We start from the raw sequence: 72089 nt of genomic DNA, 5'->3' as shown, positions 1-72089 counted from the left end.
TTTTTTATACTCTTTATATTTTTATTGCTATATATATATTTTTTCCTTGTTGCACCTTTGGATATTACACTATCGAGTGTTCTTAGTCACGTTGTAGATCCTGTTATCACTGTAATCTGTGCACTTTGGATATATTATATACCTACCCTGGCACCTAAATGCACTTTATTTAATGCACCTTTTGGATGTTAAATTATGTGTTTATAGTTAAGCATTTGCAGGAATATTTCACTTTTAATTTTTTTGTACACTGTGTACTTCACATATTTATTGATTTAGTTAATTAAGGTAGCGCAACACCACTTTTATATTTTTGGTTTTTATTCACTTAGGGGAGGGTTTGAACCCCTGTCGGTGTTTTGCTGCAACCATAATCTTTTATTAATTTTGTGTACTTTCCTTTTTTCTATAATTACTGTGGCGCGAGGGTAATCTTTCTTTACAGACTTTTTATATCATGTGAGACAGATCACACACCTTTTTTTTTTCTACAATCACATGTTTTCATCACTATGGGGGAGATTTACTAAAGCTTGAACATGCAAGATCTGGTGCAGCTCTGAAACCAATCAGCTTCCAGGTTTTATTGTCAAAGTTTACTTGAACAAGCTGAAGTTAGAAGTTGATTGGCTACCATGAACAGCTGCGAGTGCTCCAGTTTTAGTAAATCTCCCCAAATGTCCTTACATCCTAAGGCCTCTTTCACAAAGGCAGCTGTTCTGCTGTTAAGTGTGTTGTTATTTTAAAATTCCAATACTCCAGGCACAGTGATCACTTGCACATTGCGATTACATGCGGCTGCGTTCAGCTGCAGTGGAACATTCTTGCCATTACTGATGTGCTTCCCGTTTTTCTTTCATCCTTGCCGCTGCTATCCGCAAGTGAAATTGTACACTACGATTACCTGCAGTTATGTGCAGATAGCTATGCTAAATCTGTCCTGGATGCAGTCAAATTAATTATTTCTAACCGCACAAAACCCCATGTAACGAAAACCATCGCTAAACGCAGTATGTGAATGGGGTTATAGAAAAGCATTGTGAGTTTAGGTATAGTAGATAACTTTACCTATCCGCCCGTTTGAAAGGGGCCTAAAGGAGACTTTAGCAGTATAATAAAAAACATTTCACAAATGTGTTGATAGGAAGTCATCTATTATAATCCATAAACTGCATTTATTAAACACTTCAGTTTTATTTAAATGCATCACTTTACTCCATAAAAAAAGTAAAATGTATAGAAATAAAAACAGAGGCTTTTATTCACAATATATTTTCAGTCTGAATAGGTTTCATTAAAAAAACAGATATTTTGTGACTGTTCGGACAGTAAGGCCCCTTTCACACGGACGATCCGTTCAGGTCCGCCTGTCAGTTTTTCAGGTGGACCTGAACGGATGCTCTATAGAGGTCTATGGAGCGTCGGATGTCAGCGGTGCGTGGAATACCCACCACAAAAAACAGGGTACACTCAACCGGAGTAATTACCAAAACAAAAACCGCATCAAACTACGGAAGTAATGCAACAGTGCACTTAGCATAACAGTACTGTGTTTTTACCGAAAAAAACAGAAAAAAAGGGCTATTTGTATATTGCAAGGCAACTACACGGCTGCCTGCAAGACTTTGCGGCCAAAACCTGCATCAGCCGATGCACCGACATCTACTTTGTAAAACTTGGTAAACGCGTGGACAGACGACCAGGTCGCCGCCTTACATACCTGAGCAACAGACGCTTGGTGTCGGAAGGCCCAAGACGTGCAAATTGCCCTTGTGGAGGGGGTCGTGACCGTAAAGGGGGGCACCTGTCCCTTAAAAGCGTAGGCTTGTACTACAATCTGTCTGATCCACCTAGAAATGGTGGCCGACGAAACAGCCATGCCTTTCTTTGGACCAGCCACCGAGACAAACAGCGAGTCTGACTTCCGAAAGGGAGCAGTGACCGACAAATACACCCTCAGAGCCCCGACCCACTTCCAAAGCGTGAAGGGCCACCTCCTTAGGGTGCTTTGGCTTAGGACACAGGGATGGTAACACAATGTCCTCGTTCATATGAAAGGCCGATACAACCTTTGGTAGAAAAGACAGTTGCGGACGCAACAACACCTTATCCTTGTGGATAACCAGATAGGGCGACTTGCAAGACAAGGCCGCCAGTTCCGTAACCCTCCTGGCCGATGTGATGGCCACAAGAAAAACTACTTTCTGAGAAAGAGTCAACAGGGGAATCTCCCGGATATTTTCAAACGGCGGTTTCTGAAGTGCCGACAACACCAGGTTCCAATCCCATGGGGGTAACGGTGGACGCACCAGAGGGACTACATGACGAACCCCCTGAACAAAGGTACTCACCAGCGAGTGAGACGCCAGGGGCCGCTGAAAAAGGACAGCCAAAGCCGAAATTCGCCCCTTAATGGTGCTTAAAGCCAACTTCTGGTCTACCCCTTGCTGCAGAAACAGCAGGATCCTGGATATGGAAAAGGAGCGCGGGGACCAACCCCTCTCCTCACACATGGTGATGTAGACCTTCCAGGTACGATGGTATATCGTCCGAGAAGATTTCTGCTCCCTCAACATAGTTGGAATCACCAAGTCCGACAGACCCCGGCCCCTCAATACCTGGCTCTCAATAGCCATGCCGTTAAAGCCAGCGATGGTAAAGCAGAATGGAGAATTGGACCTTGAGATGGAAGGTCCTCTCGCTACGGCAGTCGCCAGGGAGCGTCTGCCACAAGATGCACCAGGTCTGCGTACCAGGGACGCTGAGGCCAATCTGGGGCAACCAGTATTATCGGGATCCCCTCGGCTTCCACTCTGCGAAGCACACGTGCCAACAGTTTCACTGGAGGAAAGGCATAGATCATTTGGTACTGATCCCACTGAGCCACCAGCGTGTATGACGCGTCTGCCCACGGATCTCTTGTCCTGGATACGAATCTTGGCTCCTTCCGATTGAGACGGGAGGCCAGTTGATCCACATCTGGTGTGCCCCACTAGCCACTAGAACATGTAACACAGCAAGACTGCACAGCACCGCCCAGGTGGCTGTCCCTTTGGCTTTAACCCTACTTCCTGCAGCTCAGGTCGTCAAAAAGCAGTGTAAACATAAATAGGAGGGGTGGGTGCTGTGTCGGTCAAGGACATCTGGTGTGCCCCACCTTAGGCAAAGGAGCCTGAATATCTCCGGATGCAATGCCCATTCCCCTGGGTTCAGCATTTGGCGACTCAAATAGTCCGCCTGCCAGTTCTCCACTCCGGGAATGTAAATGGCCGACGGGGCCGATACGTGTCACTCTGCCCACCAAAGTATGTGAGCGACCTCCCGAGCCACGGCTGAGCTTCCCATTTAGAAATCCTTCTATAACCAATGTCATTAGTACCCCCTAAGCTGATACACAGACCAGAGAGGCCAAGCTAATGAAAAAGAAGTTTCATCCAGAGGTTCTGGAGATTCCTGCAGGCTACAACCATTCATATGCCTCTAATAGAGACCATTATATGACTGAATAATGCATGCAATCTATGTGGTGGAGAAACATGAGTTTGTGGTGTTTTTACAACTCATATGAAGAGCACATATGTTTATACCTATGGACTAATCTTCAATCTTTTGGTGGTGGAAGCAATTTCAATGTGCACTAGTTGCATATTTTTTTTTAGCACAGCTCTAGTTTCTAATTCTATTTGCCTATATGTGTATCCCATATTGAGCTGCTGCTGCGTTTTTTTTGTTTTATTTGTTCACTTAGCGCAGAAATACATTTTTTCTTTTTAATGTCATCAGTAAATTTTGCAACAATAAGTTTATGTAGGTTTTGATAGCTCTTTGCTTTTACTCATCATGAGATATTTGTGAGACACCTTGGTAATGAGACACCTTTTATAGGCCATCAGTTGAGATTGTAACCGCAAATTTAATATCAGCTGGTTCAAAGGGTAGGATTGCTTTACTTATAGATTTCAGCTGGTGTCTTGGCTTTTTTTTTCCCCCCCACCTCCTCTTCATGTGTTCAATATTTCTTCCCTGTGTGCTTTCATTTTATTACATATAATTTCTGACCTTATTTGTTTTGGTTTCTTTGTATGTATGGGTGGTTATCAATATGTTGTGAAAAATTTTACAGCAATAGCACCTTTATTAGGTAAACAATATTAATAGTATCAACACAGTGGTCCTGTGGATACTTCTAGAATGAACAGTGTCACGTCCTATTTATTTGAGACAAGAAATTTGGAATAGAAGGCTTGGACTTTAGGCACACTACCTATTGGGTTAATTATAGAAAAAGTTTAATATATATAGGAAAAAAATGCAATTATACACATTTGAAAGGTCAGAAAAGTTAGACTTTTCAAATGTGGATAATTTTAATGTATTTTTTCTATATTTATTAATAAACTTTTTATATAATTACTACCTATTGGGTTGTGCCTTAAGAGTCCAAGCCTTCTATTCCAAATTTTGTCTCAATTTAGATACATCTGTTCAGTTGCTTGGTAACACAAATTGCTAATAAGCAAATCAAAGCATCTCATCGCATTTACAGTGCCTTGCGAAAGTATTTGGCCCCCTTGAACTTTTCAACCTTTTGCCACATTTCAGGCTTCAAACATAAAGATATAAAATTTTAATTTTTTGTGAAGAATCACCAACAAGTGGGACACAATTGTGAAGTGGAACGAAATCTATTGGATAATTTAAACTTTTTTAGCAAATAAAAAAACTGAAAAGCGGTGCGTGCAAAATTATTCGGCCCCTTTTACTTTCAGTGCAGCAAACTCACTCCAGAAGTTCAGCGAGGATCTCTGAATGATCCAATGTTGTCCTAAATGACTGATGGTGATAAATAGAATCCACCTGTGTGTAATCAAGTCTCTGTATAAATGCACCTGCTCTGTGATAGTCTCAGGGTTCTGTTGAAAGCGCAGAGAGCATCATGAAGACCAAGGAACACACCAGGCAGGTCCGTAATACTGTTGTGGAGAAGTTTAAAGCCGGATTTGGATACAAAAAGATTTCCCAAGCTTTAAACATCCCAAGGAGCACTGTGCAAGCGATCATTTTGAAATGGAAGGAGTATCAGACCACTGCAAATCTACCAAGACCTGGCCGCCCCTCTAAACTTTCAGCTCAGACAAGGAGAAGACTGATCATTGATGCAGCCAAGAGGCCCATGATCACTCTGGATGAACTGCAGAGAACTACAGCTGAGGTGGGAGAGTCTGTCCATAGGACAACAAACAGTCGTACACTGCACAAATCTGGCCTTTATGGAAGAGTGGCAAGAAGAAAGCCATTTCTCAAAGATATCCATAAAAAGTCTCGTCTAAAGTTTGCCACAAGCCACCTGGGAGACACACCAAACATGTGGAAGAAGGTGCTCTGGTCAGATGAAACCAAAATCGAACTTTTTGCGCACAATGCAAAACGATATGTTTGGCGTAAAAGCAACACAGCTCATCACCCTCAACACATCATCCCCACTGTCAAACATGGTGGTGGCAGCATCATGGTTTGGGCCTGCTTTTCTTCAGCAGGGACAGGGAAGATGGTTAAAATTGAGGGGAAGATGGATGCAGCCAAATACAGGACCATTCTGGATGAAAACCTGTTGAAGTCTGCAAAAGACCTGAAACTGGGACGGAGATTTATCTTCCAACAAGACAATGATCCCAAACATACAGCAAAATCAACAAAGGAATGGTTCACAAATAAACGTATCCAGGTGTTAGAATGGCCAAGTCAAAGCCCAGACCTGAATCCAATCGAGAATCTGTGGAAAGAGCTGAAAACTGCTGTTCACAAACGCTCTCCATCCAACCTCACTGAGCTCAAGCTGTTTTGCAAGGAAGAATGGGCAAGAATTTAAGTCTCTCGATGTGCAAAACTGAAAGAGACATATCCCAAGCGACTTGCAGCTGTAATCGCAGCAAAAGGTGGCTCTACAAAGTATTAACGCAAGGGGGCCGAATAATTTTGCACGCCCCACTTTTCATTTTTTTTATTAGTTAAAAAAGTTTCAAAAATCCAATAGATTTCGTTCCACTTCACAATTGTGTCCCACTTGTTGGTGATTCGTCACAAAAAATAAAAATTTTATATCTTTATGTTTGAAGCCTGAAATGTGGCAAAAGGTTGAAAAGTTCAAGGGGGCCGAATACTTTCGCAAGGCACTGTATATGTGGTGAAGATGACTTGAATTTCAAAGTGAGCATCAGAATGAGGAAGAAAGGGGATTTAAGCAACTTTGTTGGTGCAAGACAGGCTGGTCCGAGTATTTCAAAAACTGCTGGTCAAGCATTTTCACACGCAACCATCTCTTTTTTTTTCCCCCTTAAACAGAAAGGTTTTATTGAATATACAAAAAGTAACAGACAGTTCCAGAGCAAATTCGGTACATGTAAATCACGGATAATGGTACATAGAAAAGGAGGCTATTCAAGCAAAGCATTTCAGAGACCCGCTCATAATTAGGTATGGGGGGGGGGGGGGGGTTTAGTTTCAATTAGCCTCACATGGGGTTTCAAAGTATACGATCATACACCAAGTCTACTGGCGCCAGTCCAGGGATATCCAACCATGGTGCCCAGAGTTTCTCATATTTCGTAGTCTTGCCCCATGTTGATAAATAAGCTTTTCTAAGCGAAGCGTGTTCCCCATTTTTGCAATCCATTCCTGAACCATAGGCGGATCAGTGGATTTCCAGTGCCTTAGGATCAGCATACGAGCCTGAAACAGAGCCCGTCCTATAGCCTGCTTCGGGATATCCTCCAAGAGGAGACCATCTAGTATCCCCAACAAGCACGGTTTAGGGTCCAAAGGTATCAGGACATGAAAAGCACCATTGAGAGTGTCTATGATTTTTTTTTTCCCAATATAAATGTAACTTGGGCCACCACCATAGAAGATGAATGAGATCCCCATGATCTTTGCAGCATCTAGTGCATGTGGATTCAGTGCTAACCCCCATGCGGGCCAACCTGGCCGGTATGTAGTGCACCCTAAGGAGTATCTATAGCTGGGATAGCCTCTGTGCCACGTTCAGGGAGGACAGGGGAACCGCCTGCAATGCCGTCTCCCACTGCTCCTCCTCGAATGCCCCCACATCCTGTTCCCATTGAGCAGCTGCCTTCAAAAGGTGTGTCCCCCAGGAATCAACTTAAAAGCATGGTATAGCAGCACGATATAAACCCCTTGTAGGTATCCACTTCAAACAAGTAATTAGAAATAGATGTGGGGTCTAGGACCCAAATATCCATTCCCCTCTGAGCATCTATAGCATGCTTCAGCTGTTTGTAATAGAAGCACACAGACACTGGCAGCTGAAAAGCCTCCCTAAGTTCCTGGAAGGATCTCAATCTGCCATCTCTAAAAATATGTCTCCATTTCGGGCCGTATGGTATTTTCGCTATTTCCTGGTAATGATTGTTCCCCCCAGATTGGATTTACCAAATATAGCCCTGTCACCCCCTGGAGTGTCCGGACCTTATTCCAAATCTTCTGCATGAGGATGTGTCAGGAATAATTTGTTAGATTAATTATATTTTAGGGCCTCAAGGCCACCCGCTACTCCACTCTTGGAACTGAATTTGTTGGACTCTTCTACTTGCCTACTTGGTTTCATGACCAAGTCCTGCCTAGGTTGCACCACCCTTGCGATGTGCTGTAGTTGCGAGGCTAGATAGTATATCCAGGGATTGGGGAGAGCTAAACCACCTGCTTCTTTTGGGTGCTGTAGTTGCTCGAGTTTGACTCTAGGAGGTTTCGCAAGCCATGAATGATCTAAAAATTGAGTTAATTCTGAACTTCCTCAAAGGGATGACCATTGGGGAGTTGTTCATCACGTAGAGCAATTGTGGCATAATAATCATCTTTATTAGATTTATCCTTCCTTCTGGAGATAATTTAAACCTACTCCATACCTTGACCCGATCACAACACCGGTTAACCAGAGGGGATAGGTTTAAATTGATATAGTCCAGTGGGCGCGCTGTAACCTGTATACCGATACTAAGATATCCTGTAGAGTCTGTTGGTCCAGGCAGGGCTCCCTGTCCAGCAGTAAGAGGGAGGACTTGGTCCAGTTAATAACAAGACCAGAGTATCTCCCAAATCGTCCTAGGACTTTCATTGCTTCCATCAATGAAGTGGATGTATCCCCAAGGAGCAGCATAGTATCATGAGCATACATTAGTATCTTTTCCTGGAGGTCCCCATAATGAAATCCCTGTATTGTGAGGCTATACCTTATTAGGGCAGCTAGGGGCTCGATGGCCATAGCAAAAAGGAGAGGAGACGGGGGGGGCAACCCTGCTTCATGCCTCTAGGTAGGCGAAATTGTGGCAAAATCCTCCCTAATTGCCGCTAGTGGTGATGAATATAACAGTTGCACACAGGAGATAAACCTGTCGCCAATTCCAAATTTCCTCATTACTGCCCACAAGTATTCCCACTCAACGCTGTCAAATGCCTTGTGGGCATCCAGTGACAGCAGTGCTCAGCCCCCCTTGTTATCCGCCCGGGACTGGATATTAAAGGAAAAGCCATCGCAGATTAATCGCAGTTGACTTTTGAGGCATATACCCTGATTGGTCCGAGTGTATTATAGTGGAGATGACTCTATTCAATCTTATTGCAAGTACTTTGGCTAGAATCTTATAATTTTGTAAAAGGGATATAGGCCGATATGAGCCTGGGTCAAGTGGGTCTTTATTTGGCCTAAGTATTAAAACGATATTTGCCCTGGTCGTTGAATGAGGGAGGTTGCCTGTCTCTATCACTGCGTTAAATACCTTTAATAAGTGCGGGAGTATATGTTCTCCGTATTGTTTGTATACCTCAATGGGGAGGCCATCATCCCCGAAGCCTTAGAATTAAGGGGGGGGGGGGGGGGAACTGGTCACCTTCTCCAACTCCTCTAGGGTCAAAGGGGCATCTAGCACTTCCCTGCCGGAGACTGTTATACTTGGTATAGGACTGTATCTAGGTAGTCATTTAAGGAATCTATTGAGTACGTTTGCGTAGACTCATATAAAGAAGAATAGAATCATACAAGTTCGGACATGATTTGATCCGGGGATTTGGCCACCCCGCCCAATGGATACGTAGTGCTCCAATGGATGGAGACACCTGATGAGAGTGAGCTATAGTTGCCAACATGCAACCAGTATGCTCTCCCTCCTCATAAAATGTCACCCTCTGGAAGAATCTCTTCCTCTCCGCTACCGAGGCAGTGGTCCTGTACAGCTCATCCTGCGCCGAGAGCCATGCCTCCCTATTAACCTCTGTTGGATTTGCAATAAATTTACTCTCCACGTCCTCTGCCATCTGTTCTATTCCCCCTGAGCATGTCTTTTTAATGGCTTGAATTTCGTTAATAAAAAGGCCCCGCAGAACAGCCTTGAAGGCTTCCCAGGTCACGGCCGCAGACTCATCGGCGACATGAATACGGCAGAAGTCTGAAATGGGTAATTCCACCTGCTCATGGGAAGGGAAGAGTTTTAACCAAAAAGCATTAAATTTTCTATGGAGCCCTGGTTACTCCCGTAAGGACGACGTACCTCCAGAGTCACCACCAATGGGGAGTGATCCGACACACTCCTTAGGGCATAAGTCACTTCAGAGATGTGTCGTTCAGCTACATATGAACACAGGCATAAAATCTATCCTAGACAGTGAAGAATAACTCTTGGAGAAGCATGAAAATTGTTTCACATCTGGGTTTTTAGCTCTCCATGGGTCCATCCATCCCACCTCCTCTATAAATTTCCGAAGGACTGTACGGTGTTGCCCCCTCCCCCCCACCACCGGGGGGTGCTCATCTAAGAGCGGGTCTGTGTATCCATTGAAATCCCCGAAGGCGTACAACGGCACCTCTGGGAATCTCACCTGGAAGTTTACCAGAGCTCTGAATGCCTGGTAAATATACGTGTGGGGGGGGGGGGGGGGGGGCACATACAAAGGCAAGAACAAATTTAAGCGTACACAACCTGCACATAAGACATATTTCCCCTCTGTCAATCTCCGAGCTGAGCTCCTCAGTCTATGGAGCGATGTATCAGCACACTCACACCCCTAGAATAGGAAGTGAGTGGAGTGATAAGCTCTACCCACCCATCGGTAGCTGAGACAGGACACAAGCAGCCGTAAGATTGTTCTCCTGAAGGGCGCAAATGGCTGGGAGATGTTTCCTCATCAAGGATGACACCATGGTCCGCTTTAGGGGATCTTGTAATCCCCTAATGTTCCAGGACAGTACTGTCACATTCGTCATCTCCGAGTGTCAAAAGGCAAACTTACAGGAGGAGACCCCTGCTTGTGACGCATTTTCCAAAAGTGACAATGATGGGGAGCCCTCCCGCCATACCTGTGCCACCCATCAGGCAGTAAGACCGTCCAAATGGTAAGGTAGAAGGCAGTATCCCTATTTTTCTGGCAGTGTGCTCCGACCACTCTGGAACAATTTTGTGCAAAAAACAAAACAAAAATAAAAAAACTTTACGCACAACGGTGCGTTGAACAGATATGCTTGTCTCATCTGGGGGAGGTCGTCAGCATAGGCACGACACACCTGAGAGCATACATTTTTTATAATCCAGGACACTGGTGTGTTAAGGATAACACATTTCTGGGACAACTGGTCCCTCCGACCTACGATAAGGTCATTATCAACAGAAACATTTACTAGAGCTCCATGACAGGTGCATTACCAGGAGCAAACTTTTCCGAACTCGCGATGTGTGAAAGTAATCATTTGGTTTCCGGCTTTGCCCTTGTCCAAGGGGGAAGTACGGCTTGGCCTTTAATTTTCGTCAGGTTTATCAATCTTCATCCACCCAGAGTCTCTGGGCTTGACGAAGCGCATTTTCGTTGGCATCCAACCAGTCCGAGGCCTCGGATGGATGTTCAAAGAAGTGGGCCTGGCCCTGTAACGTGATTCTGAGTCTTGCAGGATACAACATTGCATAGGAGGCTTGCAACCTCTGCAGGAGTTTTTAATTTCAGAGAAGCGGGAGCGACTTTTCTGCATCGCGGTGGAAAAGTCTGGGTAAAACAAAACACTGGTGCCATTAAACTGAACGTTCCTCTTTCCCCTAGCCAGTCTTAGGATAATTTCTATGTCCCTGTAGTTCATTAGACGTGCCAGTATCGGTCGCGGAGGGTGGACTGGTGGGAGAGCTCTCGTTGGCACTATGAGCGCTCTCCACTGCATATAACCGTGTAAAAGCCTCCTTGCCAAAAACATCCGTTAGCTATTTGTCTATGAATTGCGTGGGGTCTCGGCCCTCCACCTTCTCTGGGAGTCAGACTATGCGAATGTTATTGCGCCTGAGGCGATTCTCAAAATCCTCAGCTCGCAAGTCAGTAGCCCTGGCTAGGCAGGTGGTGGACTAGGCTTCCCTCATCATAGGAAGCTTATCTTCCAATTCACTAATCCTGCTCTTCGCCACGGTGGTTCTTTCACGTATTTTCTGAATGTCTTGTCTTAGCAGGCTAACCTCCTTCAATCCCCCAAAGCATCCTTGTAGGTTATTTACAGAGGCAGTGCATTTATTTACAGAGGCAGTGCATTTGTTCACAGCTTTCAGAATGGTAGCAAGTGTGGGCTGCTCACCCCCCTCCTCCTCCGGGTCCTCCTACTCCACTACAATGTCCGGACAAATATCAGTATGCTCCATCATGGCGTCAGCTTCCTGCTCTCTCTCCCCTTCCTCCATGTCAGCGTCACTAGGGGCAGAGCAATCCTCCACAGGCTAAGGCTCTGCCTGCCCTGATTTCCCAGACATTTTATGGGCATAATATATCATATCCTTGGGGTGAACGCTGGGGCTCTCCCTGGAGTATGTGAGCCGTTTACTCACTGTCCTTCCCATCTGCTCAACGGGCTTTCTGTGTGGAGGATGGAGCGGGCCATTTTGGCGATTCATCCTCTATCCTTCGGACCTGTTCCCCATGAGTCATCAACCTCCAATCAAGCAGAGATAACAGCGGGGTGTGGCAGGGATGTTCCCAGGGTGAGGCAGTGCAAATCAGGCGCGGTACAAAGCCGGATCAATTCAGGATTTAGCCGGGAGCTCTGTGATAAAGCGGATGCTCACATGCCGTGCTGGCCATGCCCCCACACGCAACCATCTCTAAGTGGTAAAGAGAATGGTGAGAAAGAAAATTTCCAGCGAGTGGCAGCTATGTGGAGGAAAATTCCTAGTTGGTGTCAGAGAATAGGCAGACTGATTCAGGGTGATCGAACGGCAACAGCAACTCATCCAACCACTTATTACAACCAAGGTATGCAGAATACCATCTCTGAACACAACACATTCGACCTTGAAGGAGATGGGCTACAGCAGCAGCAGAACACACCAGGTGCAACACCTGTCAGCTAAGAACAGGAAACCGAGGCTACAATTCTTACAGGATCACCAAAATTGGACAACAGAAGATTAGAAAAACATTTGCCTGATCTGGGGAGTCTCGATTTCAGCTGCAACATTCAGATGGTAGACTCAGAATTTGGCGTAAACATGAAAGCATGGATCCATCCTGCCTTGTAGCAACAGTTCAGGCTGGTGGTGTAATGGTGTGGGGGATATTTTGTCACACTTTAGCATGGTTGCTGACCATGTCCATTCCTTCATGACTACAGTGTGCCTATCTCCTGATGGCCACTTCCAGCAGGATAATGCACCACGTCACAAAGCACAAATAATCTCACTACTGGTATCCTGAACATGACAATGAGATCCCTGTATGCCAAAGGCCCCCACAGTCACAAGATCTCAATCCAATAGAGCACCTTTGGGATGTGCGGGAGATTGGCATCATGGATGTGCATCCGACAAATCTGCAGCAACTGTGTGATGCCATCATTAATAAGGTCCAAAAATCTGAGGAATATTTCCAACACCTTGTTGAAGCTACACCATGAAGAATTTAAAGCAGTTATGAAGTCAAAAGGGGGGGTCCAAGCTGGTACTAGTGTATCTAATAAATGAGATGGTGAGTGTACATTTACCTAGAAAAATGGTGCAGTGTTCAATACTTTTTACCCGCTGTATGGGGGGGGAACTTTTTTTGCTAGAAAAGTACTAAGGACCCCCGCAAACATTTTTAATCAGAGGCCAATGAAAATAAAATGGTAGGCGTGGCAATTTGTCACACGGTATTTGCAGTTTTTCAAATGCAATATTTTTCCTTTTTTTTTTTTTTTAGACGAAACATAAAATTAAATTTTTTAAATAGTGCACAAATAACTAAACTGAATACCCAATTTTTTTTGTAAAATCTAAAAGATGTTATGTTGAGTAAATAGATACCAATAGTCACACTTTCAAATTGTGCATGCCTGTGGAAAAGTGAAAAAATTTGCGTATTTTCCGGTGTATAAGGCGACCCAGCATATAAGACGACCCTCTAATCTTACAGGACAAAAACGCTTTTAAAACTGTACTTACCGTATAAGACGACCTGGCTTTCGAGGCTCTATATTTCTTCCTGCATTTACTGGAGCCAATCACAGTGAGCGATGTATTCTAATAATACAAAGCCTGCTTTGATTGGCAGAGGCTGCATCATCAGCCTGCGCCTCTGACTCTCCAAGCCAATCCGAGCAGGCTACAGAGTAGCCTGCTCAGATTGGCAGAGGTAGTTTTTCCAATCCGAGCAGGCTCTGTATTCATTGGAATACATCGCTCACCAGGATTGGCTCAGCGGTATATACTGTATGTAGCCGAAGCTACATACAGTATTACCGAACACCAAGCAGGCATCCGAGGGGCTGACCCGGCGTATAAGACGCCCCCTGCTTTTTGGCCAATTTTTTTTACATGTAAAAGGTCGTCTTATACGCCGGAAAATACGGTACATACAATAAATTATCCATAGATGACCCTTTAAGAGCCTTTACAGGTTACCACTTTAGATTTACACAAGAGGTCTGGTGCCAGAATGATTGCTCTTGATCTGAAGTTTGCGGTGAAACCTCACACGTGGTGTGATCGCTGAGAGGTGGCGGGCATTTTTTTTTTTTCAAACAGTCTAATTGTTTTATTAACTTCATTACCATAAGGTACAAACATCCTGTCATAGCATGGGCAGCGACAGGTACTCTTTACTGAGAGATCAGAGTTTTTTTTTTGTTTTTTTAGATCCCAGTTCACTACTCTGGCCTTAAAAGGATTGGATCAAATTTCCTAAGCCAGTAATGGCCTGTTTACATGCAGCGAAACTGGAAGTGAAGAAATTACTCGTCGCTTTGTTTTAGACCCTCGAGATGATCAGCATGTTCCTGGCCCTCCCTCTACGGTATGTTCTTTCATGCTGCACTCCCAGGGTCGATCTGCCACCCATAAAAAGCAATTCAGCAGCTAATTGGCCAATATGATTGCTTTTGTAAAATCCATCGCAAACAAAAATCTGATACGTCTCTGGGACTGAAGTGGTGAAAAATCTTCTATGGCTGTGTTGTTCATAGTCTGGATGCAGGTGTACTTTAAACCCATATACACATGAAGCAGTGTTTTAGTGCATTTGTTACTGCAGATGAACTCAACAGAAGGAAACTAGAAATTGCATATGCCGCTGTACACAGAGCAGTTTATTGATCCAGGCCAACAACATGGCAAGCTGGATAAATTTATGACAGATGTCTGACAAAAACAGCTCTCATTTTTTCAAAAACAAGTCACCCGAACAACTTTGTAAACAAAAAAACACTGCTTTATTTTCACAAGTAAATATGAAAGTATTATATGTACAGATTTTTTTTTTTTTTTATAGAAATAAGAGTGAAAGGGAATTAGTCCTGTAAAGAGAAGTCAAATGGCTCGAATTCCCTCCGGAAAGCCTTGGCCAGGCTCTCTTCTTCATCTTGACTCAACTTGCATGCTTTCCAGTCTGCTCTGGTCGGAATATTCAGGATTGCCTCGCTCGCCAAAACCTCTCTAGAATGGTGAAATGTTGATAATGAATAACAAAACAAAAAACGGACAACCCAAATATAAGCAAAAGTAAGCCATTTCATGAACGTGCCTGAAGTGCCTTTTTTAAATAAAGATAAGCACTTTATCAACATGGCTTGGTTTGAAAGTCTATAAAGTTCTACATCAGCTGCTTTCAGTAGCTTTTTGCCACCTTCCACATGACCCAAATGCCAGAGAGGCCTGAGCAGGAAAAACTGACTTTATTCTCCCTGCCTCCTACCCATTCCTATTGGCAGTTATGTCATTGGCAGCACAGTAGTTAAATGGTTTATCACTTAACAGCACTGAGGCATCAGTTTGAATCCCTGCATCTTCTCCCTACGCGGCTTCCTCCCACACAAAGACATGCCGATAGGTTGTCCAATTTGACCCTAGTATGTGTATGAATGCAAGTTAGGGGGTTTCCTTTGTGGGCTCCTTGAGGGGAGGGACTGATGTTAATGTAAAATACATATGTAAAGCCCTGTGTAAATTGAGGGTACTATACAAGTGCCTGAAATAAACACAATTATGTAATAGAGAGTGTATTGGGGAGGTAAAGTGAACAAGCCTAGAGGCTGCCAGTAAAGTTGCAAAGCTTTGCCCCATCAGAACAGCCCTGCATTCGGGAGGAGCAAGCGACTGAAAACGACTGCAGTATTTTACACTTCTCGTGGTCATTTTGTTCAAGTGAATTCACTTTAAGGTTACTGCCTTAAAAGCAAACCAGGCACATTACAGGGGGGGGGGGGGAGAGAGAGAGCATTGTGGAGTGAGTGCTTGCACTCTAGACATGCATTAGATAAGTCAGAAATTGAAAGAAATGCATCTTTAGATGAGAAAAAATAAAATAAAAATAAAAACTCAGCGTTTGAGGTGCACAGGACTCTGTCTAGTCCTTTGTAGCGCTGAAAATTAGTTTTTCCTATGCTATCCTTTCAGCTTGTTCAATTAAGCGCATTGATAAGCAAATGTTTACATTGAGGGCGGGTTTGAAATTGTGCGAGTTCAAACCAGCATTTCAGTCCGAATTTGGGGGCAGACATCTATGCGGGTTAATGCACAGATGTCTATTGAAATCACCCTCGAAGTCACCAAAAGAAGTGCAGGAACTACTTCTGGGAATCTGTGCGGCGTCACACTGATTTGGAAGGTGTCATTCTTGGCAATAGGCTCACATTAGGCATGCGCTCCGACATGTCAAAGTGGATGCCAAATCGGCCCAATGTGAACATGGGCTAATACCTAGAATCTAATTGGTTACTAGGCATAGCTGCACCTGATTCTGTGTGCACCCGTTTTAATACACCCCCCCATATAGATTAGGACTGATTTACTAAAACTGGAGAATGCAAAATCTGGTGGTAGCCAGCCTGTTCAATTAAGGTGTGTGTGTGTGTGTGTGTGTGTGTGTGTGTGTGTGTGTGTGTGTGTGTGTGTGTGTGTGTGTGTGTGTGTGTGTATAATATATATATATATATATATATATATATATATATATATATATATATATATATATATATATATATATATATATATATATATATATATATATATATATATATATATATATATATATATACATACATATACATATACACACACACACACACACACTGGAAACTGACAGTTTTGCACTCTTCAGCTTTAGTAAATCAGCCCTATGTATTCTTTGGATTGCGGCCTTATCCAATACAGGCAGTCACTGGGTTACAAACGAGGTTCTGAAGGTTTGTTCTCAAGTTACGTTTTTTAAGTGCAACTCCAGCCAAATCATACATACACTTTTTGGATAGCATAGAGAAGGGCTAAAACCTTTAACATTTGTTTTGCTGTCTGTGCCCCCATCAGATGATTTCACCTCACTCTGTCCCGTGACAGTTGGATTTTGAAAAATTTGATTTGTCGTGGAAACAAGGATTGGTGATAAAGCTTCAGTGGAGACGCCCTTTCCCCAGACTTACAGGAGTGAAATTCCCTTCCTAGCAGTAGATTTCCGCTCACTTCTTGTTTCCCTCACTTTGCAAATAGGACTCGTATGAAAGTCGGATGCTTGTAACTTGTAGTTACATATGGCACCTCTGTCATGGACCCAGTTAAATTTAGGCCTTGAGTTGTGTGCACAGGATAGAATAAATATACAGACTCATATCATACCTCCTAATTTTTTTGAGATGGGAAGAGCTATTAAGAAAATGTACAGGTCCACACCTTGCCACGCCACCATAAAAAGGTGAATATGAAAAATGGATTAGGTAAATCCACAAGTGCTTTTTTCTAACTACTATTCCTTTATACTGATTTTTGAAATTTACAAATGCAGCATTTTAAAAATTGAAAGAAATGTTTAGGACTGGGAAACCCTTTGATAAGTGGTGGATTTTATATACTGGGAAACACTGATTATTATATCTCTCTCTCCCGAACTTTGTTCAAAATCAGAGACAGTCTCTTGAAATAAGGACAGTTGGGAGCTATGCAGACTCCCAGACTGGGTGTTTCAGGCCCCTTGCACACTGGTGGGGTCTGCCAGCAGATCTGCCCACTCAGCGGGGGAACTCTTCCCCTGAACAGGCGGACAGGTCTGTGTTCTCTATGGGCTGTTGGATGGAAACAGATGGCCTATCAGTTTCCATCCAATCTGCTGGATGGAGGGGGGAACAATCCCCATCAGTCTGTTTTTAGCAGACAGGATCGGATGTTTGGGGATGTGGGGGGGGGCAATGGACGGTCTGCTGAAAACCAGGCAGACCCAATCTTTCTGTCAGTTTGAAAGGGGCGTTAAGGGGCTACAGACTGATGCACCAGGAAGAGACAAATATACACAGGCAATGCGGCATATTTATAAGTAATTTGCTCGCTTCAATAACATTTACACACCCCTGTATAAAATACTTCTGACCATTTTACAGATCATATAAAGTTAATTTACAAAAAAGGTAGGGCATTTAGAATAATCATCATGTAGAAAAAGCCAACCTACAGTTATAAATGCATGTAAAAAAAAAAAAAAAAAATATATATATAAATAAATAAAAAATAACCACCTGCCAAACTGCAATGGAAAATTTTTCTTAATTCGATGAAAAAGCTTCTCCCCAGAATCCAACTCGACATAGAAATATGGTGTCCCAGGCTGTACAATCTGAAAACGATAGAAGCCAGTGAGAACAAAAACAAAAAAAAAAAAAACACACAAAAAACACAAAAGGAGATCTCCATTTCATTGTTTGAACTGTCCGCAATTTTTCTTAAACACTCTCCATACTAAATGCCAGCTGCTTGGAGTGTTAAGTTACACTTCTAAAGCCGGCCATAGATGGAGCAATTCTTTTCCTTATATACCTGCCATTGCCCGGAAATACAAGGTATGCCTGAGATACTGCAGAGGCCGGAACATCAGCCTAGATTGCGGATCTATATGCGCACTATCCCTGTAGGGGTCTTATAGGATCTGGGGACCCATGAGGGAGAGCACGCAAGGCACCTGTCAAGAGTCAAGAACACTAAAGTCACCTGCAATTATTTGTTTTAAGCATGAACAATTATTTACATTTGGAACGGTTGCACGTGTGTGTTTTGCAATTGATGCAATGTCTATGTTTGGCTGCAATTTTTGCTTTTGATGCATATATTTCTTAAAAATATTTCTCTGGTAACCAAAATATTTTCTCACCACACTTAATACAGTAGTTTTGGAGCAACGTTTGGACATTTTACAACATTACAGTCACGGAATATACCGTATTTATTGGAGTATAACACGCACTTTTCCCCCCTAAAATCAGGGAGAAATCGGGGGTGCATGTTATACGCCGATCCCCCTCCGTTTCTAAGCCTTTTTGCCATTTTTCGGCAGCTTCTGGGTATTTTTCGGCCGTTGTCGGCTGCACTGAGATACACAGGATATCCGCTCTCTCGGTGGCGCCATTTTTAAATGGCAAACACACAGACAAGGCTACAAACGACTGACAAGGCTAAATGGATGGCTGCAAATGACACGGACAAGGCTGCATAGATGGGCATTTAAATTCAAGTTTTTCCTTAAACGTCCCTCCTAAAAGTTTCTCTTTTAAATTCCCTCCTAAACTCGGGGTGCGTGTTATACGCCGATAAATATGGTATATGGACTTTATGTTACAATATCTATCTTTCTTTAATCCGAGGGTGTAGTCACTAATATTACTGGTTCATTTAATTCTATTTTTTTTAGTATGTTTATAGTGGTGTCATAGGAGCACTATTGCACACTCATCCTCTAAGGTCAAGATAGAGTGTCAATAAGGTGGACCCATATATCCTTTCACCCCCACATGTAGGGTGCGATTTTATCATATTAATGTGACCCAATTGTCCATGCCATATAAAAAGTCACCTGTCAGATCACTCTTCAGGGCACTGGTGCAGTTATTACTGAACTCACCCTATAGTGTTTTTTAGGCAGAAGTTTGCACTTATCTAGGTGCACCTCAACACCCACTTCCCGCTCATATAGGATGTAGACCAATTTATACCACACTAACCCAATTAGCTGTAGAGTCCTTTTGGGTTATATGAAGGGTGACCTGACAAATTGGCTATCTGCTCATAGGTAGCGCCAACCACCCCAGCAAAATGAATGAATATAATATTAATTATATATATATATATATATATATATATATATTTATTTATGAGGTCGATCTGAACTGTTGGATATAGTCCAATTTTTTACACTCAGCACTTTCTGTTTATGGAGTTTTGTTCTATAGTTCGATTATTATATGTTTTTTATGAATATTTTGTGTTACACTAAGCACTTTGTTTGCATTTTTTGCACTTTATTATTATCACTAGTTTGCGCTTACGTAGCCAGTAACTGTTTATATTTCAGTCACTTTGGTTTTGCTATGATGCACTCAGCACTCTGTCATAGAAGTCTGATTTATAGTTGGACCACTGTATGTGGTTTTGCACTTGGCACTATTTTTATATCATAGAGATATAAGTTGCACTTGGGATTGTGACAGTTATTGTGTACACACTGTTGCAGGCACTATTGATAGAAGAATTTCTACATTAGGATAAGAGTTCTCCCTTACTACTTTACCATACTAGTTTGAATGTATACTATCTGACATATCTCCATCTGAATAATTAGCTCTATAACATTTTCGTGTAAGGTCCCATTTTTTTGGGAAGCGCAGCACCACCATTTTTTCTTTTAATATATTCATATATATTTATATTCTCTCCTTTTCCTAAGCGCGGCACCTTTTATTTTTATATCTGAATTTTCCTGTAAATCGCAGTTGCAAAAAAAGGATGCAGAAACCACCACAAATTGCTATATTCAGCCTCTTAAAGCTGAAATTGCACTTTTGGAGCCAACTCCACTTTAACCACCCAATGAACACAGTACCCCTTCATAAATCTTCCAACAAACCCCTTATAATAGGAAAGGAAAGGAAAGAGGCTTGAGTTGAAGATATCCAAGTGTTCTTAGCATACTGGTGCACACAGCGTTGGCACTTTAGTGAAAGAACTTATGGCTAGGATTGTTCATGTATACTAGAGTTCCAGGGGTCCATGCAAGGCAGCATAGTCACTCTAGAAACAGAAGGGAGATAAATTATGGCCTAGCTAAGAAATTACAGGCGGCAATTAAAATTTGCACTGCACAGATTAACCGTTTCCCACCTGTCGGCTGTCAAGGATCTCGTTCTGGGTGGACGTAATGACGGTCGTCCAGAACGACCGCTCTTGCACATGCCCGTGGGGGGGGGGGGCGCGCACATCGCGGCGATCAGTGGTGCGGTGTGTCGGTCTGACACACTGCTACGCTGATCTCGGTAAAGAGCCTCCAACAAAGGCTCTTTACATCGTGATCAGCCATGATTGGACACGGCTGATCACGTGGTAAACAGGAAGAGCTGTCGATCTGCTTTTCCTCACCTAAGCAGAGGAGAGCTCATCAGCTGCTCTAATGACAGGGGTGGGGTTCTGCCCCCCCCTCGGATGCCCACCCAAGACCACCAGGGAAATACCAATCGGTGTCAGGCATTAGTGCACAGCAGTGAAGGAGAAAAAAAACGTATTTACAAAAAAAATGTACTTTGGGTTAACACTTTAAAATTTGAGACCTGTAAACTGCATGGAAAAATGGGGTGGAATCACCAGGTGAGGTCACTGGATGGCCATACCCCATGGCTATATAAGTAGCAGACAGCCATGTAACTGTCGTCTTTGTCCACTAAAATAAAAAAAAAAAAAAAAAACCAGAGGGAGAGAACCGGAGAAAGAAGACATGATTTTTAATTAAAGACTTGTCAAAGACCATCTTGTGTTTTGTAACACTACATGTCTTATTTTGTGACTGGATAGGGGTACAATGTACCCCAATACTCATGCACATGGAGGAGGGGGGCTTGGATCTGGGGGTCCCCCTGGGTCATTCTGTGGGCAGTTCCATTGTCCTGTTGCTCCAGGGTCTTCAATAATGTGATAGGTAGTCTATGGGATATTTAAGCTCCTAGAACACCTGATGGTGCTCCCTGCATGTTGGGCCTCTGTATGTGGCCAGGCTGTGGAAGGTCTCACACATGCTGCATCGCCATACTCAGGAGTAGCAGAGTAGTTATTTGGGGGTATTTGTACTGTCCTGATATTGTAGGGCCTCAAGAAATAAAGCAGTCAGTAAATCAGGATTGATTTTCAGTGATGCATAGCTTGTACCAAACCCCCCAAAAACGTGTAGCAGAAACATTCTGGCCTAACTTTATGACAATTTCATTTCATTGAATTTTTTAAAAGTAGAAAATGCTTTTTTTGCTTAGATCACAAAAAAAATAAACCCAGTGGTGAATAAATACCACAAAAAATAAGCCATTTGTACCTAAATTACATTTTTATTCTTTTCACAGAGTGTAGCGCAACTGAGTAATTGTCAAAAAGCACTGAAAGCTGAAAATTGGTCTGGGAAGGAAGGGGGTGAAAGTGCCCAGTAATTGAGGTGGTTCAATGGGGAAAAAAAATATATAAATAATAAAAGTTGCATCAAAACACAAAACACTTGAGTTTCTGATGCGATTCCATTCAAGTCTATTACGCGCACACCAAGTCACCTTTTCCAAAAACGCACCAGCTGCAAAACACATGGATGTGAACGTGTACCACAGCAAACCATGTTACATGGACTATAGTGCGTTTCTGCAAACCACACAAAAAAAATAAAAAAATAAAATAAAGCATAGATGTGAACCTAAGGTTAGTGTTCAAGGTAAGCAGTGAGCAGTAGTAGTACACATACTTGCTTGATATCTGTGTGTTGGGGTATTTCCAGCAGCTCTATGTTCTGCTCCTGTGCCTGCACAATAAAGGACTCTTTAATATCTTCTGTAGAGCAGCAGCTCAATGGAAGTGGAACAACCTGCAGGTAGGGATACAAAAAGTGAGCAAACATGCTTGTACAATAAATCTGATCATATTACAAGGTACTGACATACAGACCAATCTAGTGCAAAAGGTTAGAAAAGAACGATTACGTCAAACTTTACTGTGCTACACCAAAAACATCCTAAAGGAATTACCTCTTTTACTGCCATACTCTGCTTTTTATATACTTTTCACCTCAGGTGGCCAGACCAGGTTCACAATTTACTCACCTTTGTTTTTCCACTTTGAGGGTTTGTAAAAAAAAAAAAAAAAAACACAAACACACACACACACACACACACACACACACACACACACACACACACACACACACACTTTCTGAAAGCAGAAAACAAAAAATATATAGTGCTACTGTTTGTTTTTTTAGGACGTGAGTTGTGCAACTTTTCAATCAAAATATAATAAAAAAAAAAAAAAATTAAATAAAGCCCACACAAAAATCATTAGTGCAAACTTACTAAATTTCTGTTAAAAATATAAGAGAATATTTTAAGTTGATACATAGGTAAATGGTCTGTGACAAAATGAAAAAAAAAAAAAAAAAACACACTAAATGATTTCTAAAAAAATAAAATAAAAACACACACCTAAAACAGTAAAGTTAGCCCTTTTTTTCGTCCAAAAGTTTTGACTACCTGTTTTTATTCTATATGCTTTCACACTGGAGCGGGCAGGCGTTGATGGTAAAATGCTGCTAGTTCTAGCAGCGCTTTACCATCATTTTAGCAGTGCTATTCGGCTGCTAGTGGCGCGCATATAACCCAGCTAGCGGCCGAAGAAGTTAAATGCGCCCGTGAAGCACCGCTGCCAAATCGCATTGCATGCACTTCGGCAGTGGTACCCATTAATATCAATGGGCAGGAGCAGAGCAGTATACACCACTCCAAACGTGCTGCTTGCAGGACTTTTTTTTTTTTAACATCCTGCTAGCGCAACGCCTCAGTGTGAAAGCACTCTGTCTTTCACACAGACTGCAGGGGAGCCGTTTTGCAGGCACTTTACAGGCGCCATTTTTAGCCCAAAAGCGCCTAAAAAAAAAAAAAAAAAAAAAAAAAAACACCCCAGTGGGAAAGGTGTCTGTTAGGTTTTTATGAGATGAAGGGGGATTAAAAAAAAAAAAAAAAAAAAAAAAAAAAATCGGCATCATGTATCGGCCATCGGCCGCCATGATTTCTAAATATCTGCATCGGCCAGAGAAAAACCCATATCTGTCAACCTCTAATAAACACCAATTGTGACATGCCCTCTTTGAAGGGGATTGGGGGGCAGCAGAGATAGATTAAAAACTGTACAATATTCTATTAGGTGAAGCCTGTATGTAGAAGCCTGCAATACTACCAACTATATCATGCATTTTTAAATTATAACAAAAAAAAAAAATATATATATATATATAAACACCTTTAAAAGCATTGCATTCAATTTTACGCTATATTATACACATACATAAAATGAAAGTATACAGAAAAGATAGTCATCACAGGGACGTGTCCATCCCTCAGAAAATTAAAGTCATCATGTCAAACAGCCCTAAGCTGCCTGTACAGACTTAAACTAATGAGATATTATGAGCTGTGAGAGTTGAGGCAACAGGAGAGGGCAAGAGACTGAAATTATCTCTCCTGATGCTCATTACTCTAATTCTCTATGTGACGTTACCAGGCTAACCCGCAACTGCAACAGGTGAGCCATCAGAGGCAACATCACAATGCAACAGCAAAATTGTACAAACAAGTGGATAATTCTGTGCAATGCAAGGAAAACCCTCTCATCAGGCAGTCAGTATTTAACCCAAGCTGATATTTAGCCTCCATTTATCAGGAACCCACCTTCTGTCTGACAGCACCAGCTCTCAAAAGAATTGAAAGGCTGCATTCCAAAGTTGAGAGGTTTAAAATGCACTTTGTTTATTTGCCACAGGAACACAGCAGAAAACACACCCCCCCCCCTCATTTAAAAAAAAAAAAAAAAAAAATATGACGTTAAACATTGCACCAACAATCGGTTTTCAAAGTTTTACCTAAAATTTACAGTTTCAGCAATTGTACAGGAAAGCCAAATACACCTGGAGCACCAGAGTTCAAACCAGTGCTCTCGGTAATCAGCATTAAACAAACCTCATCCAACATACCCCCTTCAACTTCTCTACAATACAAGGCTGTGGGGGGGGGGTTGGGGTTTGCACTTGAGCAGAGGGGTGTGAATGGTACTTGGCTTTAGCAGCAGAAAACTAAAAAAAGTATTACCACCCGTCGTCCACTAACAGTAAATATACTGCAAGCGGGTGGCAGGTACATGTACATTGCCACCTCTTTTCAGTGTTAACTGCACATGCCCCCTTGCTGGCCCATGGACAAAGCATGAGTTTTGAAGCAGATTTCAGCCAACAATTTCAGCTGAAATCTGCTGATCGGCTGTCTCCAGACACAAAGTTCTGTATTTACAAAACACAGAATTCTATGTACATAATGATATGGCTGTTTCTTCTCCATGAAAAGTGGGAAGAAAAACAAAACAAAAACAAAAAAACACAGATTAGAAAGCAAAAAGCAGCACACGGACTCATTAGGCACACAGTTAGCCCCTTCCCAGCCAGTGTCATTAGTACAGTGACATTGTACAATATTAGTGTCACTAGCAAGTGTCAGTATCAGTGCCAATTAGTGATACTCCAAGCCAATGTCTGTTAGCACCAGATTTCCTACCACACTAAGTCACTTATCGCTGCCATTACAGTAAAGAGTCTAACTAAAGTCCACACACAAACACTATATACTTTGTAGACACTTGTCTACAAGGTATATAGCACAAATCAATATACACTTAAAAATTTGAATTGGCAGAATGCATATTGACCTAAATGTGATTTAATTGGATAAGTTTCATATATAAAAAAAATTTGGGGGGGGGGGTCAGATGTTTCTTGTAGTTGGCCACCAAGTTTGCACACCTCGCAGGAGGGATTTTCCACTCTTTGCAGATACTCTCCAAGTCATTAAGGTTGAGGCTGAGGTTTGGCAACTCAAACCTTCAGCTCCCTTCAAATATTTTCTATGGGTATAGGGTTTGGAGGCTGGCTAGGCCACTCCAGAACATTAATGTGCTTCTTTTTGAGCCACTCCTTTGTTGCCTTGGCCATGTGTTTTGGGTCAACGTCATGGTGGAATACCCATCCACAACCCATTTTCAATGCCCTGGCTGAGGGAAGGAGGTTCTCACCCAAGATTTGATGGTACATGGCCCGTCCATTGTCCCTTTGATGCAGTGAAGCAGTCCTGTCCCCTTAGCAGGGGATGGGCCTGTACATGTGCCTGGTGCTGTAGACCATTCCAACCTTGTGTAGGTCTAAAATTTCATCCCCACAGCCTTGGACAGCTCTTTGGTCTTGGCCATGGTGGAAAGATTGGAATCCGATTGCTTCTGTGGACAGGTCTCTTTTATACAGGTAACAAGCTGAAATTAGGAGCACTACCTTTGATTGTTCCTAATCTCAACGCAATAAACAAGGGGGGCGACTAGTGTGCGCAACCTCACTAAAGGTAGATCAGGGAAGCTGCCAACATAAAAGTGATCTCACACAGTAAAATAATATTAATTCAAATACTATGTGGCACTACCCACCCTGGGGAAATCCCAAATAATCAATGTGAAAATAGATATATAGCTCAATCTTCTGTATCAGTCTTCTAAATATTAAACACAAAAATAAGAAGCAGCAGTGCAAAACAGCAATAGTGCAAAATTACCTGCGCATTTAGTGCAATATACACAATAGATATGCAATATTCCTAATACTGATCCATAAAAATGCAATACATTTTCCATGCATAAATATTCAATGGGTAAAGTGCAACTACATTATTAAAGTGCAAAGTTCATACAATACTGTGCAAATAATCAAATTTGAGTATCCAACTCTGAGCCCTTCTACACGCGGTCGGAGATTCCGAAGGAATGTGTACTATCGGACCGTTTTGTCGGATAATCCAACTGTGTGGTCTTCATCGGACTGTTTCCGTCGGAGTATTCGAAGGACCAAGTTTTCCAACTTGTCCGTAAAATTTTCCGACAAAATGCTCCGATCGGAGATACTCCGATCATGTGTAGCCTACTCCAACAGACAAAGTGCCACGCATGCTCAGATCAAATTCCTAGACCAAGGCTATTGGCTACTAGCCTGAACATAGTCCCGTCGTAACAAAATAACGTCACATTATGTACAATCGGATTTTCCCGACAACTTTGTCCGTCCGTGTGTATGCAACAGTTTCAGACAAAATCCAACGGATTTGGTTGCCAGAATGTCCGACCGTGTGTACAAGGGCTTAAAGTGCAATCTGTGACAGTGAGGAAAAAAATAAATATATATATATATATTCTAAATCCAAAATCTAAACTAAAGTCTTACTTTTCAAATACTGAAAAAAAAAAAAAAAAAAAAAAAAACCTTGTTCATAAAAGTTAATCTAGAAGTTTCTTTAAAGTGCCAAAAACTGTGCAATAGACGTTCAAAACGTGGCAATTCATGCATCCATTGTGATTTGTGCAGTCCGGGGTGCGCCCCACTGTTTCCCCCAGCCTCTCACCTCAATTAGTGGCCTCTACAGGCCTAATTGTGCTGTATAATACTGGCTGATACTCCCAATCGTTCGCCTGTGATTGGCGTCTCTAAATCGATCCCCAGCGAGAATACGATCTCAACCAGCATTAACAGGTCCCAATCCAGAGGAAAGATAAAGGGGTGGATAAGGGGCTCCAATGTGTAGAATATCAATAAATAAAAAATTTCCACACAATAACCACTTACATTTAAAATCAGTAAAAAAGCGATAGACATGGGGTACTTCCCGGTTTCGGCCAGAAGTGACGACACCTGGCTCCTCCCCGACGCATTGCGTCACTAATCGCGTGACTTTCTCAAAGGGTCAAGACTTTATTTTAGTTCGGATTTTGGATTCAGAATTTCTCTTCTCTCCGTCAGATTGCACTTTAAGAAAATTCAGCACTTTTACGAGTTGGATACACAAGATTGATTTGCACAGTATCATATGACCTTTGCACTTTACCCATTGAATAATTATGCATGGAAAATGTATTGAATTTTTATGCACTTTAACCACTTTCAGACAGGACCAATTTGCTGGTCAAAGACCAGACCACTTTTTGCGATTCGGCACTGCGTCGCTTTAACTGACAATTGCGCGGTAGTGCGACGTGGCTCCCAAACAAAATTAACGTCCTTTTTTTCCCCACAAATAAAGCTTTCTTTTGGTGGTATTTGATCACCCCTGCGGTTTTTATTTTTTGCGCTATAAACAAAAATAGAGCGATAATTTTGAAAAAAAACGCATTATTTTTTACTTTTTGTAATAATAAATATCCCCCAAAAATATATAAAAAAACATTTTTTTCCCTCAGTTTAGGCCGATACGTATTCTTCTACATATTTTTGGTAAAAAAAAAAAAAAAAAAAAAAAAAAAAAAAAAAAAAAAAAAAAAAAAAAATCGCAATAAGCGATTGATTGGTTTGGGGCAAAAGTTATAGCGTTTACAAAATAGGGATAGTTTTATAGCATTTTTATTAATAATTTTTTATTATTTTTTTTTTTTACTAGTAATGGCGGCGATCTGCGATTTTTATTGTGACTGCGACATTGTGGGGGACCCATCGGACATTTTTGACACATTTTTGGGACCATTGTCATTTATACAGTAATCACTGCTATATAAATGCAGTGATTCCTGTGTAAATGACACTGGCAGTGAAAGGGTTAACCAGTGGGTGGCAGTGTAGGGGTTAAGTGTTCCTAGGGGTGTGTTACTAACTGTGGGGGGGGTTGGGCTTTCATTTAGTGTACACTGATCTCTGCTCCAATCACATGGAGCAGAGATCAGCGTCACTAGTTGCTAGGCAGAATGGAAAAATGTTGTTTATACAGCATTTCCTCCATTCGGCCGCTCCGTGAGACGATCGCGGGGATGCCCGCGGCGATCGAGTCCGCGGGTCCCGCGACCGGACTCACGGGGGTCCCGGCCAGCGCGAGAGCGCGCCGCCGGCGGCGCGTTCCCGATGGCACGGCGGCAACGAATATTGGACGTACATGTACGCCAATATGCCTGCCCGTGCCATTCTGTCGACGTACATCGTCGTGCGCTGGTCGGGAAGTGGTTAAGGTTTAAACTGAAGGATCAGGATTAGGAATATTGCACTAAATTTACAGGTCATTTTGCACTATTGCTTCTTATTTTTATGTGTTTATTATTTAGAAGATTGAGCTATACATCTATTTTCACTTCACTTGATTTGGGATCTCCCCAGGGTGGGTAGCGCCACATACTATTTGAATTAATCCTAAACTCAGCTAGTTACCTGTATAGAAGACACCTGGGAGCCTGAAATCTTGCTGATTGATAGGGGATTAAATACTTATTTCACTCATTAAAGTGCAAATCAAATCAATTTAGAATTTTTTGTTTAATTAGCCGTCGCTTAAGCTGGATTTAAGCAGGAAACGCTGACTGCTTAAACATTGCATGGGCAAAACACCAAACCACCACAAGGTAAGGGACAGCGCAGAACGGAGCTGTGGCATTAGACAGAACATCCAGTCACTGCTGTGACTTAAACGTAATCCTCACGTACCTGAAGTTGGAGATGCTGACTCCTGTAATTACGCTCAAACATGACATATCGCTTCTCTTTGGACTTATAAAACTTCTTTAAGGAGGCTTTATACTTCTCGCATTCTTCAACCACTTCAGTAGAGAGGTCAACCATAGCTTGGTAATGTCCAATGGGCAGGATGAGAATATGGTCTGACATCAGGCCACCCTTTGCCAGGGCAATGTAACACTGAGGGAAAATTAGAGAAACTGATTAACATATGTACCATTAAAATATTACAGGGTTTAAAAGCCCTAAGAAAAAAAAAAAAAAATAAAATAAAAAAAGCCCTTTAACACTACGACCTTTCTATTTTTGCTGTATTAATGAGCATATGTTTAGCACCTGTCTTGTCGCTATCGCCAAAGCACCACACAGTACTACAACATATGGTATGCATTGTATTCTACTGTACTTGTCTGGGTGCTATTCACAATGCCTGCAACAGTAATGCAGCAGGTTTGAAGCCATGTGCTGTGGTTAACGCATGCATGCCCTGATGCACAAGTATAACTGGGCGGCAACAGGGAAAAAAAAAAAAAAAAAAAAAAAAAAAAGAAAAGAAAAAGTATTCTTGGGATTGGTTATGCTTTAACTTTTCTTCAATTGAAACCATAATACTAAAGGTGGTACACCTACAGCCTTAGACATGGTTCTGTTAAAATTTATAGTATAAGCAATATAAAAAGGAGCAATTCAATTTTTTCATAACCCGTTGGAGGCCAGTGAATGGCTTGAGAGAAATCCCTAAGACTGCAAGGTACTGAAACATGTTTCATGATCCTCTGGGGCCCTGGACGATTAAACCAGTGTGAGTATGTTACACTTACTGTGCTCCCTTGGTGTTATTTTACTTGTCAATCTTTTTGTTAATTTTTGTTATTCCTCTCCTATAAACATAAGGGGCTGTTCCTGACTATATGTAATACAGCACTCCTGTTGCCCACAAATTTTTTCCTTTTACACTGTTATACGTGTTGGGGGCCACTAGAGGGCTCCATCCAAGAGACCATTTGAAAGCACTGCTATAAGGCCAGATCTAGGATGCATAATGCTCATTGATCCTTATCCCATGGGGCTCCATGAGGACAAGCAGGAAAATCATCTCAACTTGCTGAACAGTTCGTCACTAGGTTGAAGACTTCCTATACTATTTTTTTTTGTTCTGAGTTTTGGGACTAAGCCACATACTGCTGGTTGTGTTTTTGTTTAGTTCTGGTATAATGGTTGGGGGGGGGGGGAATTGTTTTAACTCAGTTCACCACTTACAAGGGGGGAAATAATACAGTTTGTATGTGGCACTGGTCTAATGTCTCAACCAGCACCTGTAGATTATACAGGTAGCTGCACTCAGGTTCCAGGTACTCAAAATTCTTTCTACAGGTTAATGTCTAAATGTAATAAAATTGTGTCCTGAATGTGAGGACTGAACAAGTTATAACGAGCCACAATATTTCAGTTCCCTTAACAGTCCAAGCCGCATATCACCTTCCTGCAGGAGACACCTGGATGGCAGCAGGGTCCTGGGTTCAAAGCCTTTCACACTATTTACACATTTGCTAGAGGGGTCTCAATCCTTATCAGTAAGGCTTTACCATGTACAGTACACCAGGTGTTCTCAGACCAGGGGAGAAGGTATGTGGCTGTTCTGTTTAGACATTTAGAAACACAAAATGGGGGGGGGGGGTTTGTCTCTCTTCAGGACGGCTGCAAAATGAGGCGTCTTCCCACTTACAGGAGTCGATCGCCTCCTACTGGTCAACCAATGAGGATTTGGCAGATCCTCCAGTGGTGTGGGACGAGTTCAAGGCAGTGGTGAGGGAGGAGTGCATCTCTGCTATTAAAATCTGACCCACAATGCTGAAATCCTCAAGTTACAAGAAAAGGAATGTGCGGAGAGGCACACCAGCAATCCCTCTGATGCCACTTGTCTCATGGAGGCCAGGCATCTTCTCTCCCTGCATTTCTCAGATCTGGTTCATATGGAGGCAACACAGGGTGAACTCTGTTTTCTCGTAAGGAGACAAAAATGGGATTTTTGTACTCACCATAAAATCCTTTTTTCTGAAGTTCATTGACGGACAGCTCCTTTAATTCTTGACCTTAGGGTTATAACGCCATTTCAGGAGAGGACTAGGCAGAACATGTAACACAGCAAGACTGCACAGTACCACCCAGGGGGCAGTCTCTCTGGCTATAACCCCTCACACTGCTTCCTGCAGCTCAGTTCGTCAAAAAGCAGTACAAACATAAATAAGAGGGGTGTGTGCTGTGTCCATCAATGAACTTCAGAGAAAAGGATTTTATGTAGAGTACAAAAATCTCATTTTCTCTGAAGTTCGTTGACGGACACAGCTACTTTAAGTCTTGACCTTAGGGTCAATTCTTGACAAATCAGCAGATAATGCCCCCATGGAGCCACCAACGCATCTGATGCGTCCGCCCAGGAGTCTCTTGTCCTGGACACAAACCTCTGCACCTCTCGATTGAGCTGAGAGGCCAAGAGGTTGACATCTGGTGTGCCCCACCTTAGACAAAGGAGCCCGAATACCTCCGGATGCAACTACCATACCCCTGGGTCCAGCATCTGAGGACTTAGGTAGTCCACCTGACACTTTTCTACACTCGGGATATATATGCTCCACAGGACTGGCACGTGTCGCTCTACCCACTGTAGGATGCGAGCAACCTGTGCTGCAGCAGAGTTCCTTGTTCCTCCTTGATGGAAGATGTACGCCACCGCCGTGGCATTGTCCGACTGGATCCTGATTGGACGCCCCCTTTTAGCCTCACTGACCATGTGGAGAGGCAAAGCCTGATCGCCTGAAGCTCGAGCACATTGATTGGCAGTTGGGATTCTTCCCCCGACTGAAGGCCCTGGCTTACTGTACTCCCAGCACTCCCCCAACCAGTCAGGCTGGCGTCCGTTGTGACCACCGTCCAATGGAGAGGAAGGAACGATCTCCCAGACCGAAGGGCCGGAGACTTCAGCCACCAGATAAGGGAATCCCTGACTAACTGGCACACCCGAATTTGACAATCCAGTAATAATGGAGATTTGTTCCATTTTGACAAAATCTCCTTCTGCAAGACTGGAGTGTGAAATTGAGCATACGGTACCGCCTCGAAAGTGGCTACCATGAGGCCCAGAACATGCATGCCATCAACAACTTCACTGCAGCTTGTCTGAAGGGAGAAAAACCTCGCTTCTATAGGAGTCCAACAGCAAGCCCAGGTACTCCAGGCTTTGAGTCGGCCCTAACACCAACTTCTTTAGGTTCAGCACCCAAACTCACTGAGAGTCTGCATGGTGATCGCTACATCCTCCCTTAATTCTGAGGCAGAAGCTGCTCTCAGAAGGTGGTCTTCTAGGTAACACACGATTGCGATCCCACGTTGCCTCAACAGCGCCAGAATTGGAGCCGACACCTTGGTAAAGACTCAGGGTGCGAACGTCAGGCCAAAAGGGAGAGCCACAAACCGATAGTGCTCTTCTGACTGCAAATTGCAGAAACCTCTGATGCCTGAGGCATATGGGTACATGTAAATACACATCTTGGATATCCAGGGATGCCAGGAAGTCCCTCTGATGGAGTGCAGAGACCACGGAGCGAACCGATTCCATCCTGAACCCTTGCACTTTCACAAAGCTGTTGAGGGCCTTCAAGCCCAGGATTAGACATACCCCTTCCTTTTTGGGGGACTACAAACAGATTGGAGTAGAATCCCTGGAATCTTTCCAGCGTCTACCATCAACCCGCGCAGTAGCAGGTCCTGTACTGCCCCGAACAGGGCTTCCCGACGAGCTGGAAGTATTAGTAGGTTGGACGAAAAAAAAAAAAAAAAAAAAATCTGATGGACAAGAAACTCTTGTATCCCGATGAAACCAGTTTGAAAACCCACTGATCAGACAGTAGGAGGTCCATCGGGTTGCAAACTCCCGAAGGCAACCCCCCCCCCCCCCCCGCTGAGTTGGGTGGGGGCAAACCTTCACGCGGTAACATTTTTGTTTGCAGACTTGGCTTGCGAAACCAGGGACGCTTTTGTCCTTGAGCAGGTGCCTTGGATTGGGAACGCTTACTTGCCAATCCGGGCGGGCAAAAAGCCGTTTGAGCGGAAAGAGAGGGCCCTTGCCTACGGCGTGGCTCCTTACCCTTATTGGACTGTGGGAGCAACACACACTTCATACCGGTAAAATTTTTAACAATGTCATCCAGTGGCGCTCCAAAATGCCTCTCACCTTGGAAGGGCAAATCTGCCAGAGCTTTTTTGATGCCTGGTCCGCAGACAGGCATTTCAGCCAAATCAGGCGCCGTAGCACCACTGCCGATACCAATGCTCTAGAGAGCAGGGGGACTGTATCCAGGGCTGCATCACAGACATACTAAAGGCCATGCACCAACTAGTCTGACAGCTCTACGCAGACCGGGGAAGACTGTTGCTTCTCCAATTCACAGTGCAACAGCTTTGCCCATTCAGTAAGCTTCTGACACCAAGGCCATGGCCAGCACAGGTCGTAACGCTGACCTCACTACTGTAAACATGGACCTGGCCACTGCTTCGGCCCTCCTGTTGGCAGGAGTCCCTTCTACCGGAATTGTGGTTAATTTAACCTGGATACCGAGGGGTCAACGACCGGAGGAGACATCCATTTTCTCAGGAGCCTCTCCTCAAAAAGGCACCTCCATTGTTCTTGGGACTGAAAAGACCTGCTGCAGACTTCCCCATTCCTTGTAGATGAACTTATCAAAATAAGTCAAATACGGAAACACCTTAAGCAATAAGTATTCCTACTAGCACTTTTTCCTGCGCTAACCCGAACACAGAGTCATTCTCACTGTCCTAACAGTCCTGGTTTTTACCCCCCTTGCGCCCGCACGCCGCTTCCACCCTGGCAAAGGTCTCCAGGACCGCCGACAAAGCATCCATAGACACCACATTTTTTGCAGGTGAGCAGGTTGCAATAGCAGGGATGTCTGGGGAAGAAGCGCCAGCTTCTGATGCCATGCTGACCCTCACTCGCCTGCCACAACTTAGTGACTTAAGGCAAGGTACACAAATACCACCCTCCTAGCTGCTCAGAGGCCCCTCCGCAGGACTCGCCACCCTGACCAAGTGCTGCCGCTGACCGTTCCGCCCTGTTTCAGTCACAAAGTGCTCAGAGTGAAAACCGCACAGTTCTGGAGGTACACAGACCCAGTACTAGAAGTAAAAATGCACTGAGGCTACAAGAAAATGGCTAACTGCCAAACACTGCATAAGACTAAAGGAAAATGGCTGCGGCCTCTCCTGGAGGTAAAATTTACTCGGGCACAGCACAGTAAAAGGGGCAAACCCCCCCCCCCCAAAAAAAAACAGACCCCAACAGCCAGCGCAGCCCTGCCAAAAGCTCAAAGATCCGAACTAGGACTCCTGCTGATTTGGATTTCCTCTTGGAGGATCTAGCCCTCCCAAAGTCATAGGATGCGGAACAGTTGGTGCTGGATGTTAAGATCACCAATAAGGTGATCGTTGCAGCCATTTTTGATTTTACCCCATATAAGGCTCCAGGGCCGGATCACTTTCCCACTGACTTTTATAAAAAATGATGCTGAAGAGTTGGCCCCAAGACTGAATGAACTTCTGGCTCAATGTCTGGAACTAAATAGGCTTCCAGCATCTATGCTGGATGCGTATATGGTCTTATTGCTGAAACCAGGCAAAGACCCTTTAGATCGCTTGTCTTATTGCTCTGCTAAACGCAGATCTGAAGATTCTGACAAAGGTTTTGGCCAATATGCTGGTCGGGTGATCTTCCTGGTCAATATTGATCAGACGGGATTCATGCCCAGAAAGTCTACAGGTACCAATTTGAGAAGATTTACCCATATCCAGCTTCCCAGGCTTGAGGCTGGCACCAGAATCGTGTCGATGAACATAGACAAGGCGCTCGACTCAATTGATTGGAAGTACATGCTCCAGGTGCTGGAGGAAATGGGGTTTGGCAGGGTATTCAGGCAGTGGATTACCTTATTATATAGCAACCCCAGGGTGGCAATTAGGCTAGTTCAGTCTACATCTCTTTTCAGTGGCAAGAGGCACTAGGCAGGGTCGCCCCCTCTATGCCCATTTTTATTTGAACCTTTAGCGGTGGCACTCAGATCATCTATTGAAGTTAAAGCCATTAGAGTGGGTACCACCAAGGAATGCCTGGCATTATATGCAGACAACATGTTATTGTTTCTGGGAGGACCCTGGGTCCTCGCTGCAGGCGACCCTGAAAATACTGAATTACTTTACCACCTTTTCAGGATTGAAGGTGAATTGGAGTAAGTCCTCCATTCTGCCATTGGATGAGGGGGCTAAGGAAAAGGCTGACCATAGTCTGCCGCTAAAGTGGGCATCCTCACATACTTAGGAGTTAAGATTACAGCAGACAGTACTGACTGACACTTAACTTGGCGCACCTATTGACATTTTTTTAAGCAGATGGCTCAAGCATGGCAGAGGCTTCCACTGTCGCTTATAGGGAGGATAAACTTACTGAAAATGAAAATTCTTCCAGTCATTTTATACTTCTTGAGACATGCCCCTGTATGCGTCCCCAAGTCCTTTTTCAAAGTGGATAGCATTACTAGCTCCTTCCTACGGGCCCCCAAACCGCCACACTTAGGACTCAGGTTGCTTCAGGAACCCTGGGGACATAGAGGGTTGGCTCTACCTGACTGGAGGAAGTATTACCTCGTCGGTCAAATGGTGTTTGCCCATAAATGGTTGATATCTGATGGTGATTCCACTACAGTTGTGGAAGAGGCTCACTTAGGGTCTTACGAGACCCTTTGCTTGGCCATCCACAGGGGTGTAAAATCAGACTTCTCTCTCATTGGCTATGAAAGCTACTATTAAGGCATGGGAGGAGGCGTGCAGTTAGCGTGTCTATTGGGCCTGGTTGAGGTGGTTCCTTCCACGGCTCTTAGAAAGTTACTGAACATTCTAGTCTTCTATGGGAGGAAGGTTATATTATTGAAATGGAGGTCTTCCATGCCTCCTGGTGTACCCTTTTGGAAAGGGATTGCGAATTCTATGATGCCCTACTATAAGGCAACGTACCACTCCAGGGGGTGCAGGAAAGAGTTTAACAAAGTATGGCAAACCTGGTTTAATTCCAATACTACGGTTGGATAGGACTGCTCATTGTTTCGTCTGCGTACACACACACACACACACACACACACACACACACACACACACACACACACACACACACACACACCTAATGTTTCCCCGATAGGCTAAAAGCGAGACTTAGATAATTGCAAGTATGTTCTCTGGGCATTGAATTAGTCTGCTGGTATTAGACATGCAGTGCCTTGCGATTGCATTGGCCACTTAAGTATATCCACGGCATGTATCCTGGTGTATCCCCTGTGTTTTAGGGCGAATATCTCATCCGAGGACGGTGGTGAACTGAGTTATGGGTTGTTGGGAGGGGGGTGGGGGGGGGTAAGGTTTTCCAAGGAGTACAGTCAGTTGCCTAGGTTAGGTAGATTGAATTGTGTCATAGTTGACCATGTTGGTCATGGAGCGTCTTAAATTACTTTAATAAAAAGAATTTTACAAAAAAAAAAATACAAATTATATATCTCTAATCTCTCCAGACCCACAGAAACATACATGTTCACCAATGCTGACTACAAGGTGTTTCTCCACTTCTGGGCTTGCGAGACAGAACCAGCATGGTCCGGTAGGTTGTGCTAGAAGAGAAAACATTTGATTAGAAAAGTATCCAGTAAACAGCAGTAAATAAGGCCTCACTAACGTGGTAAAAATTGTAACCAGGATCTAGTAGATCATTGCAACTGGATGTACAGGTTAAGGCTGACAGCTGATAGATAGTGGCTGCAGTCAGCTGGTGTTTGGATGGAATGACACAGAAAGCAAGTAGCTGCTGTTGGGGGATACAAAGCTGCAAGAATCAGGAAAGACTGTGGGGGTGGAACTCTTCTACTGAAAGTACAAACTATATAATTTTTCCCTCTTGAGGACTTTCTAGCCAAAATACAAACTGGCTGTATATAAAAGAAAGTGATGTCTGTAAAATTCAGTGAACCAATTTTTAAGCCCAACTCTACCCAAATATTTGTGCTTTGCACAGAGTGAAGTAGCTTTTTGTGAAGGCACAAGGGAGATTCCCCTCATTTCCTGTAGGGGGTTACAGGAAGTGAGAAATCTCCGAATAATGGTATATCCACAGTGATAAAGCATTCTTTGAAAATCCTAATTGTAGAAAGTTATAACGTCCCATCCGATTTTGACCTTTGTGCCCATTTGAGAGATTCTTCCACTATGTTGTCAACAAGACAGAAAGGTAGGTTAAATCACCCCAATGGGTTACAACAACCTTTGCACACTTAAAGTAACGAAATGAAAAGATTTTTAGTATATCCCAATGCTACCGCACTGATATTGAATCACATTTACATAGAATTGTGACTTGGAGGTTGTAAAACTCCCTGTACGATTTTTCCTATAAGTAAAGCTTTATTCTAGGCTTACCTATAGGGACTATAAATATCTCCTATACATCCACCGTTTAGGAGATATTTACTGTGCCGGGCTTAGTTTGCAGGCAAGTGTCAGATAATGTGCTAGTATGCAATGCATACTAGAACATTATGCCTATACCACATCAGGGTTTACTGCTTCTTTAAAGTAGTAAGATGGCAGGGTACAGTCAGTTGCTTACGGTGTTTTCTTGGCTGTTTTGCCTGGCCACCCCTCCCATCTGAGTGACGTTTCTTTCCTTGCGACTGCTTCAAATCAAAGAAGAACTGTTGTGCCGACACATCCTGCAATTAAAACAAATAGATTTTTTTTAAATTATGGTTTAAAGCCAGCCAGGTTTAAAATGTAGTTGTGACGTTTATATTGCAAATCGGGGGGGGGGGGGGGGGGGGGGCATACATCATGCAAAAAAATAAATAAATATCTGCTTTGCGCAAAATTAACAGTCACTTCTATTGCAAAGTTTGCATTTACAGCCTGTGGTCAGCCAGAGACAGCAGGAACTTTCGGATCTACTATGATAGTGAATAACGTTGGGCTGACCCTAGAGAGAGGTTTGAGTGGAACACTGGGCAGTGCATAACAGGTTGTAGAACAGCGGTACGGGCAGGGGTATGCTGAGCATCAACAGCATGTTGCAAACCTATGGTGAACAAGGGCAGCAATATTTGCAGCACAGTAAAACCTTGGTTTGAGAGCTTTTGCAAGACAAGCAGAAAACTTATATACATTTTGACTTGATATACAAGTAGAGTCATGTCACAACTGAGTATAAAACAGAGGCACCTCTAAGTGTAGCAATATGATTGCACTTAATGAAGGTACAACATTTAGTAACTCACATGGTTGATGATTAAGCCAGGCACATCCAAGTACGCAGGCATCTGGGTAAAGCTGTCCACATAGACCATCTTCCCTTCCATGAGCGCTTCAATCTTTGCTTTCCTGGTCACGATTACAGACAGCAGTGAGAGGCGGCGGTGCAGAGGACAGTCTATGTGGATGCCTGCATACTTAGATGTGCCTCTTTTAATCAACCATGTGAGTTGTTAAACGTACCTTCATTAAATGTAACCATGTTACGACATTTAGAAGCGCCTATTTTCTGTTTTATACTCAGTTGTGACATGACTACTTGTATATCAAGTCAAAATGTATTTAGAAGTTTTGCTCGTCTTGCAAAAGCTCTCAAACAAACATTGCTGACCATGTCCACCATAGGTTTGCTACATGCTGTCAATGCTCTGCATACCCCTGCCCATACCGCTGTCTGCTCAGCTCCCTCCCTGGTAGCACCTACCACTATGCCAGTCCCTATGCCACCGATAGACAAGCTGAGCTGGGGATGCATGGCTGGAGCACATAGGGCTGGGTGCAGTGAACCCTTACATTACAATATATCCAGTGAAGTGACTGGCCTCATGTGATATACACAGATGAAACAAATCCTTCTACACAAATTGTATCTGTCTGAACAGATGTAGAGAAGACAAGACTGCACACAAAGTGCCAAAATATAAAGCTTGTCAGAGTTCAGAAAAAAAAAGTGGGAAAAGGTCCAGCCTTTAAAATGAACCTGGTAATTTGTCTAGTATGGGCAAAAACACAGGTTTGCTTTAAAAAGGTTTTAAGGCTCCTTAGGAATCTCAGGCTTCAGGTTGCCTGATCCCAGTTCTTGAAGCAGTTCACAGCCTTCTGGATGACCCTTCAATTTCCTTTTACTCTGTATTTTAAAGAGTTTTTTTTTTTGTGGGAAAAAAAAAAAAAAAAGAAGGAGGGAAAGGTAAAGTTTCTAAAGTTTGGAGTAAAGAATATTCGGCAGATAAAGTTCATTTTTAGAATACTGCACCTTCTGAATCACCAGAGTGCTGGAATCTTCCATGAATCTAGATCCCTTCTTAGCCTTTGTAAGGTCGGCAGGAAGTTTAATTTTAATGTCATGGTATGGTCAGCAGGTACACAAGTACAGAGATATTGAGGGGCTCTCACCAGAGCGGAAAATGAAGGCACAGGATATATGTGTATTCTGATCAGGAAATATTAAAAGCGTCTGATTTCTGGAGATTAACCTTAAAAGCCTGATAAAAGCTCAAAATTTCTGTAACTCCTGTAGGAAGGACAGTGGGGAAATGATAGGATTTGTGATGTTAACAGTGAAAGGGGGCATCCTGTTGCACAAATGATTAATGATGGGCTCAGCATGTTCAGATCTAAGCCGCCAGGAAGCCGGCACTGCACACCACCAATCATAGGCAGCATGTGTATGTGCAGCTGCCAGTTGGGAAATGCCTCACTGCCTAGGACTGGCAGTGTGCAGTGACAGCTTCTTGGCAGGTTTGATCTGAACTCAAAGCCCATCACTGCAAATGTTGAAAGGGGCCGTACTGGTGCCATTTATGCAAATCATGGCCAAGGTGGGGAGCACAGAGCTGTGATCCAGAGGAGCATTGGGGTCGGTACCCCTATGTGTGCCAGCATACTTTGCAGATGCAGCAAAAGCCTTTCACAGTAGATTGGACTTTCCTGCAGACAGCAGGATTAGGAGGGGAGGACTTTTTACCCTAGATATATTGGTCATACAGATCGAATTCTCTGACTTCCCTGATAAAAGCTACCTGGTCTGGAGAAAATGATCTGTTTGAGAATAGCTTTAAGTCACAATTTAATCAAGATATCAGTCTATAAATGGTGCAGAGTAGGTGGATCTTTATCGGGTTTCAAAATTAACAAGATCTGAGCCCTGGTCAGGTCTGGTGGTAAGGTGTAGCCCCTCAAGATGGAGTTAAATGCCTCCAAGCAAAAATGGGAGAGCTGTGGTAAAAGGGAATTTTAGTAGTACGCAGTGAGGCCATCTGGGCTGCAAGCTTTAACCACTCATTGTTCAATATGTTGCCACGATTAGCTCTTCAGGATTAATAGGCTTGGCTAGGGTTTCCTGGACCCTGCACATTTTATTTATGCCAGGGCTTGACAACCCCAGGCGCCAGGTCGCCAATGCGACCAGAAATTGCAACCTGGCGCTTAAGCTGCCACCAGCCCGTTCACTATTGATGCCCCAGACATGCAGCGCATTAACACTGAGTGCCGTCGTCCTCCCTCCTCCACACTCAGCGGCTCTGGCAAGCATCAAGCGCCGCACTAAGTGTGTAAAACTGAGAAGCAACAGAGAGGAGAGAGGAGGATCTGTCAGATTTCAGCTTGATGTCGGGGGTGGGCGGGATCCAGCAGCTATCAAACACGAGCCAATGGGATCTGGGCAGGCTGTCCTTAAGCAGCCCAATCGTTGGCTGATGTTTGATAGCTGCTGAGTCCCGCCCACCCCGACATCAAGCTCAAATCTGACAGATCTGCCTCTGTTACTTGTCAGTTTCACACCCAGACTGGGTCCCGCCCACCCCCAACATCAAGTTCAATTCTGAGAGCTCCTCTGTTACTTTTCAGTAACAGAGAGCTCAGTGTGCCACCTGCCAGTGCCACTGCCAACCAGTGCCACCTGCCAGTGCCAAGTGTCACCGCCAACCAGTGCCACCTGCCAGTGCCACCGCCAATCAGTGCCATCTGCTACCACCAGTGCCGCCAACCAGTGCCACCGCCAATCAATGCCACCACAACCAGTGCCACTGCCAATCAGTGCCACCACCAACCAGGGCCAATCAGTACCACCTGCCAGTGGCAACCAGTACCATCTGTCAGTCCCAAACCAGTGCCACCTGTTGCCAGCCTTACTCTTTCTGGTCAGCCCATAACCCTGATGTAACAGCGTTACATTGGAGTTATTGACTGGGTGCTCCGTTGCGAGTTAAGGATAGGGGGTGAAAATGACTGGCCTTATCCCGGGAGCTGACAATCCATATCACTCTTAAAAAACAAAAATAAAAAATAAAATTAAAAAAAACTGGCTCCTAAATTCAAAGCATTATTGTTAACCCCTGATTTATGCTGTTGAAAATGCAAATGGTTTAGTGGCAACACTGCAAATACTACTGTTGCATTGTGAGAAATGAGAGACTCATAGGCATGCTGAAGACCCAGGAGCCAACAAAAAAGTTGACAATGAAGTTTGAGATATTAGAAGGTAATTGACCAGAGAAAAAATACACAAACAGGAGGACACCTACTGATGGCTACCACAAACTGTTTATTCATATACAGGAAGCAGTTGTGGATGTCTAGACATACACTGGTATGAGCATTGGTGTATTTTATTTTTTCTATATGAATAAACATTTTGCAGCAACCATCAGTAGCAATTTTGTGTATTTTTCTAATTGAGTAACAGTGGAGACCCTGTCCCTTATACGGATAGTTCACGTTATGGGGCCAGCCTCCAAATTATTGGCAATTCTCAGGTTTTACAATTGGCAACAATCCCAGAAATTGATCTCAATTTTTCCAGATAGTGGGAGCCTGGAAGAAACCCCTGGTCTTTTAGGAGTGTGAAACAAGGTTGTATGGATTAGAATTCATGATTGCTAGCAAGATTAATGAAAGAGTAAACAGGGTAAAGGGTATTTGAGAAGACATGGGCCCCATGGACCAAATAGATGCATAACCAGCTAGCCCCATCAGTGCTGCCCTCATGCTTTTCCTTCAATTTTCAGCTCCTTTCTTGCCCTTGTGCCCACCTGCTTTTCCACATTGTTATGATACAATTTCTAGATATTTAAAGCATCAAAAGGTTATGCTGTTCATTTATTGAATGTTTAGAAGAAAATAGATTGAACAAGACAATTAGTGACAAGACATCTATAACCAGAATAGAATTTAATTTGATGAAAAGGCTGGACAACCACACTCTGTACCAGAAGAATTTCTTTTTAAACCGTATTCAATAAAGGGGTTAACAGTGTGGTCGTCCAGCCTTTCTTCGATTCATTCCTACATGCAGAGCCAGCAGGTGGGATGCATTATGAGACGTTTGCCTAGAGCAGCGTTTTTCAGAATATGATTTATTACCACTTGCTCCAGTGCCAAAAGACAGTTCTAAAAGCAGTTTGTGCCAGTGCTTCCAAACGGTTTCTCAAGCATTAGTTAATATCTTGGTGGAATTACAATGTAGTTGTGTATAATGCTTCTACTATTACTATCAGTTTGAACATTTTTCACCAAAAGTATTGCACTTCCACCTACCATCTGGAATTAAATAAAAAAAAGGAAGATTAACTACCTCTGTGCCTTCAGCCACGTGACTCTTCTTGCCTTCCTTTGATGCTTTCCTGTAGGGATTTTCACTGACATCTAGTGGCTGTTTCACAAGCTCTGCTGCATCCATCGAACTCATTGGTAGGATCGTAAATGCATAGATGTACTGCAAGAAAGATTTCCAATCATTTAATCCATTACACTTCAGAGATGCACTATGCATATGCTATTAATTTGTGGACATCCATTCAACACGCCTATATGAGATTGTTGGCTATCCCATTTCAAAAACCATGGGTCTGTCCTTGTGGCTATACCTGCCACCACACAGGAGTGGAATGCCATGGAGTGCATCTAGGGGGATTGTGCCTATTCGGATAAAAGCACTAGTGAGATCAGGTACCGTCATTAGGCCAAGAAGACCTGGCTCACAAGCTACATTCAATAGTGTTGAGTTCACGGTTCTAAAAAGGAGGCCACTGCATTCCACACTAAACAAATGATGTGCCTTTCTGGAGATGGCTTTGTGCAGTCATCTGGGAAAAGAAGTCTTCCCCAAACTTAACACAAGGCAGGAGTGCACAATTGGCTAATATATCTGTATGTTGTAGAATTACCCATAACCTTCACTGAAACACTTGAACTGAATCATTTGAAGGGACATCTACACACTTTTCCCCCTATACTGCAAGTGTGATGGCCAGGTGTTCACAAGACGGTGGCCATTAAGGGCTCATTTACACAGGCAGACAGCATAACATGTAAAATAAAGACAAAACCCACACATCCAGCACAGAATAACCCTGTCTGCCACCACATTGCCTCAGGTTGGATAATAATGTAGTATAGAAAGCAGATCAAACACAGGAATGGGACATGTGTCCCTCCATGGGCGCCAAACATTAATAATCCTATTTTCTTTCAAATTCATTGAGGGGCACAGTGCTAAATATTTCCATAAACACTTACCTGAGCCTGTCAGAGTTCCAGCACTGTGCCTGGCTGCAATCTTCTCTTCCCTATTTTCTCCCCTCAGACTGGCAGCAGAGCCACTGGATCCTGCGGCTGTGAAATTCTGTGAGGAGGGAGAAGGGGCAGACTGAGCCAAGCTGTGCATCAATGGACGCAGCCTGGCTCAGGATCAAGCCCCCAGGTCTGCCCCATAGAAATAAGATTGCTATGGAGCACACAGAGACAAGAGTGCCAGCAGGGAACCCCAGAAGATGGAGGTTCAGGGGGTCAACTCCGTGCAAAATCATTACACAGAGCAGGCACGTATTTTATAAAAATTTGGCTGGCACAATGATTAACCTTCAGAACATGCAAAAAAGCAGTCCACCCGAGTGATTCAAAACACAGCAAACACTAGGGGGCCATACACACTATACAATTTTTAGATTGCTGAGAGATACACTAACAGCCTGAAACAGAATGAATGTCTATTAACTGGAGTCAAAAATAAAAAAAATTATAGGGATGGGAGAACAATGTCCTAGTTCAAGTTTAAGGCATAAAAATGAAATGCTGGGCATCAACACCACCTTGTCCTTTCACAAAAGAAAGGGTGCCATCAGGATAAAAATCAGCCAGCTTCAGACAGACACTCATCTTGCAGATATGATGGCTACAAGAAATACTAGTGTGAGTTGAAGTGCAGAGATAACCAAATTAGACTTCAAAGAAGTCAGAGGGGAAAGGACAAGGAGTGAGGCCAAAGGCAGCAGCATAGAAAAGGCAGAAGCCTGACCCTTGATAGTGCCAAGAGCCAAATGTTGGTCCAGACATAGCTGCAGGAAAGAGGATTCCCCCCCCCCCACAGGAAGACACCTGGTGTGGAATCTTCGAACCACCACTTGGAAGTATACCGTATGTCTAGTGAAAGACCTTGTAAGAAGTTATTCTTCCTACCGTTTATGATTGGAGGAAAACCAAGCCAGATGCCACTGTACCTCAGCAACTAGGCTTTAAACGGTTATGCTGTCAGCAATTGTAGGGAAGGACAGAAAATTGGGACTAAGTGTAAGAGCGCACTGGGTATCTGCCAGTAGTTTTATGTGGTGGAATGAATTTCTGCCTAGACCAGCTCAGAGGACTTAATGTACTTTTGACAAAACTGGAACACAAATCAGCCCAGGACAGAATCAATCTACAGCTTGCTGTGGTGAGACTTCGGGTTCCTCCATGAAGATTGATGTATGCCATCATTGTGACATTGGACCAGCTTATTTGGAAGGTCATCCCATCCAGATTCAAATGTACAAAGGTGCAGAGACAACAAAATCACTGATCCAGACACAGGACCTTGAATTACTGAGTATCTTCTAAAAACCAGCAAGGACTTCCTGACTCTAGAGCCAGATTCTTAAAGTGATTCTAAAGGTTTTCTTTGTTTTAAGCAAACATGTTATACTGATCTGCTCTATGCAATAATTTTCCACAAAGCAGCTCCGATACCCTTTTTGGTCCCTTGACAGCTGTCCTGGCTCCTCCCTCGTTTAGGGCCCCAGTAGCAAGCCTCTTGCTATAGGGATACTTGAACAGGCTCGCTACTGAGCCACACTCTTGTGAATAGACATTGTCAATACCTCCTGCTGCAGTCACTCAGGGTGTTTTTTTTTTTTTTTGCCTTTTTAACCAGTTTAAAGTGGAAGTAAACTCCCCTATCGTTTTCAGCCACGGAAGCTGCCATCTTTGCCTTTGTTTAATCTTCAACTGCTATGGTGCTGCACATGCGATTCGTTATGGCACCAGCCATTGGATGGTTTGATAGTTTGGCTGAGAGCACAGCCAATGTGCAGTTAGCATTCCCTGCATGCCTTTTTTTTTTTTTTTTTTTTTAACTTTTTAAATCGATGGGTTTACTTCCACTTTAAGCTACCAGACCAGGGCTAACCTGAAACAGATGAATAAGATTGTCCAGCAACCAGATCAACTTGTCCCACGACAGCACAATGTTGCATTTTAGAGGTGTGAAATTAAATTAGGCAATGTCACTGCCTTAACAAGGATCCTAGTTTGTAGTATGAATTAGAGACTGGAGCTTCTAAAGTTCTTCCTGTGGAAGAAACACACACTAGTCCAAAATGTGTCCAGGTTAAACCCAGATATGTCAGCAATCGGTCACTGAACCGACTCATTTGAGGTTTTAGGATTCATTCAAGTCTCCAACATCTGGAAAGTTATGTTGTTCAACACAGCCTGCGCTGACTTTTTTTTTCAAAAGAAGGTTGTTCACTACGAGTATGCTAGGAGAGCACAGCAGGGCTAGTATTGAGTGGGGCTGAAGAACAGGGCCAAAACTAGTATTGAGGCACCACAGCAGAGCATAAGAATCACTAAAGTGCTGGGGAAAAAAATAAAAAAAATAAAAAAAAGGTAGAAACTAGAAACTCTTCCTAGAAAAATAAATAAAAAAAAAGGGATGTGATGGCAGATTCCATGTAAGGGGAAAAAAAAAAAAAAAGGCACCAAACACCTTAAATTCTTTGAGATGTAAAATGTGGTGAATGTCCCCTTTGGGCTAGGAAAGTAAAAATAAAATTTACCGGAAAGTTTTCACTCTTTACAGATCTGGTTGGAAAAGTAAATGCAAAAGGTGAACATCTTTGCGGCCTTAAATAACCCAAAAAACACAAGCAAAAGGCTGATCCTCCAATTTCAGAGTGGTATGAGCTGCATAAAAAAGGTAGAGAGGACTCCAAGGACAGAATAGACAGCAGAGGATAGCATGATTCCAAGTTAGAGACGTAAACACCATCAACAGGTACTCTGCAAGCAGCCCTAAGCAGTTAGTAGAATGCAAACTGGGAGAACTACCACAGGCGTGCAGAACCAGACATGTTAGGATTCCCTAATGTTAAAGAAGGTATAGAATAGTCTCAATATTCATTATTTTTATTATTAAATATTTATGGAGGTTTATAGTGGGAGGGGTTATTTTAGGCTGGCTTAGTTGTTTGCCATTATCCAATCCTCCTGGAGAGGACTGTATAACCCAAATGTTACAGAATTCTTATGTCCCTCAACAGACCCAAAAGAAACATCCTTGATGCTGTAATAGGCACCTCCTATTACATGCTGTATTTATGGTAACATAAGGACAAAGCAGCGGAGGTTAGTACTATATCACTAACCGAGACTAAAGTGTATACTTAAGAAAAAAAAAAAAAAAAAAAGCCACCTATACTATCAAAATCTAAATGCTGGCATTTAGAAGGTGCAACACACACTTAAAACCCCAGTGACAACATAATTACCTTTTTCTTACCGGGATTGCCCACGCTTGCCAGGGCTATAAACCGGCTCACATGCTGGGCACTTTCCTGCAAGACCACATGATTTCTGTAGAGAGAAAAAAAAAAAACCCCTACATAAGAATTTGTATATTTTAACACACACACACACACACACACACACACACACACACACACACACACACACACACACACACACCTTGAATGTTGGCAACTATAGAGTGCATCAAAATGGCCATGATAAAAACAATAAAAAAAAAAATTAGACAGAAAGGCTGAAAGCCTTTTGAAAAACACATTGCCCCATGTTCCTCTAAATCAAGGGTGCCCAACCTTTTAAAGAGCAAGGGCCACTTAAGCGACTTAGTAACCAGTCGCCGGCCATAATGAGTGGTGCGGGCGGATGACAGGTCCATGGTCACCCTGCATATGCAGAGCGGACACGGACATGGCTCACTCTACGGGCCTTCCGATCTGATCTGCCATAATGGAATGGGACAGATCCCCCCCTTTGTTTTTTAGTGGACCAGATTGGAGGTAGGTAGGTGTATACAGCCACAAGTCCGTTTACATCTGTGGCTCAATAGAGGTGAATGAGGGTCCAATTGGGTCGGACCGATCACACCAAAGGGGCCTAATGCTGCTTTTACACTGACACGCTGTGGTTTACCTGTACTGCAAGTGCAGTACACCTGTGGCTTTCCTGTAGGTTAGCTGCACTTTGCCCTAGACTTCTATTATATCCTGCAGGTGTGGGGCACTTTCTGAAAGCACACCACACCTGCAGGTAATAACAGAAGTCTATGGCTCAGTGCAGGTAACCCAAAGGTGTTCTGCGCTGCACCTGCAGATCAGTTTGAAAGCAGCCCAGTAACCACTGCAGAAGATATATGCTCATATACACTGATTTTAGTAATAAACTTGCCTTAACCACTTCCCGACCAGCGCACGACGATTTACGTCGACAGAATGGCACGGGCAGGCATATTGGCGTACAGGTACGTCCAATATTCAATGCCGCCCTGCCATCGGGAGCGTGCCGCCGGCGGCGCGCTCGCGCGCTGGTCAGGACCCCCGTGAGTCCGGTCGCGGGACCCGCGGACTCGATCGCCGCGGGCATCCCCGCGATCGTCTCACGGAGCGGCCGAATGGAGGAAATGCTGTGAAAAACAACATTTCTCCATTCTGCCTAGCAACTAGTGACGCTGATCTCTGCTCCATGTGATTGGAGCAGAGATCAGTGTTCACTAAATGAAAGCCCAACCCCCCCCACAGTAACACACCCCTAGGAACACTTAACCCCTACGCTGCCACCCACTGGTTAACCCTTTCACTGCCAGTGTCATTTACACAGGAATCACTGCATTTATATAGCAGTGATTACTGTATAAATGACAATGGTCCCAAAAATGTGTCAAAAATGTCCGATGGGTCCCCCACAATGTCGCAGTCACAATAAAAATCGCTGATCGCCGCCATTACTAGTAAAAAAAAAAAAAAAAAAAAAAATTTTTTATATATATATATATATATATATATATATGCTATAAAACTATCCCTATTTTGTAAACGCTATAACTTTTGCGCAAACCAATCAATAATCGCTTATTGCGATTTTTTTTTACCAAAAATATGTAGAAGAATACGTATCGGCCTAAACTGAGGGAAAAAAATGTTTTTTATATATTTTTGGGGATATTCATTATAACAAAAAGTAAAAAATAATGCGTTTTTTTTTCAAAATTGTCGCTCTATTTTTGGTTATAGCGCAAAAAATAAAAACCGCAGGGGTGATCAAATACCACCAAAAGAAAGCTCTATTTGTGGGAAAAAAAGGACGTCAATTTTGTTTGGGAGCCACGTCGCACGACCGCGCAATTGTCAGTTAAAGCGACGCAGTGCCTAATCGCAAAAATTGGTCCGGTCTGTAAGTGGTTAAACAGTCTTCCACTGAGGTATCGCCAGCTGTTGATGTCCCAGGCAAAGTGCATTTGGTATCACTCCGCCTGTGACAGGAGGCAGCGCTATACAGGAATCATCGGTTTATGCAGCTCTGTAGCCACTTGCTTTCTCTACCGCTGGCTTCATTAACACTGATGCTCTGGGGTGGCGGGTCAGCAACCTACAATCTGGGTTTGCCAACCCACCATCCCAGAGCAGGAGGGTGTGGGCCACATCAGCGGGCCACTGGTTAAGCACCCCAGCTCTAAATGCTGGTCACATGCTTAACCACCCCCCACTTGATGTTTATGTATACACATCACAAATCCTCCATAAAATCCAGAATCTCACCGACCAATACAGTCAGTTGTCTGACCATCAATGCCTCGTTACCAATAGCATGGCCACAGTCTTACATCCTGGCTTAAAAAGTCTTGCGGGGGTACCCCTTTCATCACAGCTTCATTAGCTGCCAATAAAAGATTTAGGATTTTATGGAGGATTTGCAATATGCATGCATGCCTAGTGCAATTCCAAGACATTCAATTAAAAAGTTGAGGATTTTACACTATGCTGCTATGTTCTTTCAGAGTTTAAGGATTTCCAAATCTGGAGAGCTGCAAGGTTGTAAATCCTACTCCATATTCAGCAGATTTAAAAGAAATTGCAGAATTTTTTCCTATTAAAAATAAATAAATAAAAAAAAAAGCCCACCACGCCAACATGTTATACTTGCATGCTCTGTTGCCGTGAGCAGGCCAGATCCTCCTTCTCGGGTGCCTCTTCTGTGATCCTGGCCTCTACCTCCTATTTGGTGCCGCCACAGAAAGCAGCTTGCTATGGGGGCACCCAAGCCGAGTCACAGGTCCAGTGTCCATTCAGACACGGAGCCTTGACCTAGTCCTGCCTTCTCTCTCTCTCCCCCCCCCCCCCCCCCCCCAATTGGCCAGCTGACTTACAGAGGGAGCCTGCCATGTCTCAGCAAATCAGGAAGGAGAATCTGATGGCTGAGACACTCGTGGGCATTACTGGACAGAGGGACCTCAGGTAAGTGTTAGGGGGCTGCTGCACGAGGGCTTTTTATCTTAATGCATTCAACTCTACCTTTACAACCCCTTTAAAAAGAGAAAGCTGCACTTTAGAAAGTATTAAATATATCATTTTTATCCTTTCCCGTTTGAGCACAGAGTTAATATTCAATTAGTTTTACCTGTGCTGTGAGTTAGAGTTTGGCTATCATTCAACCCCAAGGACTGGGGACATTTACTGGTAGAAAGGTTAGGTGGGGGTAGCTCAGAATTAAAAAGCAAATCTTAGAGCAAAAGTATTTTTTCCCTTTTGAGTTCTGCTTTACCATCTTTTTTTCAACCATTTTAGCAACGGGCTCAGTTAAGCCAGAACAGAGGAAGATCCAAGGTTCTTTATAAATAAATGACCATAAGAAACATTACTTATTCAAAAGATTTCAACAGGATCGAAACACAGCAACTCCCTTGCAGAAGCTGACAAATATGTGAAAGATACCAAGAATGCTGCTCATTTTTGGAAATCCTAGAACCTCTGGGGAGGTGGTGTGGTAAAGCAGTCTTTTGAAATCCATAGTTCAGGATTAGTTCTTGGCCGAGGAAATTTTATGGAAGACTAACATAGCATGGATGACAGACCTCAAAATCTAAAATAAAAACCCTGATTTTTGTACTCAGCGTAAAATCCTTTTCTCTGAAGCTCATTGACGGACACAGCTCCATTAATTCTTGACCTTAGGGTTATCATGCCATCTTCAGGAAAGCTGCAGGAAGCAGAGGGAGGGAGTATAGCCAGAGGGACAGCCCCCTGGGCAGTGCTGTGCAGTTTTGCTGCTTTTACACATGTTACATGTTCTGCCTAGTCCTCTGCTGAAGATAGCGTGATAACCCTAATGTCAAGAATTAAAGGAGCTGTGTGTATGCATTCTATCTAGCAGTTTGCCTGAAATTCAGCTTCGAAAATAAACCTGCAACACCAAACACCTACTGGAGACCACTTTCTGAAAATGCTGTTTAAAGTTTTGTCTCTAATTGCATACTTAGAGACACTTGCCAGGACCAAGCATGCAGATTAGGAAGGGAAAATATTAGAACACTAGAAGGGATTTATTTTTTTGCCCATGCATACATCTGTCTCCCAGCTCCTCTGCACTGAGAACCGAGCATTCGAATATTGCAGACGGCTCCGAGCAGAGAATTGCTTGAGACGTGCACGAGCCCAGGCACCTGGCAGATCCAGACTTTGTTGGGATGATGCAGTGCCTGGACCGATTCCTGTGATGTCAGAGAGCGAACTTCAGCCTGCTCTGCTGAAAACAGGTCACAGAAGTGCAAAATGAATTGCACTTCTGTGACCCATAGGAGAAGCCCAGCTAAACAAGCTCAGGCTGGACTTCTCCTTTAACTATTAATACTTAAATCAGAGTTCCACCCCCTTTTTGTTTTCTAAAAATGAAACTGCAGCTAGCTGAGAGGCTAAGCCGGGCGCCAGTCCAGACATGTAGGCAGATCATGTCCATATGGTCAAAAACTTTTCCGAGCCTGGACCGGATCTGTAATGTCAGCCAACAGTGGACTTGAGCCTGCCATCTGCTGAAAACGGGTCACAGGGGTGCAGAATGAACTGCACTCCTGTTATCCACAGGAGTAAAGCCAAACAAGCTTTGGCTGTACTTCAATTGTAGAGGCTTCTTTTGAATTAAGCTATTGTGCATCTCAGGTAGGCAAGAAACAAATCCAGATTAAAAAGTATTGTACCCATGGCTTCTCTTTGCAATGAATTCAGGCCTAGGAGCAATAGACCTTTTGGAATTTGCACTGAATGTGCTTCCTCAGGTTTTTTTATGCTTCAACTTGTATATGATCTTACAAGAAAGACAGCATAAGTTTAGCCTACCTGTAAGGGAGCCTTTCATAGTTTGCTCCATGTAAAGCAGAGAAGTGGTACCGGGGTTTTAGGCTGGCTGCAAGACTAGCTACCTGCTCAGAACCACATATCTTCAGGTCAACATCTGTCTGAAACAAAAGAATGGTGAAGTATTTGTTGAGAAATTAAACCACTGAAAAATATATTTCCCCAAAGCCGGCCTGATTCATTAGAATAGTAAGAGCTGGTTAAAAAACAAAAAAAAAAAAAAAAAAAACATCGGTACTCACCAGAGGATTGCCATAATTCCACACATCTTTGGGCCATGGCGAGGTTAGTAATATGTCCACACCTTTAAATTTCGAGTTGGATAATAAGGACATTTTCAGAGAGGTTATATCCTTGGCGGTAAAGCAATAAGCAGGAGCCGGATCACTAGAGGACTCTATGCCACTAAGATAGGCAATCTGGAGGCCAGAGGCACCAGTAAACACTCCTCTGCGACCTGTAGAGAAAAAAAAAAACATTTAGGTCACTGAAGGATTGTGAATCAGGTTGAAAACATTTGGTAATAAGTGCTAAGGGGGGGGGGGGGGAGGGGGGCGCGACACCCCACTCCCCATTCTGACCCATTTCAGAATTTGCTCTGCTAAGGACATTCTTATGGATTCAGCTGAGGCGTTTGCCATGTAACCACTTTAAAAAAAATAGGAAAAAAAGTTTCCAACAATTCTTCTCAAGGAGGTGCTTGCGTCAATGTAATCCTTCAGTTGGCAAAGTCAAACTCCTTGTTTTTAGACACTGTCGATAGCTGGTACAAGATTTGATAAAGTGGATTCCCAAGCTTTTGAGTAGGGAATCTGCCCTTTTGTCCATAGGGTCTTAATGCACCCATATCCTCAAAATCAGTATTCTTGGAAACCAGCATCAAGTTTAGGTCTCTTGTTCCTGGGCATTTAGACTTCAAAAGTTTTAGGATTTAGTAACGCGACCCCTTTCTCTGGATCTTTTCATTCTTTTAAAAGCCTCAGAAAACCCAATCCTTCCCCTTATTTAGTCCCTGGTACATACGAGCATGCAAAGATAATTGTACCTTAAAGAGGTGTTCCGCAAACCCCCTCCGTGGTTATTTTTTGCACAAAAATAAAAAGCGGACAAATCTGACCCCAGGTGACACTTTTTGGGGACCAGTGACACCAATACAGTAATTGGTGATTAAAAAAAAAAAAAAAAAAAACCCACGTACTGATGTATAAATGACACTGGCAGGGAAGGAGTTGACACTAGGGAGATCAAGGGGTTAAATGTGTTCCCCGTGAGGCGCTTTCCAACTGGGGGAGTTGGGGCGGGAGTGTTACACTGGAGGAAAGAGATAGTGTTTCAGCTAAGCTGAATCGCTATCTTTTTTTTCCCCTCTGACAGAGCAGCGGTGTGCTTTGTTTACATCGGCACACTGCTGCTCAGTGTCTCTCCTGAACAATCGGCAGTCACCGCAGCCTCCGAACATAGCGGGAGCGAATCACAGCGGCACACTGCCTAAACCGCGTGTACGAAACCATGTACAGGGCTTGAGCGAGCATGCACCAGTATACCCATAGCAAGCAGCTTGCTATTGGGTGCACTATTCAAGGGGGAGAAGCTAGGAGCACCAGCTGGTGGATAAGGGCTGCTCTGAGCAAAGCCATTGTTAGGGTGGCTATGGAACCACCGTTCCCACCAAGGAGCCAGGTTCTTATGCCTGAAACACTGGGCAGAAATGGGATTTTTAAAACAGCTTACCTGTAAAATCCTTTTCATGGGAGTACATCATAGGGCACAGTGCCTCAAGTATTTACTTAGTGGGTTAATAGCTACCTTCAGGCGATGACACTGGCACAACCAATACAGGAAGTGGACTCCCCTATATAACCCCTCCTTCTAGGAGTACCTCAGTTTTTTTAGCCAAGCAATATACTTACACCCCATAAAAAACAGTGGCGAGAGCTCTGTGTCCTATGATGTACTCCAAGAAAAGGATTTTACAGGCAAGCCGTTATAAAAATCCAATTTTCTTTATCGTACATCATAGGACACAGAACCTCAAGTATTTTACTTAGTGGGACATCCCAATGCTACTTGAGGGGAGGCAGACAACCTGTAGGGCACCCCCAGACCTCGTGGACATACTGTTGCCTGCAGCACACTGGGCCCGAAGGCAATATCCTCATTCCTGCTTACATCCACTTGATAATTTTGTGAATGTATGGACCGAAGACCAAGTTGGGGCCTTGCAGATCTGAGCAAAGGAGGCCTGGTGATCCACTGCCCAAGAAGCACTAACCGCTCTGGTAGAGTGCACCTTAACTGGGGGAATCTTATCCCTTAGATAATTCAAACTTATCACTTGCCGAATCCACTTAGTAACAGTGGATTTCAACGCTACCTGTCCTTTCTTAGGACCTTCTGGCAGAATAAGACATCTGTCTTACGAATCTCAGCAGTTTAATAGATTTTCACTGCTCACTACATCAAGACAATGTAATGACTTGTTCCCTGGAACAAGGTTTTGGGAAAAACGATGGCAGGACAATATCTGCATTCAGATGAAAGCCTGAAACCACTTTTGGCAAAAAAAAACCTGAACGAGGGCATAACACCACCCTGTCCTCATGAATAATAAAATATGGCTCTTTACAAGAAAGATCAGCCAATTCTGAAACCCTCCTTGCTGAGGATATAACAACCAAAAATATCAGCTTCCTAGTCAGGACTAAGGGAATATGCTGTAATGGTTCAAATGGCCGTTTTTGTAACACTGACAAAACTAAAGTCAAGACCCAAGGGGTTAAAAGGTGATTTAACTGGTGGATAATTCCACATCACCCCTTGCATAAAACCGCGGACTAAAGAATGCATAGCAAGCGGTCTTTGAAATAAAACCGATAAGGCTGAGACTTGGCCCTTAATAGTACTTAGGGCCAACTTAATCTCTACGCCCAATTGTAGAAATGCAAGAATTCTTGCATATAATATATCTCCGAGGGTGCCAACCCTTAGATTCACACAAGGAAACGTAAGCTTTCCAAACTCTAATATATAGCCCTGGAAACTGGTTTCCTTGCATTGATTAAAGTTGAGATAACTGACCTGGAAAGCCCACGTTTCTTCAGAATGTGGGTTTCAATAGCCAGTCGTTAAATTTAGCGTTTGTAAAGTGGGATGGAATATCGGCCCCCATGAGAGCAGGTTTGGCCTTAGTGGGAGAGGCCAAGGACCCTCCACTGCCATCTTTATGATCTCTGCATACCATGCTGGTGCTACCCGAATGGCCGGCTTTCTTTCCAGCTTGATCCTGCAAAGAAGTTGAGGCAGCAACTGAATCGGGGGAAAGGCATAGATCAGTGAAAACTGATCACACGGGAGTTACCAGCGCATCTGTTCCATATGACTGGATCACTTGTTCTGGACACAAAGTTAACTTAATGTTAAATCTGTATGCTAGAAAATCTATGACTGGAGTCCCCCATCTTTGGCAAATACCTGAAACACTTCGGGGTAAAGAGACCTTTCCCCCAGGAATAACTGTTGGCGACTTAGATAGTCCACCTGCCAATAGGCATGGGACATTCCTTTCTGCCCAAGTTTGGATATGGTTCACCTCTGAGCTGAAAGACTCTTGGTGATCGATATGCCACAGCTGTGGCTTTGTCGGATTGGATCCTTACAGGACAATTCTTTAACCTGGAAGTCCAGGTTTTCAGAGCCAGATACACTGCCTGAATCTCTAGGATGTCGATGGGCAGGGCTCTTGAGTTTTGACCACTGTCCCTGGACAGTCTTCTCCAGTACCGCTCCCCAGCCTGAGAGGCTGGCATCTGTCGTTTCTACTTTCCAGATAATTGGTCTGAAGGTTTTCCCTTTCAGCAGATTCTGGCTTCATAACCAATTGAGGCTCTGGGACACTCTTGGGGACAGCCACATTGGCAAGTCTAAGGCTTGGATCGTCTGTTACAAAACAGTATCCTCTCTGCTTGGAACAAGTCTTGAATGGAACTGCTTCGAATGAAGCTACCATCTTTCCCAACAACCTCATGCAAAGGCAAATTGAAGGATTTGCTTTTGACCTGCCCATCCATACCAGCTCTTGTATGGAGCTGATCTTGCCTTCAGCAAAGAACACCCTTTTCTGGGCTGCATCTATGATCAGACCTATATAACCCAGCCTTCTTACTGGTTTTAAAGGAAGACTTCTCTAGGTTGAGGATCCAACAGAGACTTCCCAGGTAAGACATATGCTTTGTTTTGAGTAACTGACTGATCTATTAACAATTGATCGTCTAAGTACGCCAATACTGTTATGCCCTGTCCCGTAGCCTGGCTAGAGGTGGGGCCAGTATTTTTGTGAATACCCGTGGTGCTGTGGCTAGCCCAAAGGGTAAGGCCACAAACTGAAAGTGTTGTTCCACTTCGAATCACAGAAACCTTTGGTGAGCGGGAAATATAGGGACATGTAGATATGCGTTCCTGATGTCTATGGATGCCAGAAGTTCTCCCCCTTGTAGGATTAAGACCACCGATCTGAGCGACTCCATTCAAAAAGAGCAGATCTTCAGGAACCAATTTAGATTATTATTTTTTTAGATCTAGAATGGGCCCGACATCTCCATTTGATTTTGGTATCGTAAACAGGTTTGAAAAGAAACCTAAACCTTGTTCTTCTGTGGGGGATCTGTACAACTACCCCTTGAGTCAATAATTGGTCTAACGCTTGAAACAGGGATTGTCTTTTCCCTGGATCCTTGGGAACATTTGGTCTCAAAAAATGAGATGGTGGAAACTCCTGAAACTCTAGTTTATATACTAGAGTTACTGTGGAGAGAGCCCATCTGTCCTGAGTGTCCCTTTGCCAGACTTGTGCAAAATGCAGAAGTCTTCCCACTTTGTTGAGAGGAGACGCTTCATGAAGAGGTCTTAGTATTACGCTTTGTAGTTTTGCGGCTCCAGGTCTTCCTTTGAGCCTGACCCTGCAATTTTCTTCTGGAGTCTGATGGTGGAAGCCATCACCACTGCCTAGAGGCGGATGCGCTTGGCGCAGGAGAGAAAGTCAGTTTTAATGAAAGACGTTTATATTTTCTTTTGACTAGCAAAAAGAGTACTCTTTCCACTGGAAGTGGTTTTGATGCATTTATCCAAATCGCCAAATAGTCACTCCTCATGAAATGGGAAACTAGACAGTAGGTTTTTGCAGGGTTCTTCAGCAGACCAACCCTTTAGCCAAAGGGCCCGAAGCATGTGTACTAGCACAAGTGCAAGGTGAGACACCTGGTGAATAGAATCCCTCATAAGCATCCACGGCAAAACAATGCTTTTGGTAAAAATCGGCCAACTGACTGGCCTGTTGTGCAGGAAGCTAGTTAAGGGCCTCTGAACTGGTCTTTTAAAGGAATGACAGATGCCTATAGCTGCAATTGCAGGCTGAGCAACAGTACCTGCTAAAGAGAATTTTAACAGGAATTCCAACTTTTTATCTGTTGGATCCGTTAGCATTTGTGCATTGTCCACGGGACAAGTCAAAATTTTAGTCACACTGGAAATCACAGCATATATTTCTGGAACTTTCCATATTTTGGTGAATTTTTCCTCCATAGGATAGAGAGCTGAGAATCTTTGTAGGGAGAAAACGCTTACCCGGATGATACCATTAGGTATAAATAAGCTTCTCTAATAGTAGACTGGAAACATGCACTGGTTGTGAAGGTTTTAAAGAACCTAAAGAAGAAACCATACTTTCAGCCGACTCCGTTAGCATGAAAGTGGAGCGAACCATGTCTAAGGATTTATACCTCAGATTGTGAAGCTGAAACGTCAACTGTTTGAAGAGGGATCTGGCACACTTTTTATCCCCTTTAATGGAGGATGCGAGTCACGTATACAGGGGCTGAAGTGTGAGAAGCAGTTACACCAATTGCTTTCAATGACTCACCCTGGCTTGCCAGGTCAGGTATCTCCGGAGAGGATGACAATGTGGAGGCATGACAACTAGAGTTCCCAGCGCCTGGGGGTAGTTTTGGTGCCTTAGTAGTAAGCTTTGAAGACATAGTGCAAAGCACAAAAAAAAAAAAAAAAAAAAAAAAAAAAAAACCCAGAGGCACTCTAAGAACTGTTCTATTTACCTTAACAAATAGTAGGGGGGGGGGGGGGGGGGGAATAAATAAAAAATGGCAGCATAGAATGATCTAATGCTAAACAATAAGTATTTTCCTGTACTGAAAATGCCTGTGTAAACCTCATGTGCACCAGCGCTTCTGTGTCCAGTGGCAGTCTTGCTTCAGCTGCTCTGATGGACACCGTTTGACAGAGTAGCAGCTTTAAGCTTTTTCAGGTGTGAGCCTGAATGTCTATGCGCTGTGTGTTGTAAGGATGCCGAGTCCGCACACGGGACCGACCGCTTAAGCCACGCCCACAGCCTCAGTCCTGTGATGTCAGCCCCGTGCGGCAGCTTCATTTTAACCCACATCAGGAGAGGAGACTGCAACCGCGCTGCTGCTTGTCTTACCTTTCAGCTAAACGGCAAGTAACCGTTTCCCCCCCCCAGAGGGGAGGAAGGCAGGGGGCGGGGTTTACATAGGCTATCAGCTGTATGTTTGTTTAAACACAACATGTATCCCCACCCACTCAGTCTGCCCATTTAGGGGCGGTAGAGACCCCCCCCTCCAGCTGCTTAAGACACACACTGTTTTAGCACAGATTTAAACAGGGTCTATACCAGTGATGGCGAACCTTGGCACCCCAGATGTTATGAACTACATTTCCCATGATGCTCATCTACACTGCAGAGTGCAGGAGCATCATGGGAAATGTAGTTTCAAAACATCTGGGGTGCCAAGGTTCGCCATCACTGGTATAGACCCTGTTTAAATCTGTGCTAAAACTGGTCTATACACTATTACTCCCTCTAGAGGAGTTAAGGCACTACAATATAATTTGAAAAAAAAGTCATAGGTGGACTTTGCAGTTCCTATGCTTGCCTCTTACCTTTTCCCCGCTGCAGGATACTGCTATAAACAGACAGATCCAAACTTCACACATCACGGTGGGCAGTAGGGTTAAACCTTCAAAGACTGGGGCCCTATTAACAGGGGTTCCACTCCGTTATTGTATGCAAAGCCCGGGTACCACCCTGGAGCCAGTTGTTGGAGGCTTTTTTTTTTTTTATATAAAAATCGAGCTTTGGGCAAATCTTCACTCGTGTTAACACCTTTAGACACTGGCGAAAAAAAACTGAGGTACACCTGGATGGGGGAGGGGTTATATAGGGGAGTCAACTTCCTGTATTGTGTGTGCCAACACTTGAAGGTAGCTATAACCCATGAAGTAAATACTTAAGGCTCTGTGTCCTATGATGTATGATAAAGAAAATTGGTTTGCCTATGGGGGGGTGGGGGTTTATACTAGCTAGGACTGCCCATAAGCGGTGCAGAGTCTGTTCTGGTTCATATCCTACTCAAAACCCCATGATTGAGAAGAAGCCGTGTTAGTCAGAGCAGGAAAATTTAAAATCCATCTTACACTTTTGCAGCCGCAGTGAATGGCATAAGGGGGTGACACACACACACACACGCACGCACGGTCTGGGGAGAGGCGTTTATGGTTTCTAAACAGAAGAGTAGACTACAGTCCTGTTACTGAAAGCATCAAACACCACTCTAGTACAGTGGTCGCCAACCTTTGAGACCTCACAACTTTGAATCCCGCTGACCACCAACATGAATTTTACATGCCTTATACACACACACTGCCGTCTCCCTCTCTGACCCCCTCCATCACACTGCTGTCTTATATAGACACACAATGCTCTGGCTCTCTGCACCACACTGTTGCCTTACAAACTGATCATAGGATGTCACCGCCTTATCCAGGCACATGCTTGAACACTGCTTCCTCCCAGTCTGATCAGCACTGCCATTGAAATCCCCTCCCACTCTCTTCACTACTCCCAAGGCCTCCCTCTGGAGTTCAAGAGCCAGAACTACAGAGGAGGCATTGGGTATCTATTCACGCAGACTGTATTGACTCATGTGCATTGAGATCAAACACTGGAAATATTGGGCGGTATACACCTTACACAATATTGATTTGCGGCAGAACACCTGGGGATCGCCAACATTTTCTCATGGTTCACAGGCTTGTTTCACATTGGGCGGAGATCAGCAGGGGATCTGTCCACTGATCAGAGCAGACGGATGAGCCATCTGTGTCCACTCAATGTGGAGTGGACACAGCCCGCTCTGCTTTATGGGCAGCTGGGAGTAAACAGAATCCGCTGTCAGTTTACATCCAACTGCCCTGCAATCCCATTTGCCACCCCCTTTTTAGGGGACCGGATGTAGACAGGTGCAAACCAGACCTTATGATCAGGTCCACCTGGGAGGAATAAATAAAACAAAAATACACCACACAAAAACCATTGACAGGCGGAGCAGATCAGTCCCTTTGTATGAAAGGTGCATGGTGGAAATAAAGCCCAAGAAGGAACCACACTGGTAAGCTTTAACCACTAGACATACTGTGGCTGCTCAAGGGCTGGTTTAGGCTCACCAGGGGGAAAAAAAATAAAAATAAAATATATGTATATATATATATATACATACACACCTTCAAGCAGAACGACTGACCCCCCTAGTTAGAATAACTCCCTAGGACACATTTAACCCCCTTCCCTGCTAGTGACATTTATACAGTAATCAGTGGCTATATTTAGCTCCGATTGCTGTATAAATGTCAATGGTCCAAAAAAATAAAAACCCAAAAACGTGTGCAGTCCACCGCAATGTTGCAGTCGAAAACATTTTTTTTCATAAACCTTCCAGGGCTGAAGTGGTTAATATTACATTTTTGTTCTTTAAAATGTAAAGCTAGGAGCACCAACTTACCAAGGTAGGTGATGTTAGTAGCAAGCTCACAGCCATCAACATCTTGAAAATATTTCACAGTATCCTGGTTATTTGCGCCAAGGACATACGTTTGAATAGGAGCTGTAGAACAAATAAAATTATTTACTCTTAGTATATCAAAGTTGTGATTTTACCTCATTACTAATTAAAACCAAAACTACATGCAAGTTGCTAGAACAAAGAGTGGGGGTGGAGGAGGAGGTAAGAACACAAAAATAGAGCACACTAAATAGTGCAGCTAAAACACCTTGCAACGAATATAAAATGGTAAAATTTAACTTGCGGGAAAAAAAAAAAAAAAAAAAAGGGGGGACTTGATCACAACATCGCCAGTGAGAGCCCTCCAATGGAACATCAGGTCACACCAAGTGCTAGAAACACCCTCTCTAGCCAAACGGTGCTATGCCAGCATAGATGAAACCACTGAAGTGGATACTACAAGAACCATGAAGCAGGGAACTACAAAAGGCCCCAAAAGTGGTGGAGAAAAGGAGACCAAAGTGACAAGGGCCTGGTTAACCATCTTGTTGCAACTGACATAACTACATTGGTGGCAGCGCTGGCATGCACACAAGCTCGCAGCAGCTATAGGAGCCAGCGCTTTATTTCTATACTTCCACCAATATATTGCTTCTACACTGCTAGGACTGTACCACTCTCCCTGCCCAACTCCCTCTGTAATGTGTCCCAGGCTCACCTGTTGAATAATTCTGCAAAGCTGGAACCATTTTCTTGATGCAGGCCCATCTTATATTTTAACCAAAATCTCAGAATTACATAGCGATTTTGTGCACCAAAATAAATGAGTGCCATCATTGTATTCTACAGGGTCACTGCAAAAATAAAAAATACACACCCCCCACACATTTGAGAGTTTTAGGTAATCATCCAGTTTAAAATGAGCATTTTAACCTATGACATTCCCCTTCTTGAATCGTGTCAGTGGTGGTGCTCAAGTAACCAGGATACATACAGCAGCTCCTCTTTGCCAGAGTGTTTGAGGGCACCCTTGTAAATATCCGGACTGCGATTCTGGCAGTATCCATCTCTATTCCCATCTGTGCTTACGGCTCCTTGCAGGCTACAAAGTGAGGGAGCAACTGTTGGCGTCATTTGCTGTTCTATTGGGAGGGGGTTTTTCCCTGGTCACCTGCATTGAACAATTCATTTTACCACAAGTGCAACATACATGTTTAGTTATTACAAGGTGTCATCTGCACGATAAAGTCCTTTTAGTCTGCATTTAGTTTATATGGGCTTTTTATAGCCTTTGGATATATACACAGTTGACAAGGATAAGCAGATTTGTACCAGTGAAGAACATTTGAAGACTCACTACAGTGGTCTTCAAATTGCAACCCAAAGACCAGATGTAGCCCTTTGCTTGCCTTTATCTGGCTCTTGAGGCACTGTTCCAACAAAACGATGGGACACCATTCTCCTACTGACATCAATGGGTAACCATTGCTCTCATAACCAATGATGGGTCACTGATGCTGGGGCATTTTCTACACACATGCAACAGTCTGGCCCTCCTGAAGTACATTTGGCACTTTGTTTAGAAAGTTTGGGGACGTCCGATTTGCTAAACACAAAAAGTCTAAAGCTCAACTTTAGCCAAGCTTTTAGTTAAGAGTATGGAAGGGTAGAAGCGTAAGATGCAATTGTTGGTCATGTTCACATTTGGGAGATTTCTTTTCAACTACTACAATCAAATGGTTGTCAGACAGTAAAAGATCTATTGTCTTCCTATTTGAAAAAAAAAAAGTGTCAAGAGCAGCAGGAAGTTAGGGAAATCCCCTCTACAGGAACAGAGGCGGCAACACGTCAACATTTTCTAGTACAAGAAGAAAGGTTTAGAAATGGTTGTAATTTTATAGCCATGTTCCCGTGACGGCATTATTTCCTCTCACTTCCAGCTTGGTTGAGGTGTATCAACAGAAAGGATATTTACACTCTGTGGGAAGCCAACCTATTTTAGGGGGGGGGTTTAGCAGAACACAGGTATAATAAAATCTGACAAGATAAACTCTTGTTTCATCCAAAATGTCACCCAACTGAGAACCCTATGTAACCAGAAAAGACTGAAAAGTATAAACTCCAATACTGCAGTTTTGTTCCAGGTAAAACAAAAGAAATTCCAAGTTCTACTTAGTGACCAGCCTGCTAACCAACCAAATTATCCTGTCTAAGTATGCATTAAGACAGAGGTTTCGTTTGTACACATTTGCAAATGCATGCATAAGCAAGAGCCCCGTCAAGGTACCCCAGTATTTTCTGTAGTCCAACCTCTACATTTGAGAGCCTCCACAGTGGAAGTACGTGCATTATAAATGGCTAGGCAGAGAGCAGGTGAACCTTGAGGCTCACGTTCCCTCTGCCTATCCGTTATAATGGATGTGCTTCCACTGTGGAGGCTCTCAAAATTTAGAGGTAGGACTACAGAAAATACTGGGGTACCTTGATGAGACTGTTGCTTATGCATGCATTTGCAAACTCAACTCCTGTTTTGTCAATTTTAATAAACATTTTCACAGTAAGAGTACAAAAGTGTTTGTAATGAATATGTACAGTACCAAATATAAACATAATATATAATTATCCAAACATTTGCAAATCAGAGACATCTTTTAAATGTACGTTCCTTCAATTTGAGGTCTCTGCTGAAGATATTGTTGGCATTTTCAACCCCTCTATGATCCCTGTATACATTTGTTACTCTAAATGTAACTATCAAAATGCTTCATGTATTTTTGACTAAAACCATTATCTCACCCAAGTTTAAATTAACGATCAGCTTATGACACAGTAATATACAGATATGCTTAATATCTGATATTTCCTTGAAAGGAGCTTACCCCTTCAAAATGGAGATTCCTTCCCTTGGCATCTCGATTGAGGACCCTGGCTAGGGAGTAGTCCCCGATCTAGGCATGTCAGGGAGTATGTAAAATGACCCTCATTTTATATCAGAGTTTATAGGGTTGAAGAGAGAAAGGATATAAGAAGGAGATAAGGAGGGAGAAGTAAAGAATGATCCGACTCTCCAATTCCTGCCACCCTGAGGCCGCTCTACCCTGGCATAGATCGGGGGTTCCACACCAGATGCATTCTATACATTCATTGCGCATAATCCAGGAAAGTTAGTATATGAGCTGGTCGAATGGCACTACTGCAGATTTCCAAGATGTCGCCATTATAATTTTTGCTGCTATGAATATAAACGCTAGGAGACGTCTCTGGGGTTTCCATGCAGACTCCACCTTACAACCCAGCAGTGCCCGTCTCAGGGACTTCATAAGGTTTACTTGGGTGAGAATAATTAAAGTTATACATCCTAAGCCAGTACAGTCTCACGTTAGGGCACTGCCACCACACATGGTGCATCGTTCCCTACTGTGCGCATCGACGGAAACATAAGGGAGATGCCCCTGGGATAAAGGTAGCCAGTCTTGCCGGGACCATGTACCATCCTAGTATTAATTTATAAATTTTCTTCTATCATATATGTGTTTATGATGGATTTCGAGGCCCCTTGGGCTACTGTATGCCATTCTTCCAGCTCAATACTTTCCTGGAGGTCTGTTTCCCCATATACTCTAGCTTTACGGAGTTCATCAAAACAGTGTAAAATTTGATATATTCCCCTTGATTTTATCAAACTTCTGACACAAATATTCCATAGAGGACAGTAGTTATATCAGAATTCCATGATATGGTATTCAAGAAGTTTTTTTATCTATGTATATCTGGTCGGCATTTCTCTACTAGTACACTTCTTGTCAGCATTCCCTTATGGTCGCATAGGTCTGCTATTATGCAATAGCCCTTTGTTAGTCCCCCATTCAAAATGTTCTGGGGGTAAGGCCCATCGAAGTTGGATCAAAAGTAGCACAGGAACTTTTTGTTGTAAGTCGGAGCAATTTAAGTTGCACTGATTAGAACGGTTCCATTGCAAAGAATGGGTCCGACTTCTGATGCAACAAGTGCTCCAAAGTTGAAGCAATTGTCGCATCAGTGTGAACTGGGCCCAATTTGTGCCAGCGGAGAGATAAGCTGCCAGCAAAAAGTGTATGAGAACAGCTGCAGCCAGATTTGAACCCTCAATGTCTGCTGCCATTGGCACATTGACAATTCTGACTGGCCCTGCAAGCAGACAAATCGGTGCCCAGAAATTGTAATCGCCATCCAGAAAAGGGAGGCCTAGTCATTTGTTCTGTGGGAAAGTGGGAGTCAGAAACGACACCAAACACAGAAAAAACTTGCCAATGGAAAGACCCAAAACCAGGGTTTGCCTGCCATGACACAGGTCACAAAGAAGTGCTCCATACCTTGTTTGGCTCCAGACTTATATTCCTCCCAAAGAGATAGACTTTCAGGACTGCTTCCAAAAAAGCTTCCAACACATAAAAGTAACTGGGGGAAAAAAATAAAATGTCAGATTTCTTACTCCAGAGCTCAACAAAAACAGTGTTCCTCTAGACTGCATGATCTGCATTTAACGGTACTTTCCAATAAAATCTCCCCAAGAAGTTTCCCCATTTACAAGTTGTCAAACGAATCCTCCACACAGACTAAGCAGCAAGCGAGCAACCCAGGACAAGTATGGAGTCCATTTGTATTATTTATAATAAACAGCAACCCAGCATACGTTGAGGCACAGAGCAACACTAACCTGCTGTGTGGTATGCTCCTGAAAATTCAGTATACACAATTTTTGGTCTTTTGCGGTAATAAATGGGCAGCCATAACACAAAGCATACTATGTAAACATTCTTGCAGTAGGAATAAAAGTGACAAAAGAACCATGTAAAAATGAAAAAATATATATATATATATATATATATATATATATATATATATATATATATATATATATATATATATATTATATTATTATGTTTGGGGGTGCCAAGTAATTTTCTAGCAAAAAAAAATAAAAAATTTAACTTGTAAACGCATCTCAGAAAGAGGCTCGGTCCTTAAGTGGATAACAGTACACTTTACTGTTGCTACTAATGGAATGACAGCCCACAGTATAACCATTTTGCTGACCATGGAGGACTCCAGCATGCAAGTTTTATTGCCCTGTATCAGGAACTTACATCAAACTGGCCACTTTTCTTCTGGATGGTCCGTACTCTGTTGAACAGGACATCAAACTTTCCATATACATCACCGCAGGCCAGTCTAAGAAAGACGGGTAAAGTGTTATGATGTGAAAAAAAACACACACAAACACGCACTTACAAAACAATTGAAGCCCAGTCATTAAATACACCACTAGTAGAGTTAAACCCCTTTGTGCCAAGTGTAAGCATCCATGGAAGTGGGGCACAGATATCTGAACGGCACGGGCAGCAGTTCCTTTAGAGCATGCGCCGATGAGGTCAGCAGCATGTAATGTTAATATCGCCTAAACAATGCATATTTAGTTCAGATTTACCGTACCTATAGATAAGCCTTATTAGAGGCCAAAATTAAGCCTTTGAGTTTACTTCCTCTTTAAGTAGTTGTGATGATATCTACAGTTTAACTAAAAATGTCACAATAGCAAAACTGTTTATGCATTTTAAAATGGATTGTAAAGTCTTCTCCCCCCCCCATTAAAAATAAACCATGTTATGCTTACCTTCTCTGTGTAGTGGTTTTGCACAGAGCAGCCCAGATCCTCCTCTTCAGCACTCCAGGCACCTCCCTCCTGCTGAACGCCCCCACGGCAAGCAGTTTGCTATGGGGTCACCAGAGCCGAGGCTCCCTGTGTTGATTCAGACAAAGTGTCTCAGCCAATCAGGGGGCAGAGTCCCAAGCAGCCAATTCTCTCATGCACAATCGCTGGATCGAAATGAGGCTCAGGCATTAGGGGGTTGAGGGTGCTGCTACACACTGAAGCCTTTTTATCTTATAAAAAAAAAAAAAAAAAAAAAAAGATAAAAAATCTGTCTATGCAACCACTTTAGGATTTGCGGTCAGCAAGAAGAGGTTAGAATACAAAAAACAGCAATGGCAGCAGTGACAACTACCTCTCCAGAGCCATCCTTTGCTGTACCTCTTCCCCACCAATAGATGGCTCCAATCTTCCAGGTAGAAAAAAAAGACACCAGCCTCCAAGTATAGGGAATCACCATATTGGGGTCTCAAGCTCCTTGACGCCTCTCTGACGCCCATACAAACACTATAGGAGCATTTGAAGATTGAACCAAGTGTGAACAAGCCCAAAATGTACAAAAAGGCTTTAACTGGCACAGCACCTATAACTGTATGCAGCCAGTGCTGTGCTCCCCCAATGTCTGTCAGACAGTACAGTCTGGTCCCTCACCCCCACTGCAGAGCAGCTTGGTGAAGCTCACCACTCTCCTCCCCCCAAAAACAATGAAGGAGCATCACTCCACATCCCCCTCGTGCAGTGTCCGATCACACAGCCAAGGGAAGATACTGTGTCCCCCACATACTCCTCACCAGTTATTAGTACCCCTGTATAGGACCAGCAGTATGTGTATAATCAAATACGGACACGACCGAAAACACAGCCACTTACACTCTCAACGCCTTCTCCGACATGACCCGCAGCCGATAGACAAGCCCCAACCGCCACAACAAAGACGACTTCCGGCCATTCTCAATCCTGATAGGGCAAGTAGTACCACCTGATCGACTCCCGCCACAAACGCTTCTGGGAAATGTAGTTCCGTCCATATATGGCCTTTAGAGGCGGGCAGTGGGAGGGTATAGGCATTGTCTAGTACAGCAACTTTGTACATGTTTACTTTTGTAAAGGCACTTTGTAATGTTTTGGGATATATGTAAGCAGCTGCTTAAAGGGGGAACAAAAAATATTTAGGGATTTTATCAAAACTGGAGCAGCTGTACATGGCAACCAATCAGCTTCTAGCTTCAACTTGTTCAGATAAACTTCAATATGAAAGATAGGAGCTGATTTGCTGCCATGCACAGCTGCTCCAGATTCTGTTTGCCTCAGTTTTGATAAATCCCCCTCATTGTTTAATGATAGCTGCATGTGCTTCGTCCTTTGATTTGATTTTACATGACTTTTATATTTTAGTGAATTTACTTGCAGGCAAGACATCCAGTGACAATGATGAACAAACTATAAATCTGTAGAAACATATTACAATCTGGAGTAACGTAGTATGTGATGGCTGCATTTGTTTTCTTTTTGTAGGCTTTCTATCCTTCACTTTCACCTGGTGATCCGGCCTGAAAGTCTATTATTTTGCAACAGAAGAAGCTGTCCTGTAGATAGAGGGTTGAGACAAACCATTTACCCCCATCAGGGGTACTTACAATGATTAGCTTTTGTTTATTCATGAACCCCCCCCCAAAAAAAAAGTTGCTGTAAGAACTTAAAGAGGAACTGTGGCCTGCTCACATCATTTGTAATAAAATTATCATTGCCATTCTGAAGCTTCCCTCCAACCACTTTGCATATTATTTTATATATAATGCGATTCTGTACTTGCCAAATAGGGATGAGCTCAAACACCAGCTGTTCGCCCGTTCGGCAAAGCCAGAACTCTGTGGGCAATTCGTGCCATATTCGTGGGGCACTCATGGCCCACAATGCACTGCGCCCTCGCAGTGCATTGCTGGCTCATGATTGGCCAAGCATGCACTGTGACCCCACATACTTGGCCAATCACAGCGCCGGCAGCGAGGAGAGCCATAATTGGCCACAGGCATTATAGCTCAGGGGGGTTAAATACACGCCCCACACTATATAAGGCCACCAGCGCGGCAGCCTTGTGTAGTGTGTTGCGGCGGTCAGGAAAAGAGCAGGATAGGCAGGGACAGAGTCTTTGTGGCTTACAAACCTAGCGCTGTTAAAGTGGGTGTTGTGTGTCTCCAGCACAGTACACACCTGAAGCTACCCTTTATTGCTGGTGTTCTGTAATAAAGGCACCTGCAGCAGTTAAAGTGGGTGTTGTGTGTCTCCAGCACAGTATACACCTGAAGCTACCCTTTATTGCTGGTGTTCTGTAATACAGACATCTGCAGCAGTTAACGTGGGTGTTGTGTGCCTCCAGCACAGTATACACCTGAAGCTACCCTTTATTGCTAGTGTTCTGTAATACAGGCATCTGCAGCAGTTAAAGTGGGTGTTGTGTGCCTCCAGCACAGTATACACCCGAAGCTACCCTTTATTGCTGGTGTTCTGTAATACAGGCATCTGCAGCAGTTAACGTGGGTGTTTTGTGCCTCCAGCACAGTATACACCTGAAGATACCCCTTATTGCTGGTGTTCTGTAATACAGGCATCTGCAGCAGTTAAAGTGGGTGTTGTGTGCCTCCAGCACAGTATACACCTGAAGCTACCCTTTATTACCGGTGTTCTGTAATATAGGCATCTGCAGCATTTACAGTGGATGTTATGTGCCTCCTGCACAGTATACACCTGAAGCTACCCCTTATTGCTGGTGTTGTTCTGTTTCTGTAACACAAGCAGGCAGTTGCAGTAATTACAATTGATGTACTGTGTCATCTGCTCAGTGTGCACCTAAAGCTACCCAATTGCTGGTTTTCCCATCTCCCTGCAGGTCATTACTATGTCTGGAAGGCGAACAAGGAGAGACAGACAGTCACAAACCAATAAAAGAGGGCAAGCAGGCTCTGTGTCTAGAGACAACAGTGCTGGTTGTGGACGTGGTGCATCGTCATCAGCACGTGGCCATGGGACACGCTTGTCCTTATTTTTGGCAGCTGGACATGTTGAGCCACATCCTGCCAAAGACTTGGTAGAGTGGAAGACCAAGCCCTCCTCTTCCTCTCTCACCCAGTCTCAGGGTACTAGCAAAGCAGCTGCCAACGCGTCCTCTTCCCTTGTCTCAATGTCATCAGTCACTCCTTCCCTAGACCCGCCATGTCCTCCTGAGTAGTCCCCCGAACTGTTTGAGCACAGTGTTGGGTACATGCTCCAGGAGGATGCCCAGCATTTTGAAGGCTCTGATGATGATACTCAGCTAGAGGAAGGCAGTAGCATGAGCGCAGAGAGAGGGGGTGCTCAAAAAGAACCGCAATCTGGCAGTCATGTTCCATCAGCTGAAGCATACTGCCAGGTTTGCTCCAGTGATGAAGAGGGAGGGGATGATGAAGTCACTGACTCCACGTGGGTGCCTGATAGGAGAGAGGAGGAGGAGGCACATCTCCAAGGCAGGATGCCTTCCGGGGGCCAGCTTAGGAGCAGCACAACGACTGAATCACACCGCAGAGCTCCGTCTGTGCAGGGCGCTGCCTCTGCACGTTATTCCAAAAGTTCTTTGGTGTGGTCCTTTTTTGAGACGAGTGCATCAGATCGCACCGCTGCTATCTACAACATATGTTTCAAGTGTATCTCGCGTGGCCAAAACATCAGCCGCTTGGGCACCACATGCTTGACCAGACATATGTTGAACTGCCATGCAGCTTGTTGGCAAACGTACCTTAAAGACCCACACCAAAGAACGAAGTGGACCTCTCTTTGCTCCTCATCAGCTGGGATCTCCAACCCCACTAGACCTCTGAAACCTGCACTGAGAGGAATGAAGGTGTTGAATTAGGTGTATCACAGCCAAGTACTTGCGGGCACTCTGCTAGCAGTACACCGACATCCGATTGTATCAGGCAAATTTCTCTTTCCATGCCGTGCTTGCGCTGGTTTGTTTGAGGGACAGGAGCCACACTGGGGCAGATATTTTGTCAACTTTGCAGGGGCAGGCCAAGAGGTGGTTGATGCCACGCCAGCTTAAGCCAGGAATGGTGGTTTGCGACAATGGCACCAACCTCCTCGCAGCCCTCCGACAGGGACAACTGACCCATGTGCCCTGTGTGGCTCATGTCCTTAACCTGGTGGTGCAGTGGTTCTTGGGCAGGTACCCGGGCTAACAGGATGTCCTGAGGCAGGCCAGGAAAGTCTGTGTGCATTTCCGCCAATCATTTAATGCCAGTGCTTGGCTGGCTGAGCTCCAAAAGGAGTTTAAGCTGCCCAAGAACCACCTCGTATGTGACATGCCCACCAGGTGGAACTCAACGTTGGCCATGCTGCAGCGGCTGCACACGCAGCAGAGGGCCATCAATGAGTACCTGTGTGACTACGGCACCAGGACAGGGTCAGGGGAGCTTGTTATTTTTCACCACGCCAGAGGGGCATGATCAGGGATGCATGCACTGTCCTGTCACGATTTGAGGAGGCCACGAGGAGGGTGAGCAGTGACAGTGCATGCATCAGTGACACTGTACCTCTTGTCCACCTGTTGGAGCATACGCTGCGTGGAATAATGGACAGGGCACTTGAGGCAGAACAGAGGCAGGAAGAGGAGGACTTCCTTGCCTCTCAAGGCCCCCTTTATCTAGACAGTGTTTCTGCTGTCCCACCCATCACACAGGAAGTGGACGAGGAGGAGGAGGAGCCTTGTGTCAGCATGGAGGTGGAGCCTGGCACTCAGCATCAGCAGCAGCAGTCTTTTAGGGATGATTTACAGTCCCAAGAAACCCGTGGACTTGTACGTGACTGGGAGGAGGTGGCTGCGGATCATGTTGTCCTTAGTGACCCAGAGGACTCCGGACCGAATGCCTCAGCTAACCTACACTGCATGGCCTCCTTGATCCTGCAAAGCCTGCAGAAGGATCCTCATATTCTTCGGATCAAGGAGAGGGACCACTACTGGCTGGCCACTCTCCTTGATCCATGGTACAAGGGTAAGGTTGCGGACCTTATCTTGTCATCGCAGAGGGAGCAGAGGATGAGACATCTCCGGGAGGCCTTGCAGAAAGGTCTGTGCAACGCGTTCTCAAAGACTGTGAGGTTACAAACTCCTGGTCCTGGACAACGTGTTGCTGAGGCTTCGGTCAGTCACAGAAGGAGCAGTGGAGAAGGCGGCCGTCTGACCAATGCGTTCAGACAATTTTTTAGTCCGCAGCCCCAAGGTATGATCGGTTCCAGCAACCATCGCCAGCGTCTGATTTATATGGTGCAGGAATACCTAGGGGCAAGGTCAGACTTGGACACATTTCCCACTGAAAATCCTCTTGCTTGCTGGGTCTTGAGGATGGATCACTGGCTAGAGCTTGCACAGTATGCAATTGAGCTACTGGCCTGTCCTGCATCCAGCGTTCTTTCAGGAATGCACCTTCAGTGCTGCTGAAGGCTTTGTAACCGATTACAGGGTGCGCCTGTCCACCAACTCGGTCGATCGACTGACCTTCATAAAGATGAATCAGTCTTGGATCACCACCAGCTACCAAGCACCTGAAGCTGATGTAACCGAATAATTTTTTTTGAAATGTCACATCTCTTCAAGACTGTCTATGCTGATGCTGAGTGACTGTCCTGTTA

The 72089-nt window shown here is 43.8% G+C and overlaps 1 protein-coding gene across 3 annotated transcripts; it reads right to left on the bottom strand.

Moving 5' to 3' along the window:
• Window positions 1-14572: 14572 nt before the first annotated feature.
• CWF19L1 (CWF19 like cell cycle control factor 1) lies at window positions 14573-67440 on the bottom strand. Of its 3 annotated transcripts, XM_077468540.1 has the most exons (14): window positions 67299-67440; window positions 65866-65950; window positions 65092-65176; window positions 60740-60841; window positions 52118-52332; window positions 51858-51976; window positions 46998-47082; window positions 42767-42907; window positions 37781-37883; window positions 36709-36788; window positions 29035-29244; window positions 22246-22365; window positions 18005-18102; window positions 14573-14939 (listed from the first exon to the last, which is right to left on the bottom strand). In XM_077468540.1, the coding sequence occupies exons 1-14, from the start codon at window positions 67319-67321 to the stop codon at window positions 14795-14797; spliced, it is 1611 nt and encodes a 536-aa protein (XP_077324666.1). In that variant the 5' UTR covers window positions 67322-67440; the 3' UTR covers window positions 14573-14794. The 3 variants fall into 3 exon arrangements, with proteins under 3 accessions (XP_077324666.1, XP_077324668.1, XP_077324667.1); XM_077468542.1 differs by lacking the exons at window positions 51858-51976; window positions 52118-52332; window positions 60740-60841; ... (1 more) ...; window positions 65866-65950; window positions 67299-67440 and having other exon boundaries at window positions 47009-47074; XM_077468541.1 differs by lacking the exons at window positions 46998-47082; window positions 51858-51976; window positions 52118-52332; ... (2 more) ...; window positions 65866-65950; window positions 67299-67440 and adding an exon at window positions 43711-43821.
• Between the last annotated feature and the right edge of the window lie 4649 nt (window positions 67441-72089).

This window comes from Lithobates pipiens, unplaced genomic scaffold (genome assembly GCF_037356315.1).
Source record: "Lithobates pipiens isolate NorthernLeopardFrog02 unplaced genomic scaffold, aLitPip1_a1.2 Scaffold_8, whole genome shotgun sequence".
Taxonomy (NCBI): domain Eukaryota; kingdom Metazoa; phylum Chordata; class Amphibia; order Anura; family Ranidae; genus Lithobates; species Lithobates pipiens.
This window is presented reverse-complemented; position numbering and strand designations above follow the sequence as displayed.

Excerpts from the sequence above, each read along its gene's own strand:
- CWF19L1 (XM_077468540.1), bottom strand. The coding sequence starts at position 67,321 with ATGTCGGAGAAGGCGTTGAGAGT. Across the intron at positions 47,083-51,857 it reads TATGAAAGGCTCCCTTACAG|AAATCATGTGGTCTTGCAGG; the intron begins GTAGGCTAAACT and ends TTCTCTCTACAG. Across the intron at positions 18,103-22,245 it reads AACACACAGATATCAAGCAA|ATTGTACAGCCTGGGACACC; the intron begins GTATGTGTACTA and ends TATCGTTTTCAG.